This window comes from Corvus brachyrhynchos, unplaced genomic scaffold (genome assembly GCF_000691975.1).
Source record: "Corvus brachyrhynchos isolate BGI_N302 unplaced genomic scaffold, ASM69197v1 scaffold92, whole genome shotgun sequence".
NCBI classification, from domain to species: domain Eukaryota; kingdom Metazoa; phylum Chordata; class Aves; order Passeriformes; family Corvidae; genus Corvus; species Corvus brachyrhynchos.
Genome location: NW_008236973.1, coordinates 1,457,602 through 1,524,075, shown reverse-complemented (window position 1 = coordinate 1,524,075; position 66,474 = coordinate 1,457,602). Strand labels below are relative to the sequence as shown.

Genomic DNA, 66,474 nt, shown 5'->3' with positions numbered 1-66,474 from the left:
GCACCGATCTGAGAGTGCAAAGCAGTAATAGCACTGATCTTGGACAGAACATAGGTGCATAAACACTTTAGTTACAGAATTCTCATACAAGTAGTGGCAAACTTCACTGCCATACTTAAACTAAATGAAAATGTGTACTTCAACCTGGTAGTAATCTGTCCTTTAAAGGGTGATTGTCCTCAAGAGAGAAATTCAGACTCTGAATACCAAAGAAAAGGAAAAACATCAGTTCCTCAGTATCAGTGGTCTGAATTATGGAGTGTATTTAATGCTTTTGTATCAGTTAGTTTGGGGAAGTTCCCTAATCACTGTTAGGGTTGACTAAACTTCCCTTGGAGTTTTTCATGAATTGCAGAGGCTGCCAAGCAGCAACGAATTTCAGAATTGGATAAAGTGAATCTTGTGGCAAAGTTTGTGAAGTACTCTGAGATTCTATGAAGAAAAGGTAGTGCAAAAGTCTAAAACTATCTCAGTTCTCCATCACTAGGTGTACTATGAATGCGATTAATACTGTTGGAGCCATCATTGTTGTTAAAATAACTTTCTTACCTGAATTATCACCAATTTTGCGTGACTGGCATATATCAGCTGAAAAAACCCTAAAACCAAACAACCCCCAAACTCTTCCTTGAAGACGTTTTAATCAGTACCCTAAGTGAAGAAGAAAAATAATGCTAAGGGATTTTTTTTTGTCACTCAGATAATATAATAGATGGTGGGTTTCATTTTTTTAAACATAGCTGTAGGTATGATTTTATTAATTTTGGGAGACAAATGTTTATTTAAAAATGTCACTTTTTAATTAAATTCTAATGTTGTAAAAACATTCTTTCTTATTAGCTTTGCTAATTTAGTGCACACAAGACCGAAGTAATAAGTTTTGGAATTATTTGTCTTATAATTTTTATTAGCTCGTGAATCTCAGTTATCCTACTCTTGGTGTATTGGTTATTTTAGCAATACCAAAACCCTCTTTTTTTCTGGCTATGCTGTTGTTGTAAGAAAATCTTAATCAACTTTAGAATACTTTCTTATGGTAAAAAGTGAAAAACTGCAGTTCACCAAAACTATGTATCAGAATTCTGAAACCAATTTTATATTCCAAAGAAGATGCTTTGCCAAATCAACGTTTTTTTCCTGTAGCATGCTGCTTCTTTTTGTCTTGCAAGGGCACTCTTTCACTTTCCAGAAATGCAAAAACAAGTTAATATTCAAGGTAGAACTGAAATTATCAAAAGTATTGAAGTGTAAAACCAGCTGGCCAAACTACCCAGAAAATGCATAGAAATGTTTCCACCATGGAAATTAAATATTCTGTCCATATAAAATGCTTTTTAAAGAGTCTGGAATTTCAACCATGCATGGAACACCAGTAAAGGCAAATGAAGGACATCGTAAAATCATGGAATCATAGAGTGATTTGGGTTGAAAGGGACCTTAAAGATCATCTAATTCCAACCCCATCTGTGGGCTTCTGAATTATTTTTCTCAATTCACTCTGTCACCAAGCAGAGTTATACTGTGCTTAAAAAACTGTTGATTAAAATATTATTTCATTTGTTTCTCTTTCCCATAATACAATCCATTATAATTTATCTTAATCCATGAGACAGTCATTCAGGAATTATCTTTAATGTTAAATGTGGCTAGGATCATAAACTGCTGGGATCACTGTTGTTATTCCTGATATGTCAGGGGAATATCAAATCCATAATATTTAATTACAATTTCTCAAAGAACATCTCAGTTTCCATTTCCATTGAACTGGACTTCAAATCAGTTAACCCAGAAAACATCTCTATTATTCTCTGAAAGTTAATGCATTTTTCAGTACATTATTGGGAGATACGAAGGTATTTAAGATGGTGTATCAAGTGGAAAAACAGGAGAAACTATGGGAAGGTTACAAGAAGATTTATAGCCAGAATAGGTTTTAATTTCTTCACTTTTCTGCAATAACCTGTTTTATTTGCTTCAGAAATGCTGCTGGTTTTAAAGTGAGTGGACAAAATCAAAGCACAGTCAGAAATGCAATAGAGTGAAAATAATTTTTCTCTCTAGGAACTTAAAACTAGAGTTTCATACTTCATTTGTTCAGAGCATGAAATGGCTCACTCAAACATTGGAAATGCATATATGTGAACACTTTCTTACTAGTCCCTAATTCTCTTATTGCACATGAATAAAAATTCAATCTTGACTTCTTTTCAATGTAACATTTTTCTTGGGCATATACACAAGTTTTTGTGGAGTAATTTTTTGTCCTTGTATGTACCAATGAGTCAATCTGTTAATTAATCTTGAGAAATGAGAGACATTTTTCACCCTATCATTTATTAGCCCTTACCTCCAAACTTCTTTTCTCCAAAAAATTAGTAAATTCAAGAAATGTACCACATAGGAAACTCGTATCAAGGTGGCTCAAATTCTGTGTATTTTACTGAAAATACTTCATTGCAGGTATATTTTAAGAATTATGTCAAATTTTGTATGCTTTGAAAAAGACGAAAACGAATCAAGAATGTATATCATTCTACATGAAGAGGTGTTTATGTTAAGTAGCTTGTGCAGTATTTCATATTTACAGTCACAGAATCAAGTCAGCGACAAAAAAATCTTTCTGTTCTCATTTTCATACTTTCAATTGCATGCCAAGGCCTAAGACTTAGAAAAGTTCCTTTTATAAATCATTTCTGTAATTCCAGTGGTTTAGCAGGGGTGCTGAAGACATAATTATCTGTGACCTCAAGGCTGGTGATAATCTAGGGAATTAAAAAAGGAATATGTTGCATCTGTTTCTGGAAGTTTTAATGATTTGAAAAACATCATTCATAAGATAACCGCAGTTTCCTAATTTTTTTGTATAGATTTAAATTTCTACTAGCTTTATCTGCATGTCAGAATGAGTCACACCTTAAAATAGCAAAATTATAGAAAACTTTTTGAAAGCTACATCCTTTCAAAGCAGGCATATATGTTAACAATACCAGCTCACCATGCAGACACAGAAAATTAAAAATGGATATCTTTACCACTGGGAGCATTACTTCCTTCTCACTTTTAAATGTTTTTAAAAATATGTTAGAATTTATTTGCAGCTGGAAGGAAAACAAGATACATTAAGTTACCTCAAAAGGCATCAGGCAATCAACTTTAGGAAGTTAACCACCACTCTTTTAATACAAAATTATGTCATTACTGATTTATTTATTGGAAAAACAATACAGACAAAACAAACAACAACAACTAAAAAGAGACACTGAATGTAAGATTGTGCCTTAGCTTAGCTCAGGAAAAGTTAAAAAGGATTTTTCCCCTATTTATATTGAAATTGCTATTTCATTGTCTTTACTTCCTCAGGTATCAAAAATTCACACATACAGGTAAACAAATGCACATACACACTCTATAAAATCCATCCTGGTGAAAAAGGCTTTGAAAAGAAATGATTCTCCCATTTTTCAAAATAAGTATTAAACCTCTAATTTAAACACAGATAACTTGTATACTTCAGATAGAGAGGAAGTGCACATACTGCTGATTAATAAATTACACTTAGTCCTGGATTTAGAATTTTTGCGTATTATTTTTCTCATACTCACTTCTAGACTCATGCTTCCATATTTAAATACAAAGTTGGCTTTGACATTTATCAAGGAGAAAAAGTGAAAGAAAATAAAAAGTAGGACAGGATTATAGGCTCTCATAAATGAAGAACGCATCTGTGGGAATGGGTGCTGCACACTGAGTCATAACACAGCTCATTACTGAAATAGAGTGCATTACAATGGGAAAAAAATGTTTGAAATTACATCTTTCAGAGAAGCTTTCATAAAAATTTTCAGAAAAATGGCTAATGAAGGTGTTGGACAAGCACTTAGGACTGCTAAAGAGGAAATCAAGAGGTATATTTTCCTCTGAGATCTAAAGTGAGAGTCTTTGAAGGGAAGCAGGTCAAATAGTGCTTAATGTGTAAGTACCCCACATGATTCCATGAAAAAATGGGGTACCTTGTCAAAAGAAAAAGGAAAGACTAACAGATAAACCTTCAGAAACATCAGATGGCAGGTGGTGAATCTCTAACTGGGACCAATAATGGATGAAGTGCTGGGAAGTGGTATGAGAGACAAGAAGCTTCTAATTATTTTATGATTGGCTTTAATTTAAATCATACTTTAATTTGTTGTCACAACAGATTAACAGTGGCTGCACAAACAAACGTAATGAATTCAGGGTGCTTCAGAGCCAAAGGCTAAACCTGGATTTATTGTTGGCATGTGCTTTCTTCATCTCTCTGGCATGGGTAGGACTTGTTTCTTTTTTCTTTTCCTTTTTTTCTTTCCCAGAGAAGTCAGTGATTTAAAGCAAACTAATTAGAAATAAATAAAATGAAGCAAGCTTCAACTTAACTTGGGGATTTGTATTTGTGTGGGTATTTCAAAGTAATGCCATAAGCAGCTGTGCCTTATTCCATTTATTTATTTATTTCTGATTGAGCAAAGAGAAAAACTGTTCTTCACCATAGCACTGATTTGGACCTAATCTGGAATAGCCTTTTTATTAATATTGTACTAAACCTCAGGAAATGATGCCATAGGCCACATATTAGTGCCAAAATACATATGAAGTCAGTTGATTCTACTTATTAAGACCATACAAGGCCTTTGACCTCCTTACAGTGCACAAACATTAGGCCAGCTGGCTTACAGACATTCTTTTATACTAAATCTGCACACTCATATCTGTTAGCAACTTTTCATTTCAACAAGTCATAAGGAGTACCAGAACTGTAGCTGTGGTTTGTATGGTTATATTTAGACTGCATGACTGGCCAGTAGAAGTACATACTGTGTCATTTTCATGCGTTCGTTAGTGGTGGCTGATAACAGCTGTAACGCTTCTTTCAGGCATATAAATCATATTGAACTGAGAACCTGGAAATGATCAGATTAGGAATTAAGTCTGAACACCCATCTCACTATAAAGCACAGAAATATTTAATTTGGCAGGAATTTATCACTGAAAAAAAAAGTCATCTGAGTGCAAAAGCACTTATGAATGTAGTTTCAAAAGCTTGAATAGGCACAAATACCTTTCTGAGGTGCAAGTATAGGCTAGAGGTGTTACAGATTTTCAAAGAGATTACTTGAATCTGTAATGAAAAGGAGCAAAGTGACTTTGTTTAGTAGACATAACCCACATTTTCTAAGCCCATCAGGTTCTGCAAACTGCAAACAAATGCAATCTGTTTATTTCATGAATAACCTGTCTGTTCACAACCTCAAGGTCTCAACAGAGACCAAATTCAAAACATTTTCTCACCATTCATATTCCTTCACTACTTCTCCAAGCCTATGTGGGAAGGTATCATATTCCATTCTGGTGCTGAGTATGTAGTGCATCACTATAATTAGGTTTTGTCTTATATTGGGCATAAATGGCAGACTTTTGGTAGTAGGGTGAACTCTGTGGAAGAAGGCAGTGAACGGCCCTATGCCAGTCCCAGATGGTTCCATAAGGCTGTGAAACAGGCCAAAAAAGATCACTGAACATCAGAAATTCAACCAGGCACTAACGCAACCGGGGGCTTGTCAGCACAAGCCCCGGCGTGCCCTCGGGCAGAGGGGACGCAGCGTTGGCCTCCACAGCGTCCTCACTGGACGGGTCAGTGGAATCGGCCGTGCGGGCAGCCGATGGAATGGCTCACGTTAGCCCGGAGGCAAAGAAGGCGGGAGGGGCTTCTGGTGTGAGTTCCAACAGGTTGATTTGCAGGAGGGACCAGGGACCAGCAAAAGCCCCGAGGAGACGCGGGCTAGCCCCCTTTATGGGGGGGTGGAATAAGGCAAGGAAAGGGAAAACAACCAATGGGGTACAAACAGAGGGGAGGATACAATTTTTCAGAACAAATGGGGAAAACAGGGAGGCAGGAGTCATAACAGGGAACCAATTAATAACTAAAAAAGGGAGAACTTTCTGGAACAGGGGGAGGTAATTTAGGATTGGGAGCCACCCAGGGGGAGGTAACCTAGACCTCAGTGATCTCTTCTGGTGGCTGACATTTGATGGTTTCAGCCCGAGAGCAGGCTGAGCCACCCCAACAAGGCACAGGAGTTTATTATGCCTCTACTCAAAAATGTTTAGAAAGTGCAGTGGATATGAGGCATAGGAGACACAGCTGGAGCCCACACCTTGGAAAGAGATTCTCAACGGTGGAGGAGACACCTCTGAGGCAAATGTTGCCATGGGTAATGTACATCAAAGCAGGGACACCATTAAGGGACCACAGCTTGTAGAGGACCCTTTTTGGGATAGTGACACCACCAGGAGGACAACAGCAGGTGAACCATACCAGGGTAGGGGAGCATTTTAAGGAAAAGAAACCATTAAGTGCAAACCCCAACCTCCTATTCTGCCTGTTCTATGAAAGGAATTGAAAGGGACTGAGCATGACATATAGACCATAGTATTCCTACAGTCAGAGTTATTAGGCATTCCGGTGAATTGATAAAAAGATCAACAAACAATTCTTTTGAAACGGTTTCCTTGCTTTTATAGAATGGAAGTAAAAATAAGAGGCAGTGAACAGAAATAAAAACTGGATCATAATAACTGGATGATAATAGGATGCTAAATCTCTATGCTATGACAAACCTTCGTCATGTAGAGCACTGAGTTCGCTGTTTCACAGAGAGGAGGGGATTAGATGACATTTTTTGTTGTTTACACATTTTAAGATTCTGGGATCCCTAAAGGAATTCACAAACTCCATTTAATTCTTCTTTAAATCTTTGCCACTGTGACCTACTTTAAATTCTTCTTGTAAAGGGAATGTTAAAACAGGGAACATCAAGGCGATTTGCAACTTCAGTGTAGAAAAAGGGGGCACTCAGCAGTTTTCAAAAACAGGTAGAATACAGCTCTTGTTCCTAACAATGCCAGATTAAATTTTAAATGTGTGTTCTGAATAACTAGTTTACATAAGCCAGCACACATTCAGAACTTCAAGTTTTGCTTTAAGATTGGCTGTTTTCTTAATGATAAAATGGACCACTGCTGCTAGGAAGTCTTACCCTTGCAATTAAACAATTTAAATCTTATTTTTACCTCCTCCTTGTTAATGCTGTTCAACATGGGGGAATGAAAAAATGCCTTATTCTTATGATGACTTTATAGGATTTAAATTACTCTATGCTAATGGAAATCCATGGAAATCAGTGCAGTCACTTTTGATTTACAGAAGTAGAAAAGGAAGAGAATTGAGCCTTTGGTTAACATTGTCCTAGCTCTGACCAAGACTCTCTGCTCCAGAGTTATCTCCAGGAGTTTTCTTAAGGTGCACTGTTAGCAATGAGAATTTCTGCAGTGTCAAAACCAGCTAGTTAAGTAATAGGAATCACTAAAAAGATTCAAGATTCAATGGTGGAAAATGTTTCCACTTCCACTGCTAAATATCAGCAACTCTAAGCTAAGTGTGTTGGTCATTGTTTAAATTAAACTTCTCCCAACAGAACCAAGACTTTGATTTTAAACTAGTGTTGTCTTCCTCCACTACCCTTATACAATGCCAGAAGAAAAATCAAAGATTGAGACCTTTGCATCCTGTAGGGATTTTTAATATCCAAAGTATTAAAAGCTTTGCAGGTCGACCTTGAAACACAATATAGTATAATGTCTTTATGAGATAGAATTTTCTGTTCATTGACAAAATATTTCAATGAATAGCTGAAAATGTGGACATTAAAAAAAAATGGTTTATACTTGAAATTCCAAATAATAATTATGTAATAATAGTTAAAAACTACTATTTATACTTTAAGGTGTAGAAAGCTCCTTAACATCTGCATGAGCTGTGATTCAGGAGTTATGATGTGCTGCATTCAATCTGTGGACCTTTAAATTCCCAGATTAGTGAGAATTCTGTTTTCTGCACTGTAGAGGTGCATAACCTCAAAGAAATGTTTGATTTATAGTTTGCAGAATAAATTCGAGCAGCTTTCCTATCTTGTCTCCCTCTGCTTTTCTAACCTTCCTAAAAGATTTAGGAATCCTAAAGGATTTAGGAAGGAGGGGAAATTTTTAACTGTGAGGGTGGTGAGACACTGGAATAAGTTGCCAAGGGAGGCTGTGAGTACCCCAACTCTGGCAGTGCTCAAAGGCAGGCTGGATAAGGCCTCTCCTGGTGGGAGATGTCCCTGTCTGTGGTAAGGGGGTTGGGACTAGATGATATTTAAGGTCCATTCCAACCCCTTGACATTCTGTGATTCAGTGATCCTGTGGTGCTATAATTCTATGATTTGATGGGAGATTTAGAAGTCCAACATACAAAATTGTAAGGAGAAAGCCATAAGTAATGGTAAGCAGAAAGTAATAACAGCCTACAAATGCACTTTTAATGGCGAAGCAGAGGACTCCTGTCCACTTTTCATCTCTCACATATTATTGTACATCCAGCTCAATTCTGATGTGATACCACTGTGCAGTTTCCACTTCTGTTTTCCAACACAGACATATCCTAGACTAACAGAAATCAGTGCAAATGAGATCTCAGGTTTTATACATATAGATAACCTTAGACATATGCATTCTTTTAAACCTTTTGATGAATTATTGTCAGTAAAGGTTCTATTTACACTGTTGGACTGCTTTTGGATCATGTAAAATTAATGCAACATGAATTGTAGATCTTTCCTGAGAGCTATGAGAAAAAACAAACACTTTCTGAGATACTTCAGAGCTCAGCAGCTACATTTTTCTGGAATTCCCTGCTGCCTTTAGACAACATTAAATTTATCGCTAATAGTAGAAGTGTTTGTGCTTTAAGTATAAGGAGTGAGGGAGCATGTCCATTTCCCACCTTAATATCATTCCCTTGAGCCCTACCCAGCAGTCAAAGGTGTGTACAGTCTCATAAGAGAAACAAATAGAAATCCATTCCTTAAATTCTACCTTTTGAAAAATTTCCAGTGAAGATATGAACTGCATTTTAGAACATCAAGGAACAGTGTAGGAGAAAAAAAGAAAATCAAATAAAACTTTAAAGAAGGCTGTTCAGTAAATCTGAGAGCACCATTTTGATATTTTCTCTACCTTATTATAAATTTATCTGCATTGAATGATGCCTTAGATGTCTTCTCTACTGGGTATTCATATCATATCTCACCCTTTGCTTATTTATGGCTATTACATCTTTATATTCTTTTTGTGAGGAAATGCATGTGAGAGAAATGGCTTCCTGAATAAATTTATTTCAAGATAAAATATTACATATATATATGTATATATGTACTTCCGTTCACATTAATGAATATTTCAGATTTACTCTCTACTGCATGAATTAATTTGTTGTTGCTTTTGTTATGAAGACTTTAAAAAATCTGTAAGTTGGTAAATATTCCAAGAGTTCTCTGTTGTATGAGGTTGAAAACTTAGTCTAAACTTGCCATTTTCATTACTATTTATTTTGGCAGAGAGAAAAAAACATAGCATTCATACTCTAATGTTAAAAAAATTTGAGAAATTTCTTTCAACAGTGAATGATGAGTTCATTAAAATAAGAAAAATGGTACTGCCCTACAATTGTTCTTTGTATGTAGAAGTATGAAAGAAGTTAACAGTTTTTTTGTACATGCTTCTTTCCACAGAGATAGAGAAGCTCTGAACAGAATTTCATGTGATGTAAATCCTGTTGTAAGATAAGACACGTGGTGCAAAAAAGCCGTCTAAAACTTCAGTTGCTCTCTTTATTAGAGTGACTTTTTAAACTGACAAGTGAAATGGGTAATCAACAGCCTGCAATGTTAAATAAATGAAGAGGTTCAGAACTGAAATGTGTGCTGGAAAAAGGACATGAATCCCTTCTGCTCATTATTCCTATGAAGAGTATGTGGTGACACACACCTAAGTATAAGCATTTCATAAGTATAATATATAATATATAAGTTCATTTCTCCCGATTAGACTCATTCTTTCCACATATGATTAGGCTCCTAACTTTCAGGCATTTGAAGCCTGGTAAGAGTAATCCAGGCTCAAGTCAATGAAATTAATTTATTTTATCTTTAATGCAGATTAGCACTTGTGAGGACACGGTGCAGAAGTGCCAACAGCTTTTTCTGGGACCCTTTGTCTGTGTTTTCACTACGCTATCAGACTAAGCCTGTTCTTGTGAGAGCAGGTAACCTTACTGAGATGAAAACACTAAAAAAACCTCTTGCTTTTATTGTTCCTGAATATTTAGATAGTAGTATTTATTGTTTATATTGCTATCCATGGTTTTTTAGAGTTTACACTAAGCTTCTGTGTTGCCTAGCAATTTTATTAAAAACTCTGAATAATGCATGAGTGTTTGTATACAACTTACAACCTCAGTAGGTTGTATTATATTAATATATGCACTGTAAATCTTTCCAGTTCAAGAAGTATTTGATTATCAAATCATGAAGCTGGTGAATACACATGTAATCAGATTGAGTAACAGTCCTCTACATATAAAATAATGATAATATTTTGCACTTTGAGAGTAACTACTGTCTGTGGACCTCAAACATTTCATACCTATTAACAATCAAACCTTCACACCTCTGTACTGCAAACAATCTATGCCATTTTTTCTGTTGCCATACACAACCACACCTTGAGTACTGTTTGCAGTTTGGGGCACCACAATATAATAAAGATAATAAATTATTAAAGAGCATTGAAAGGAGGGTAATGATCATAGTGAATGAAGGGCCTTGAGGGGAATCCATATGAGGAGTTGCTGAGGTCACTTGGACTGTTCAGCCTGCAGAGGAGGAGACTGAGGGGAGAACTCATTGTAGTCTGCAACTTCCTTGCAAGGGGAAGAGGAGGGGCAGACACTGATCTCTGCGGTGACCAGTGACAGGACCTGAGGTAATGGCATGAAGTTGTGTCAGGGAAGGTGTAGGCTGGATATCAGGAAAAGGTACTTCACCCTGAGGTTATTTGAGTACTGAAACAGGCTCCCCAGAGAAATGGTCACAGCCCCAGCCTGACAGAGTTCAAGAAGCTTTTGGACAGCACTCTCAGGCACATGGTGTGACTCTTGGAGCTGTCCTGTGCAGGGACAGGTGTTGAGCTTTGATGATCCTTGTGGGTCCCTTCCAATTCAGGATATTCTATGATTCTACGATATGTATACAAAATGCAGCACATTAGCAACTCAGTGGCTCTTACATGTAGAGCACAGCTGGACCATGTTATCATAACTGGGATGATTTGGTGACATCTCATCAACAGATAATATTGCCACAATCATTTTGTTTATCAAATAATTTCAGCATAAGACAGTCTCATTCATGACTAGTCCTAAGGATTTGTTACCTCATGTCACCTCAGGACTAAATATTGTTACTAAACAACAGTGAAACAGAGCTTATGTGTTCCTTCAATTATTAGAGTGTTAATCATGGGGCTTATAGAAATGGAATTAGAGCTTTGGAGAAAAGAACAACAGTGAAACAGAGCTTATGTGTTCCTTCAGTTATTAGATATAGAAATGGAATTAGAGCTTTGGAGAAAATAATGTAACATAACCTGACATGGTAGAGCTCTTTTCCAAACAGGGATATATATTTTTTTATCTTTTTCTTTTTCTTTTTCTTTCTTTGGTAAATATTAACTATTTACTGAACAGCATATTTAGCTGATTTTCTAGATATCTAGAAAAAATCAACCTTTTCTAAAAAAAAAATCATGTTATAATCACAGCTGTGTAACATATAAAAATGGGAATTGTACACATTTAACATCTGAAATTACTCCAGTAGATATAAATAATTGCATAGTCCAGGGGCATCAACAGGACTAGAACTTTATAAGAACTGCTTTGTTGACAGAAGCAATATAAACAAGTTTAAGTGTGATGATGCACAACTGTATGCAGAGGGACCAGTTTAAATAGATTGTAAATCAATCTCATAATGCATTAAGTAAACCAGGAATAATTTGGGATGGTGATGTAGGAGAACAGTTTTCACAGGCTCATTGTTTGGCAGGGGAAATGAACATTCAATGAATCACAGGAAAAAAGGGTTGCTGTAATTTTGAGATATTTTAGCTTGTTTCCATGTCCAGCAAAGCACATGCTACAGCACCAGTATATTAGTCACCTCAGAAACAAAAGCTGTAAAAAAATTCCCATTATTTCACAATGTGCCAATAACTAAACAGGAAATGTGAACAGAAGACTGCTATGAATGCTCATTTGGATTTTACACTATTCACACATTTTTAAACATTATACTATTAATTAACTATAAATCAAATTTTTGAGAAAAAAATGAACACAGGAAACTTTTTATCACAAAAACTTACTTCCAGTATCACTTTAATCATTATCAATATATTTTTCATTACTTGTTTATAGCAACTTTGCTGCTGAGTAAAATTTTATATATAAAAAACTTAAAAAAACAATAAAAAAATCCATTAGAACTAAACAGCATAAGAAAAATCATAGATTACTGGGCCAAATATCTACTAGTTATTTGAAATAAAAACTATTGGAACACCTACATAGTTATTGAAGAAAATAAAATGCATTGTGTAGGTCATACAAATGAGTGTTTAATTCCACTTCATCCATCACACATTTGCTTCTGTATCTGCCATAGTGTGGTGAAAGGAATGCTGAGTGATGCCACAGACCTCTCAGTTTGTGACTGTGCATATCTTAAATTCATTAAACCTAATTTGTTTATGCTGTGTAACAGTAACACTGATGAACCTTAGCGCATACACATACTGCTTATACTTTTGTCAGTGGTTGGCCCCTCTAACATACACTTAAAATACATAAAGAAAAAGTTCAGCTTTGGCTTCCTCAGTCTTCTGTGCCCAGTAACAATAATTTTAAATAAAATTTCACAGTGAACCACTCAGCAGAATTCTTAAAGACCTCCTGAAGAGACAAGTTTGAAAATTAGACTAAATTTGTCCTTATTATGAGATGACAAAGCATTTAGTTGAAAACTGAAAGTTCAGCAAATGTGTTTGCCAGAGATTTCAGCTGTGCTAAAAAGCTGTCAGCCTCTTACTCTCTATACTCTACACTGTTGGCAAAATTCACCTGGGAGAGCAGTGAAGTTACAACACTAAAAGGCTCTACAAATTCTCAGCTTTTGTTCTGTACCCATAGGTTCGGCTGACATCTATGCACTCTTTAGAAGATTTTCACATGAAGTATTTCGGTGCTCTCTAGGTGAGAGTGAGAAGTGAAATGATACTTTGCAGAGAATTAAAAGGAGACTGAGAAGAATCCCTGTCTACCATTAGACTGTATAAATCAAACCCAGTATTTAGAAGTGAAAATGTCAGTGTTTTTAAGCTCAAGAAGAGAGGACAGATGGCTACCAGTTTTATAGGCTCAACTTTGCTAGTGCCAAAATTTCAATTATTAGTAGTCAGATCACTGAATAAAACCATTTGCACTCAGAGGAGGGCTTTTCTTTAAGATTTCTTTGACTAGACAGATTTTTTTCTTTTTTTTCTATTATATGTCTCAATTAAACTTCTTCAAAAAACTTGTACCAGCACACTGGAGTACTGAAGTAAGCTTTCTGAATGTATAAAAGATTTCTTCAACAGCTTTGATGTAATTTGTAAGCTTTCAAAGGTAATAGTTGCCTTATTATAATCTTCTTCAAGGCAAAATGACACTAGAGTCACCTTATTCATGTAAAGTTGTAGGGTATTATGGTAACAGATATGAGCATAAGACACAAAGCAGAAAAATAATCAGAAGTATTTTTAAAAACTAGCACCAAAAAAAAATATAAAACAGAAATAAAATTAATAGACATAAACAGTGGAAATAAAATATTTACTCCAATTTAAAAGGTACTAAAACTAATTGTATTGCATAGATTTTCTGTAAGATATTACATAATAAAAAATGTTATTTTTGATACTTCTTCTATAATCTTAAGCATGTTTCCATATTAATAAAACTGGGGATTCTTTAGTATAGACACCAACACATATGGAATTACAGAATCATATAACCATAGCATTGTTTGGATTGGAAAGACTCTCCAAAGTTCCCTGAATCCAACCTCTCAGCCACATGAAGTGGCATCTTTCGCTAGATCGGGGTGCTCAAAGGTAAATCTTGAATACTCGCAATGACTGGGCATCCACAACAACACTTCCAGTTATGGGTCTCTGGGCAACCTGTTCCAGTGCCTCATCGCTCACATAATAAAAAAACTTCTTCTTTATGTCCAGTCTAAATCTACCCTCAGTTTAAAAACAGTGCACCTTTATCCTGTCACTACAGCCTCCAGTAAAAAGTCTCTCTCTGTCTTTCTCAAAAGACCCGTTTATATACTGATAGGCCATGATAAGGCTTCCCTGGTGCTTCTCTTCTTCAGTCTGAACAGGCCCAACTCTCTCAGCCTTTCCTCACAGGAAAGGTGTTCAGGCCCTCCTCTGGAGCAACTCCAACAGGTCCAGGTCTTTTCGTGCTGGGGATCCCAGAGCTGGACACAGCTGGAACACCTTCCAGGTAGGATGTTATGAGACTAGTGGAGGAGAAAAATCACCTTGCTTGACCTGCTGCCCATGGGGGTTTTTTTTTGCAGCTTAAAATGGGATTGGATCTCTGGGTTGCAAGTGAGCACTGCTGGCTCATATTTAACTTTTCATCTATTGATATCCCCAAGTCTCCACAGGTCTGCTCTCAATGAATTCACCACTCAGTCTGTATTGACATTGAAGATTGCCCAACCCAGGTGCAGGACTTAGCCTTGCTGAGCTTCTTGAAGTTTATATTGTCTTCTTCTTCAAGCCTGTGAAGGCCCCTCTGGATGGCCTGTCCTCCATCTAGGGTATCAGCTGCACCACTCAACTTGGTGTCATGTGCAAACTTGCTGAGGGTGCACTCAGTCCCACTGTCTATGTGATTAATAAAGATATTGAACAGAACTAGTCCCGACAAGGACTGCCAAGGGACACCAGTTGTGACTGATCTCCATTTGGATATTGAGCTGTGGACTGCCATTCTTTTCATGCAGCCACTACAATTACAGAGAATTGATATTACCTTCTGAACAAAACTGAAAGAAATCCTGCTAAATCATAAAGCTGAGCTTAGAAACAGTCTGTCACAATATCAAGGACAGGCAATACTTATATTCTTTCAATGTAATTCTGATTACCTATCCATATCTCTCAATAGAGAGAAGGGTGGTACTAATAGAGAGCATGCATTTACCAAGGAAAATGGAATTTTGATCATATAAATTATAAAAATTCATAAAAATCAATCAATTGAAATGTTTGAAATGTAATGTCCAGTTTCTTCATTATTTTGTTTAAGCAATAGACTCCTCCTTTTTGGTTTGTTCTTTGTGTATTTTTCACCTTATTACAAGAAGATACAAAAAAGAAACAGGCTGAAAACTGTGCAGAAACCTTAGAATTATTTCTATTTTTCCCCAAATTTTTTAAATATGATGATTAAATCCTTAATTTTTTTCTAGTTTTGCTCAGAAAGTTTGCAGTTAAGATGTTATATATAAAAACAAACATTTCTTTTTTCTTTTTTTTTTTTTCCCAAGTTTTTCACCAGGTTCCTCTTAACCACTCTCCTTCAGAAACTTTGACCCAAGTAGCACTTCAGGATTTTAATTTGCAGGCTGTTAGTCACTGAAGAAGAAAAAATTGTTTTTGCAAATATTTACACACATATTTCTTTACAGATATATATATATATGTATATATGTTATCTATATATACACACATACAAACATCTATCAGAGAAATGTTATGCTAATATCACTGAAATGTATGGTAGTGCCAGCCTCAGATAAGCTATAAACTTGAATCTGGAAAGGGCTTTCAAAACTGTTTGCTTGCCAACTGTCTGATGTACTAAGTTATTTTAATTTATTGCTGACCTTGGTTAGCAGGTGTGAAATGCATCAGGGGAGATGTAGTGAATCATCATGATTTTGTTTTCAATTATTGTGTTTGCTGTCTGCAGCTGAAATATGAATGAAACATATTCCATGTAGCTTTTTTCAATGATAGCCAAAGCAAATACATACAAGGCAAAACATTTTACCATGCTTCCTTTGTATTTTTAAAATTTCTGCTATGAAATAATTCCTATCAAAGTGTTTAGACATGTAGTATGCCCAGGTTATATGTACTTTTCCTGTGGTTAAGGAAAAGAAGCACTGGTAAAGTTTCTGTGGTGACAGCACTCATTACCTGCCTCATATCACACTCATTTCTCAAAACTTGCCAGAGGCTCAGATCAAAAGTAGAATACTGTTAGATGTAAACTTGAAAATTGCTCCAAACCGTATAGATCATTGCAGCTTCTTTGGTACCTCCAAACACAGTAAGATATATCCTGACTTAAGTAACAAGAACTAGAAGGATTCCCTACTACAAGGTATGAAGACAACATTGTAGCTTTGCTATTAGATGATGGTCTAGAAAAAGTGGATTCTGGTTCTGACACAACAGACCAAAGTTTTGTTGGGTTATGCAGAATTCTGTGATATCCCTTTACTAGTAATCTCTTCCCTTTCACGAAATCTAATGAGACTTACTCAGCAACACAAGTATGGAAAATTAAGCTGAACTCTTAATTTCAGCTAATTTCCACAATTCAACTCCTCACTGTCTCACTTCTTTCAGGCTCAGGATAGCAGCTGCACAAAGCATCCAGCCACCTATCCCTTCTTTCAATGCCTACCACCTGGATACTACTAGTGCTGCACATAATACTAAATTAGGTAAGTGCACAGTCACAGAATATTTTCAAGAAGCTGGAGAGTCTTCTACACGTAGACAATTTGCTGCAGCTGTTCACGTGTTAATATTCTGGTTCAAAGTAAATAATATAATTTGAAAATAGCTACTTGTTGAAGTGATTTCTTTTAAAGAAAGATCTAAGAATTTGATGTTGCACTAGTTTACCTTGCACAGACACAGCATCTTTGGTAATTTTCTCTTAAATCAGGCTAATGTTGTCTTTGCAAATTTATGCACGAATATTAGTTATTGCACATATTTTTAGATTATGCTCTTCAAAAATTTTTGTTGCTGTAGCTTCAAAATATAAGTCCATTCTACATTTTTGCTTTGATCTGTGTACAGATGTAGAAGAGTTTGGATATAGAAACCAAAAACACAATGCACATATATGTCTACATATGTATATCTACATAGTTATTTCATATAAGAAAGAATAAAGATCATCTTTGAATAGCTAGTTGAAGACTTATGGGAATGATAGACTTAATCTGAAATTTTACATATAAATTTATTTTCTTATATTATCAAAATATATATGACACTTTGAGAGAGTTAAACATATTGACTAGGGGAAGAAAATAAAGTGTAATTTGTTGAGTTATTGTTGAATTGTTAAAATCTTAATATTTGGAATATTATAGCCTTTCACCTTAGTGCAATCAGATAAGTACCAATGCTTTAGCTGGTATTTCAAGGCAGAACTTCTGGTTTTTACAACTTAATACATATGCAGTCAAAATTAATTTCATTCTACTGTTAACTCCAAAACCACAAACTTCAAGAGGTTTAAAAAGAAGTAATCTGCTTCTGTAGTAAGAGTATGGCATAGTAGACATATATCTGCTGTATGTAGGGACTTGTAACTAATTTGCTTGCTTTCTTTTTTCATTCTTTCTTTTCTACCTTTTTTTTTTTCTTTTTTTGCATTCTGTGTATAATTCCTTGAATTCAAACTCATAAAAAAAACCCCTGTTGATGAGATTCAGCTTCAGAGGAACAGTTTTTGACTCATAATATTTCAAAAAACACATTTCTGGAAACTTTGCCATATTAAATCTTATTAATATAGGGGTCTGGCACAGTCATTATTGAGTTGTCATCATAGTCTACAGGATATAAATCTAAAAAAAAATGCCTCCTGTATAAAGAGAATTCTTTATTAAAACCACCTTTCTTTAAAACTATATTACATCAATATGTGATTTTTTTGTGAGCAGAAGTTCCTTTTATGTCACCATGGTTGGTCAACTCCCTGCTTGTGTTGCATCAGTAGCAGAGCTATTAGGAAATGTGGAAAACAGCTTGAACAGGTGACCTTTTAAAGAAAAGCTTGTCAAACCACTGATCTCAGTGAGATCTTCATTAAATTGAATGGAGTATCTGCCTATTTTTGTTTTTTAAACTTTAGATTTGAAATATCCTAGGGTGATTTAGTTTACTTGTATTTGATAGCTCCTTATTTTATAGTCCAAGTCTGATTCTGTATGTATTCTATGCAGATAATGTTAAGAAGCACTAGCAAGTTTTTTCTTCCATGTCTGGTCATAATCTCACTGACATTATTTCAGCAAAAATCCTCTACAATATATGAAGTTCTGCTGCAGATAGTTGGAAAGAGCATAATGATGGAGACAGCAGTTTTATCAGGGCTCTGTTCTTAATAGACATGAATATACAGAATATTCCTGTAAGCAAATATAATTGAAATTAGTCATCAGTAATCAATACATATTTCAGATCATATTGTTAAAAATATAAATACCAGCAGGTTAAAGATGACTTGTAGAGATACCCAAGGTGTATAACAAGTTATACTTCCACAGATATCTATCAAGAATACAGAGCACGCTAGTATTCCACATTTAACAGACATCTGGATTCAAAATAGTGTCTATCTTATGTGCCAAGTCCCTCTAGGCTGTCAGTTGAACACAGCTTGTTTTACAGTTTCCCTAGATTTCACAGACTGCCTAGTAGATTCTTGAGAATCTACTCAAGAATTTTGAATGCATGAGAAAATGTATGAGGAATTTTTTACCCTTTCTTCAGCTAAAGGAAGTCACCATCTGCTTCAGTCAAGCAAGAGAAGAGTTCAGCTAACAGCAGCTGACATGTGAATTCCAGAGCTCTTGTGCCAACACTTCCAAAGCCATGGCTATGTCAGTAATTGGCCAGCTAGAAATAATCATTAGGTGCCACGATTCTAACTAGCAACAACTTGATGGTCATTGTTTTTTCCCCTTTAAATGGCAGAAGGTGCAGGGCTCCATCCTCTTTCAGAACAAATACATTAAAAAAAATGCATTTCATTAAAAAAAATAAAAATCGTCCATCACTACTGCTAAAAATACAATGCAACATGAGGATAGATTGTATAGCTCCTAGTATTGAAATACAGAGATTTGTCTTTAAACACTTGATATCCTGAAGCAGTATGAGAAATTTCCTCAAGCTGTATATAGTTCATGGCTGCTTTACACTTCTTACTCTAACAGGCAAGTGAAGTGATCTTTTCCAACTCTCAAGAACACACTTTTGCATGGGAATAAATGCTGTGCCTGTTTTCTTCACTGTGTCTATCTGTGACCATTTGTGCTGCGAATAAAAGTGCAGGGAAGATCTTGTTGCTAAGCTGCCAGAAATTGCATCACAGTTAGATAAAAGACCTGGTTATAAAAAAAGGGTTAGTGGTGGGAGAAAAGTAAACATTTTCACAGGTGACTTGGCTAGAGATTTAGTCCATCAAAGACCTTTTTTTTTTTTCTTTGAAAGAAACAGGAAAAAAAGGAAAAGAGACAGAGGGGTTTTTAAAAATTATGTGGAAAAGATCAGAGAGAGCAAGTAGGAAAGTTTTCTAGAAACATATGAAGCAATTATGTTAGAATGGAAATTAAATAAAAGCAGATAGGAGTAAAAATAGCCATAATTATAATCAACAATAGAAGACCTATGCTAAAAATGGCATAGTAGTTTCCTGAATCAGGGCTCTAAGAACTCTTACAGCATATTTGAAGAGCAAAATGAAGCTCCCCTTGTCACTTACTGTGATTTTTGTTTTAAGCTCACGATAAAACAGAGTCTTTATAAAGACTATCAATAAGAAAATTCTTATATTTTTATTATTTTTAATATTGTAGTTATAGTTCAAGCTCATAAAATAAACTATAACTTCAGTTAAAGACCTGTCTTTACTCTGAAGAACCCTTTTGATCACTCATATCTTTCTTTCAATTTAATTGCCAGAATTAATGTTTGGACAGGTGGGAAGCCACCTGAACATGGCTTTTTAATATAACCCTCTAAAGAAATAAATTTTCTGAGATAATGTTGGTCATCCTTCTTCCACTCCTTCCTTTCACCAAAGCCGTTGAGTGAAATGGTGCTGAGTTAAACTTAATTATTTAAAGAAAGAGTTTCTACAATTTTTTCTTTGAGCCATAAAAAAAATTTAATTTCTTAATAATTTAATTTTTAATTCAATTTCATAAAAATGCACAGATTGCATTTTTGAGCTTTTTAGATGGATAATTATTTTCATTCTGTTTTTAATGAAGAATTAGCCTAGAAATATTGAAGTACGAAGTATTGATTCCAATATGAGCATTGAAATCCCATTTATGTAGTTAGTCATTGGAAACACTGAGATAATAATCTTTAGATTATTTTATATATTAACAGTTACAAAGAACTTTTTAGTTATCATTCATTTCATCCTAATACATGTTTAAAGTTGATCAGATGAGTTCCTATTGTTCTTGATTCATTATAGAGTATTAAGGACACAGCAGAATATATTCACAGATTTATTGCAGAATACTTCATTTGCAATAAAAACCCCATAAAAATTATTAAAGATATTTTTTTTTTAGTTTCATTTGAAATGCTAAAAAACAAAGACAACTTTTAAGTCCATGAACTTCCTGTGTCTTTAAAACTATACTGTAGATCCATCATGAGGTAACAATAAGTCTTTTCCTATTCTTTCTCACTATTTGATGTTAAAACCTCTCCTGAATTACCAGTTTCAAATTTTCCTTAGATGTATGGAAAAAGTTTAGATATCACCTTATATTTTGTCCTTTTCTTGTATTCTTGTAACACAACTAAGAAATCGCTTGCAGATTTTGCAAATTATATGTCTCTACTTAAAATCATTTTTATTACAGCACTAATATTGATAATTATATAAGGAATAATTGTCACTCTACATTTTGTAATTCTTCTTTTATTAATCCTACTGTAAATGGTGCAGAACTCAGAACTAGTCACACCTTTTCCAAATCTCCATAGCTTTTCCAATTATTTCTTACAAAATTTAAAGTATTGTGAAGAGTTCTACATTTTTAGTAACAAGGAAAGGTATAATTGTCTAATTAAAATTATTTTGTGTTCTTGCTTCATATTTGCTGCCTAAACATGGAAGTCTAGACTTGAGTTGAGAAAAAGGCACAGTTATGTCAAAAATTTCCAAATATGAACTATACTTCTTTTTTCTTTTGCTTTTTTCAATCTTTCTAATGGTTACTTGAACATAATGAGACCACAGAATGTGAACAAAAAAAGTGTGAGAAGTGAATAAATAGTAAATAATTGATAATTATAAATTGAATAGAGATACTCAGATTTTTATCTTTTTCCTAAAAGGCATTTTGAATGGAGGTTCCTTGGAACCACATTTCACTATGGAGTTGATGTTCCTTGAAGAGACGTAATTCTTGATCTACCTGTCAGGTTTTCAAAGACAGTAAGGCTGAATCCCAGTTTAGGTATATATAGATAAGCCTGTTGACTTTGCAGATCTTTCTGGGGAACTAACAAAAATATTATATGAGTGCAGTATAGCATAAGCCAAGGTAATCAACGCAGGCAAATATTCTATCTATCTCTGCCAAAATTTTCGAAGGCAAAGCTATTACCATCAGAGATACTACCATCAACTTTACTAATAATTTCAAGTAATAAGGTTCAAGAATTTATATTTAGATTGAATGTATGGATTAAATTTATATGAAGTACATCTTTGCATTATATTCCTTTTTACTTAGAGTGCTCTTGACATTAAGACCTTGGAAAGGGTTTCATAAAGCATTTTGAGGAGGTACATGGAATGTTTATGAATGCAACAATCCCCTGGTTTTTGTGGCCAGTCTTTGAAAATTTCTGTGGCCAGTGTAGTAGGAATGAATGCTATGTTTGTGTGGTTTATGGGATAGTAAATACAGAGAAAGTTGACGGTGCATATAATTTTTCAACTTTCAGATCTGCTTCAGACAGATAGCAGAAGAGAAGATAGTTCTCTTAACTGTAAAGTTAAAAACAGGTAGATGAAAAAAAAAAAAAAAAAAAAAAAGAAAAGATGTAGAGTGCTTTACCCTTGGAATTGATTCCACCAGACAGGAACTCAATCTCACTAACACAAAACTTCAGGTATGTAAAACAGATTTTGGAGTCTGATCAGGGTTTTGTGCTTATGTGGACACAAGTGAAAGCTTAGTCATTATTTTGAAATTTTAATTTAAAATACCCCAAAACCCAGCGTTGTACATAAATTTGTATGTGAATGTCTTTTGGGATGTACCACTTCAAAAGACCTACTTAACAAGTAAATGAGATTTTGGTCTCAGTCTTTACATCAAGTTATCTAATTTGTCTCAGTTATACATAATCACCTACACAGCAAGCAAAGTCCTCTTTTAAATACCACAAACTGGCTGCACTACGGATGATCTCAATATTTTTAAAGATCTTCCTGTAAAGTTTAAAGTTCATCCTGTTTTTTTTTAATTGTGCCTTCTTAAATCTGAATAGGTTTCCTGGTCTTCTGCCTATACAAATTTTGAATTGTCATGACTCTTGGGCTTTTGTCCTTGGCATTTACTTGCTGCTTGCAAGAGAAACTTTACTACTCTTCTCCCAGTACTGCAATGGAAGGCTAGAAAAATTTTTCATCAGGATTGAGAGCAGAATCCAGGAAAATGAGAAAGGATGACCATCATTTCATATTTATGGGGTTTTAGAAACTAGAAAAGTTCTCTGGTCCTCTTTTGCATAGCTACTGGACTAAATCCCCTGTCAGCAGAACTATTATGAAAAACAGCCTATCATTAGTTCACTCCTTTCTCTTAGCTGCCAAGCTGTAGCTGCAGAAAGAAATCTACAAACTTTAGTGCTTTTTGAAGGCATATTAACTTTGAACAAACTTCTGCATTAGCATCCTCAGGATCAGCCACAGGTGACCATGGTGTGGAAAGCCACATCACGTCAATTTCAATGGTAACCCATATCTCCACCCAAAAATGTTAACAGCATCCTTAAGATACTGAGCTGCAACAGAGAGCTTTCCAAATGGTCCCGCTAAGTAAAAGATTTTGTACTTCTCTCTCTATTTATGCTTATGTGGATTTTCCACATTGGGTCCTCCAAAAAATGGTTGGAAAATTTCAGCTCAAGAACATCACTCCATCTTTATATCATTGCTAATATGTTGAGATATTTCTCAACATATTAAGTTGTTTCCCCTTATCCCCTAAAAGTATGCTTTAGAGATCTGACAACAAAAGGCTGCATAGCACAAGCAACCTCAGTTCTGCCAGTTAGAAAATGTTCGGACTTCCATGAAGCCCTTTCTTTTTTTATGGCTCTCTGCATTCTGACTACGAAGTAAAACAGGATTCTTTCAAAGTCCTGGGCATTTTGCCACCACTTTGGGCCATGGGGCCAATAAAAATCATTAACAATACATAAATTTTATCCAGTGGGCTTTCCTGAACATGTGCAAATGTTCATAAGGTTAGAGAACAGAAATCCATATGTTGTATCTTACATGCTTGGAATGCATTGAGTTTAACTAGTTTAGAATAAGTTCATATGAATACCCTGATATTTTTATATCAAATTAGGACACATGTGGTTCAAGTACCACAATAAGAGTCCTGATTAAATAAACAGATTGCTATTACATTCCAAGAGATAAAAGCAGTCACTGCAAAAAGCAGTGCTTTTTCATCTTTACTGTATTATATTAACACTAAGCTACAATATTTGTGAAATATACACATTCTCTTAGGTGGAAATTTGCCCTTTTAAAATAGAGAGTTTCCACTTAACATTTCCTGTGGTGAAGCAACACTCTTGAGTTATTTGGGTGTGGGGGGCTGTGAAATCTAGTATTCAGTAAAACATTTTCATGGGATATTTTGGAATATTTTGGACCAATTTTAACTCATATATAACTAACTTTACTAATATGACTGACTTTTTCAATAAGAAGCACATACTATTGTTTAATTATAAGTTTGGTACACCTGGAAAAAAATACCCTATTTCTGACTTGTTCTTGTGCTCTTTTGAATAAACAAGACAGATAATATTTTGGGAGTTTGGTTTGTTTTGGGTTTTTTTTTCAAATGTGCTTTTTTTTTCTAGGCTAGTGTCAGGTAGTAGCATCATTTTGATGTGAAAGCAAAAACCGCAGAAGAAACCTTAAAACTTTTAATAATATCAATACCTCAGCAGCACCCAAACTTTTAACGTATAACCATATTGGGTCTGATAAATATGACATTTAACAGACTCCTGCACATGTTGCTCTGTAATGGTATTATTTTACTGAAAATTGTGCCATAACAGAATTGAGCATTTTAACATCCTACAACACATTTTGGGAGTACACTTGAAAACAATTTCCCAGGGCTTTTGTTTTGGAGTTAAATGGAACTGGAGTTGAGGTGTTCTATAACTGCATTTTATTTTGGCTCTGGCTATACACCTATACACCCACACTAAAATTATTCCTTTCTTTGGGCTATTAGATTTTGAAAAGTGAGGAACATTGTACATGGAAGCATTGAGGCAGAGGTCTTCTGAAACAGAGATGAAGACCACTAAAATTATTTTGCCTAAGAGTTTAAATTACTAGGATGATCCTAAAATGATTATCAGTGTAAACATATCTTAGAACTCCCAAAATAAATCAATTCCTCCAAGAACCCATCAGAAGTAATAGTTAAAACCACCGTTGCTGAGATGCCAAAACCTCAGCAAGAGTAGGAAAATATTTTTAAAAATTTACTATTTTAAGACATTTAATTTGGCCTGAGGAGATTCTTAATTTTTATATGTTATGATCTCAAGTTATTGATGTCACAAAAATTTTGGATCCTTGGACTGATTCCAAGTGACTGTAGAGGAAATGTACTGCACTTATGTTCCTCTCGTGTTAAGTCATGATGATCTCAATTTTCTGAGCTGTGCCCTGGTTGTGAGAACAAAGTGTCCTTATAAAATGTGAGCGTTTTTCTTGCATGGAGTTACAATATTTAATCTGGATAGGTTGTCAAAATAATTTGTCTATATATCCTGTTTCTTTTACTTGTTACTAACACCTTTCTTAATTTATTGCATAATTTTCTGCTATGTAAGAGTGATTAAATAGCACATATACTTTAGTTTTGCCAACATGTACAGCATACTAGGCACTTCAATAAAAATAAGAAAAAGCAAATGTGAGATAACTGGACCATTGACTGGATCAAATTAGAAATACAACTCTAATAAAATATATTATTACTTTAATTTGTATTGATTTTTTAATGAAGAACTATTTAATCTGTTATTTTCAGATAATTCTGTATCTGAGTAGCAATATTGCAAACTAACCATGTAAACACAAGAAGCATGGAACATAGTTATAAACAAATTTGAATTATCATAACTGGGGAAAGTGACACTAATTGCAGTGGGAAACTTAAAAATTTAAAGTATTAATGTACATACATTGCTAAGCTTGGAAATTTTAGGGTTTTTTCATTATTTGATATAAGTTTTTTATTTAAAATAACATTCAACCCAATTGTTTTCAAAAGCTTTTCATTTCAAATTTTTACCTGATTATTCAGTTCATGTCCATTGTTTAAGACTAAGATAATAGTCATTCAAGGTTAATTCAAATTAAATTAGATGACCTGAGTTGAGTCTCAAAGGAACAATGCAAAAAATCATTGATCCATTTGAAATATCAATGGGATTATCAAGTAAGTAATATATATATATACACACATACATATACATATATCTATATCTATAGCTATATCTAACATCTTAATCTTTAAAAAATATTTCTACCATTTCATGATATGGCAGTTTCCAAAAGAAAGATACATTTTTATTAGATGTGTATATCATCATTGAGATTCTCTATCATTCTTCTATAGAACAACATATGGAACATTTTTCAAGACAAATCAGACAGAAGGTGTATATATTTAACAACGTGTACATACACACACATATATTTTTTAATTTTTTCTCTGCTTTCTCCCATTTTCCTCCATCCAGTAATTAAACATACCAGTGTTTCCCACTGACAGACGATGTGTTGGACTAACCATTACATGCCTTGCAGCAGCACTTGCTCACACTGCAGCCTGACTCATTTATGAGGTTACTTATGTAAGTCTTCAGGAAAAATAATACGTGTAGTGAGCTAAAAAGTGTTGTTAAGCACCAAAATAGAGTCGAAAGGATGTTCTGAATTGTCACTTACCATCCCTTACATGTAAATATTCCTTATGACATTAGCAGAGTAATTCAATTGCTGTGGATGTTAGTGCCTGTAATCACATAAACTGTAGATCAATGCGAACTTTCACTTCTGCTCCAGACTTTGAAAATAGAGTGGCTGAAATACACAAGCACATTTTGTAAACTAAAGCATGAGCAGATGAGTGTTGCAAATAGAGGGTAATGCTAAGACCTGAAATCACCTGGTAGAAGGAAACCAGCCCTAGGCAAGCAGCTATATGATAGACATGCACCAGCTCAGGGGTCCTGTCAGAAAGATCCCTCACAGAATTCTCTGCTGTGTGTCTGTCATGTGCATCACTGAAATAATTTCATTACACTCCACTGCATTAAGTAAAAGGAGAGTATCAGTAGTTACTGAACATTCGCAACTCTTCAACATGTATTTTTTCTTACAATAAAATGCACCTGGTTTATCTGGTTTGTGGAATTTTTTTAAACTTTGTTTTTCACTGGATAATATTGTGATGCCACAAAAAACTATAGTCTTGGGTGCATTGGTTTTACCTAACCAAATATTTAACAGTAGCTAATTAACTTTCAGCTATTCATATGAAAAATCAAGTTCTTGCCTTAGAACTTTTTTTGTGATGCATTCTCTACAAAAGTAAAACACAAATTGCTAAGAGTTTTATCTTTTTAACATTTTTTATTCATTTCAGTTCTATTTAGTTTTAAAGTGATAGGTCTGGATTTGGTTTTTTTCAACTAGAAAGAAATTTTTAAAAAAGGTGAGGTCTTGTATTCAGATACAATAATGATTATGATTATGTCTTTTTCAAGGACTAGAATTCATTTTAAAAGTATTATATTTAATTTTAAATCTAAACTGACATAAAAATAATCATTATATTTCAATTTATTTCAGTGATCTTTGTAGGTTTTGTATTCCTTTTATTGCTGCAAAGAAGACTTTGGTTTTTTGGGTTTTTTTTCACTTCTCACAGTTCAGATGAGGAGAAGTGTATGAAAAATCAGGGTAGACGTTCAGAAGAATATAATAGTTAGTCTAGGACAGCTATAACAAGGAAGTACTTTTACAACCAGTACCACACAGTCTCTGCTATTTGTATTCCTACACCTACCTGGCATGAGTTACTCTCTCACATTGTTTCATTTTCAAAAGGAAAGTGCTCAGCCCTAATCTAACAGGCCTAGAGTTTACAAACTTTCTGTCAATGGAGCCTTCTAATGGAAGTGTTTTGTAAAATCTGGAACATCATTTGAGCTTGAATTTCTCTTAACTAAAACCAAACAGAGTCTTAGGTACCTGCTTGGAAGAAACATTTGGAAAAAATTAATATGGAGAAGCACTGGTGATTATAAACATCTGTCCTTCAGCACTGTTTTAGGCCCACAGACAATTTTGAAATCACTCTGACTCATTTATTTTAAGTGATTAATACAGCAGCATTTAAGAAAAGTATCTATGTGATTTACTGTATGGAACAGTTATTGTAAAGAGAGTAATAGATTTGCTACCTTATGAAGGATAAGTTTGTCTTTTGCCTTCCTTCACTGGTGATAAGTTTTTTGTAGTGCAATTTTATGAGAACAACTTACTGACAAAACTGTTTAAATTCTATATATAAATATATATCTCTATGTCTCGTGAACACCACTGAACATCAAAAAGGCACCTCTATGTCCTCTACCTTTTACCTTTTTCTTTTTAGTGCTGGAACACAGAGCTGCAACATTGTTCTGTATAAATAACATAAATTACATAGCCATGATCTTTTGGGAAAATAAACCACATCTCATCTCCAGAATAAAATACCTTTTTCACTTTCAAAGCTATGCAGAACTGTCATATTTTATATATTAGAGAATGTTTATACAAGCATGCTTTAAAAAAATATCTGGATGAACAGACTTTATCGCGTGTCAAAAAGCATCTGTTGATAAATGGCTTTGTATGTGTTCTGAGTTAGCATTAATCAAAAAAGGAAAGTATTCCTTCTTAATCCAACCTCCTAGAATAACCATACATTTAAGCAGAATATAAATTAACTGGAATACCTTTGCGAGGCAGGTATTCCAAGATTTTATTGCAGAAATAAAGCTGGAACAAGTAGGATTATAACTACAAAGATGACAAATATTTAGCTTATTCTTAAAAGCTACCATATTGTCCTAATTTCAGCTATTCTATTCATTGGATTAATGCTAATTTTATGTTGTAAATGGAATCTTTTCTCTCTGCCAAAGCGAAACAACTGTGTAATACATTAGGTATTATTGTTCATAAATAATAATAGCAGGGTCTTGCTCTGTCTTACAGTTATGTGCAGCTCTGCTATGCACCTCTTAAAGGTGGTATTTGTTAAGCAGTAGAAGCATTATTTAGTCATAAAACAGAGCAAAGAGGAAAACAGCAAAACAACTCTAAGGAATAATGCAACATTAATGACTGGATGATGTGTACTTCTATGTTAATGAGTTCATAAATTCTTTAAACATAACATTTTGAGATGTGTTAGAGTCATGGAAAATGAGACTGAAAAACTTCTCAAACACTTCAGGAATCCATCTATGGATATTCCCTCCTGAAGAGAGGGTCACTATATCTAAACTTTTCCTGACAGATGTTTATCTAAACCGTTCTTAAAAGCATCTAAAGATAGAGATTTCACATCCTGCTATAGCAATCAGTTACCTTGCTTAAACAGCCTCAAGGCTGGAAAGTTTTTCTGAGTGTCTAAGTTAGATCTCCTTCAGTGCAATTTAACCTATTTCTTTTTTCTTCTCCCCTTGGAGACAGTCCGTTTATTCTTTTCTGCCATAATCTTCCATAGATTTGAAGGCTGTTATTTTGTCTCCCTTTAGTTTTCAGTCCTGTAGATGAAACTAGCTGAATTCCTCACTTTCCTCACAGGCAGTGGTTTTCTAGATTTCTGGCCACAGTAACTGTCTTCCAGACTCTGTCACACTGGTTCAAAACTTTTTATAAATGTGAGGTCCAAAACCAGGCCAAAACTCAGTTGAGATCTCACTCATGTTGGACAGACAGGAAGGATTTGCTGAAATGTCTAATTTATGCTAATCTTCATACTCTCTCTTATGTTCTTTCAAGAGCAAGACAGGTACAACTCCTGTATTGGGAGTGGCAATCAGTCACCTAGGACCCGTGCAACCAGGAGATGGACCCTAAGGACAAGATTCATCAGCCTTTAAATTTAGATGCTTTGCTATTAGGACTACCTCTGAAGGTTGAGGAGAAAACAGCCAGTCCAAAGGTGGCACTTCTGTAAATGAGGTCAGAAACAGCCTATGTGAAAGGGCGGAAATATTTCCTGTTCAGCTCTAAAAAAGGTCTGCTTTTGGTCGGAGAACTTAATCCTGGCTCTTTGTATTCCCACTTGACCCAGGGAAATCTCTCACCTTTAGGAGAGAGAGGGATCTGCTTTAGGATGCTGTGTGTGATCAGTGTGAATAGTGTGTAAGGATGGGAGTGACTCTGCTGCATCTCGTCAACCAGCTGCCAGGACCCATCTCTGCCTTTTGTTGCTCCAAGTTCCTCTGTCAGTGGATTCACTACAGTTCCTTCATATGCACATTTAGTAGCTGTGCCCCAGATTTCATCTCAGTAAGGAGTGTAAAAAATATATTAGCATTGTGGCAGTTGAATCATCTATCTGCTTCTTAAACAATTAACAGATAGTTAATCTGGTTTGTATATAGAAAACACTTTTTCATTCTGAAACAGAGACTATTCATTCTCTGTGAGAAGTGCATGCTCCCTGTTTGCCTTTACTAAAATAATAAAATCCAAAGACTGTTTATAAAGTAAGATTAAATCAATTTTCTATTTCACAGAAACACAGAGACTTTGTGAACCAAATCCCTTCCTGGTGTACTTCAGTGTGATATATCCCTGGTCTCTTGGCTTAAGCAGAGTTTTTCTTTTTTTTTTTTCTTTTTTTTGCTTGACTTGAGATTCTTTGAGATGGTGCTGATTTTATTATATTTTACTCTATCTTTCTAATGCAGAATCCTAACCAAATTATCTGTTTGTTTCCCTCACAGGACCTCATCTGATCTTTAATCTCCCTCAGAAGTAGCTCCTGTTGCCTCAAAACAAACAGATCTGACATTTTTCAAATACATTGTCCTAATCCACTAGTTCCGTAACTAATATCAGTTGTTAAGCAGAGTTGATTAGCAGCTCTGTGTGGAGCCTCTGCCTGTTTGCAGAGCTGTCAGCTCCTGCCTACACTACTGTATAGCAGAAATGGACTTAAACAGTGTTGCCACACTGAAGATAGGGAAACATGTCTAGAACAATTTAACTTGCAAGCAATTTTTTAAAGGATTTTGTAATGTCAAACTGTTTATTTTCAGTGACAAATTACAAAAAAAAGCAGGGGGGAAAATCAGTTCTAATCTTAGTCTTAATGTAGTGGCACAGAAAAAAAACCTTAGAAAGGTCTGACAATTCTGACATCCCTGGAAAATGCTTAAATTTAAAATGATGTTATAACAGAGAAGGAAATAATATGAGCTCAGATTAATGATATAGCACAAGATCATTATTTAAAGCCTATCAAATACTCATAGATTCTTCTTTATTATGTTAAGCTATATTTTTTTAGACCAATTGAAATGAAGATTGATATATGTTCTGTGATTTACTTCTACCAGTTCAACCCCCTTTTTCATTCACTTCAGAAAAGATAGCTCACATATATATTCACAGGTGTGTGCATGTGTTTGCTCATGTATATACCTGCTGGTTTTTGATAACAGAATAATTTAAGGCCAGTTATGTAAATTAAAAAAAAAAAGTCAGACACCATAGGTTCGAGAAAAACATCAGTCTGGGAGCTAGGACATATCAATGATTTACAGTTCCAGCATCACACTGTGATATGCTGCTTTGTTTTGTAGTAATTTACAGCATTTAATGTCGTAAATAGATTCTCTTATGGTGATGTATTATACCATAAAGTGCAGTAAAAATAAATGCAAAAAATATTTGATTTATATAAAACTTTGAATTCAGAGATTCATGTAGAATGGGAAGTCAAGCATGAAAATAGCTCTTTGGGTTTGGGAAAAAGAATTGTTTACAGAAATAATACTTTACACACACTTCATTGGCTTACAGTAGTACTGCATAGTGTATGCCATCACTAAGTTTTCTTTATGGCAATTCTTCTTTGGAAGTTGCATAAACTGAATCCAATGAATTACAGCAAATTTAATAACCCCTTGTTCTTGTAGTAGTTTCTGAGACATGAAACCTTTCTGCTACTGAATGGTTTTTTGTGTTTCCTGGCATTTTCCAGGATGATAGCAAACAGCCATTTTCAAGTTTTTCTGGAAAAGTTCATTAAACTAGTGACAAGGCAGAAATATCAAAGTTGCTGCATACCAAGTGGAAAAACAGTAATTTGCAAACCATCATAAAAGGCTGCATAGTGCATAGTAACTGTCAATGGTCTAGAAAGCAACAATTGTGTACAATTTGCAGGTGAAAAATGATCTTAAGATGTGCAATGTGGTACAACTTGTTCTTATTCTAAAGGAAATGAATTATCAAGCTTTATCACAGGATATTTTATAGTGTCTTTCTGTTTCTGTTAAAAATATTCAAAAATTTTTAAGAAATACTTATGCCTGCAAAATGTTCCTATCTTTAAATACATAAATATATACACCACACACATTTGTATTCCTTCACATATTTCTTTCTATTATATTCTGAATTTAAAAATACTTCTAATAATAGTACAAACCCTGCTGTTCTCATTCTCTAGAAGCAATAGTTCAATGTTAAAATTTGCAACAGGATATTTGATAACTTCTGTCAAAGTGCTTGCATATGACCCAGCTGTTCTGGGTTTGCATGGCCAGGTTTTGGTAGGGGGGGCTACAGGGGTGGCTTCTGTGAGAAGCTGTCAGAAATTTCCTCCATGCCTGGCAGAGTCAATGCCAGCTGGCTCCAGGATGATCCCACCGCTGGCCAAGACCAAGCCAATCAGGAATGATAGTAATGCCCCTGTCATGGCATATTTAAGAAGGGAAAAAAGTTATTGAAAAAATTTAGTTGCTCTCAGAAAAGAGAGGAGTGGGAATATGTGAGAGGAACAGCTCTGAAGACACCAAGATCAGTGGAGAAGGAGGGAGAGGAGGTGCCAAAGCTGAGCTCGAAGTGCAGACCACGGTGAGGCAGCTGTGTCCCTACACCCCATAGAGGTCAATGGGAGTGCAGAGATCCACCTGCAGCCCATGGAGAAACCCACGTTGGAGCAGGCGGATGCCTGAGAGGAGCCTGTGAACGAATGAGAAGCCTGTGCTAGTGCAGGCTCCTGTCTGAGATCTGCAGACCCGTGGAGAGAGGAAGCCACGTGGAAGCAGGTTTCCTTGTGACCCTGTGAGGTAACCACGCTGGAGCAGGCTGTGCCTGAAGGACTGTATCCCATGGGAAGGGACCCACATTGGAACAGATTGTGAAGAGCTGTTGCCCGTGGGATGGACTAATAGTGGAGATCACAGAGAACTGTGTCCCACGGGAGGGACCCCTCACTGGAGCAGGGGAAGGACTCCTCCCCCTGGGCAGTGACAGGAACAACGTGTGATGAAATGATCATAACCCCCTTTCCCCATCTCCCTGCACTGCTGCAGGGGAGGAGGTAGAGCCTGGGAGGGAGGGAGGCATAGGGGGGAAGGTGGTTTTAAGGTTTGTTTTATTCTCATTATCCTGCTCTGATTTTGTTAGTAATAAATTCAATTAACATCCCCAAGCTGAGCCTGTTTTGCCTGTGATGGTGATCAGTGAGTGATCTCTCCCTGTCCTTATTTCAACCCATGAACCCTTTGTTATATTTTCTGCCCCTTGTCAAGTTGTGAAGGGGCGTGATAGAGTGGCTTTGGGAGGACATCTGGCATCCAGCCAGGGTCAACCCACTACACCAGAAAAGAAAGGAGTTCACATCTTCACCAGTGAAAAATATCTCACTTGGTGAAATTAATTGGAAAATTTCAGCAGATAGGTACTACTCAATATGAGTAAGATCCTCACAATTAAGGCTAAAAGAATTAGAAATAACATTTACTAAATACTTCTTTGTATACATCACTTCTTATATCTAGAATGCTACACAACAGCAATATTTCCAATTTATTTTTTTCAATTCCTCTACCAATTTTAGTTTGAAAAATATTTCAGATTTGAATTGTTTTTGGTTTATTTTCTATTAGTAGTTTTATCTCACTTGTTCACTGTGTCTGACTTTTTTGTGTTTTGATAATCACAGTATAAAACTCTTTATACCATAGGGATGACTCAGAGCCATGGTACAGGTAAGTGTGAAATGAAAACCCTTTGTTATCCTTTGCAGAAAATCTGTAGACTTTAGAAAATGACTTTTCTGTGAAAGATGTCTATTGCATCTGGAAAAGTTACTTGATCTGCTTATTAACTAAACTGATGGGTAGAAATCTCTCTAGCATGCTCCAGATAGGGCCAGCTTAAGGATTCTCAGCCATGTACCAAATTAATTTTGTCACACTCTGAGCCTGGCTCAGAGGGAAAAGTTTAGGGAAAATAAGACAGAAATATGATGGCTTGCTTAATCTGTTGTCTTCAGGGAAAAACGTAGCTGGTTGGCCTCTATGGGCCATGACAATTACCTTCCCTTAACACTACAAACACCACGATGAAAACCCAATGCCTCACTCACTGAAATGAAGATAATGTTGTATGTAGCATGTTTAACCTACAATATTTTCAATATCTGCACTGTTTTTATTAGGAATAGAACTCCTGGATTTCTAGGTTTTGAATTCAGTTTTCCAGGTTCATTTCATTTTTTCTACATGCTGTGGATGGGTCACGAAATTAAAGGATTTGGGATAATTTGCTTTTATTATTAAATATATTCATAAAACTGAACTCCATGATGATTCACTTTAGCAATATTATCAGGTTTGTTGGCTACTACAAAGTGAAGTATGAATGAACAAATTCAAATTGATCTGTTACTAATTAGTATCTTTCTATAAAATCACAGCAAGATGTAAGACCATGAATATGGAAAATTGGTCTGAGAAAATATAGACTCTGTTAAAAATGGCAACATTCTAATAGATACTAAAACTCATTATTCTGGGATCTTCAAGGCAATTTACTTACCTTCCTGTCCACTTATGAAAAGCAATCTGGCATAAATTCTGTCAGTTGTGGAAACCCTCATTTGAATAACAGGCCATAAAAAAAATTATTGTCTGAAAGTAAATGATATAAAATCACAGAATCATAGAATGTTAGGGTGTTGGAATGGACCTTAAAAATCATCCAGTCCTAACCACCTCCCCCTGCTTCCACTGGACCAGGTTGCTCAAGGCCTTGTTCAACCTGATCTGTAACACTGCCCTTGAACACAACCTCCCTGGGTAACCAGTATCTCATCACCCTGTAGCTACTTTCAGGACACTTCTGGACTTAACATAGACTTTGGGAAGGCCACGATCCCCTCATTAATGAAACCAAAGTCCTCAGCTAAGTTTAATCCTGACTGGAAAGAAAAGTACACTTGTAAGAAAAGATTCAGCTGTTTTCTATTCATATTACATAGGTCTTTCTATCAGCACCTAGAAAACATAATGTTACCAGATTAGAAGATAAGTCTATTATTTGGCTTTCTCAATACCATCTGTTAAATTTGTTCAGTTTTCTCTTATAACACTAGTAGAATTTCTACTGACATAATGACTACATTTGACCACTCAGAATTACATCTTTTCAGAAAGCTTTTCCATCACTAAAATAAAATTAAAAATCTCCCACTATTAATCGTAACTACATCTTCCATAGAGTTTAAACAAACTCCTCTTTAAATATAAACACCATGGCAGGAAGCAAATAAAATGCTTATCTCATAAATATCCAGAAATATTACACATTAATGTAAACTTAAAACATCTAATATAGCAGTTTGGCTTTTGGGCCACATGTGTTTTGAAAGAGAAAATGTATATACTGTCAAATGAAAGTTAAAAGACCCTAATACAAACTTTGTTCATTAACTCTGGAGAGTTTTCCTTTTTCACTTTCTGGTTGGCTACTACCTCTGACTTCTCCCATCAGACTCTCCAAAGACAATTGAGCAATTACCCTTGTCTGTGAGGTTAATTACCAACAATACCCAGCTGGCCACTAAAGGCCTACATAATCAGTATTTGGGCGGACAGCAGACAGAAAATGTAAAAGTAAAAGTAGAAAATTTTGGACAAGGCAAACTTCCACACTTTAGGTGTATTGTGTACATTCACATAGCCATAAAATATGTAGAATTCCACTAGTTATTAATTCAGGACACAGCTAACCTTTATTTGTTTGTAGCATTCTGAGGGTGCTCCTAATAATTTCTTTCTGATGCTGTCCCTGGGGAAGGGGGAAAATAGGCATTCAGATTGATTGATATAGCTTTTCATTGAAAAAAAATTAACCCTCTTCATACTGTGACATCAAAGAGCTCTTGAAACTGAAAGTGAAATTTTCAATATCAAGCACTTGCAGAGGAAGAAAGAAGAAAATAACTAGAGTGAAATAAAAATGACAGTAATTTTTATTATTTTAAAGCATTTACCCATGACACATAATGTTAAAAAGTTTGAATCCTGTGTGAATGAGCACTGAACCAAAAGCTTGCTGTTGTACATTGTATAAAAAATTAAGCGCCCACAATAGAAGGGGTTCGAACCATGAGGTATATAATCTCTTGCCCAAGGCTGCAACTTTGTGACCACTTAGATCAAAGCACACATAACCAAGTTAGTTGTAACTCTAATCAGTTTATCAATCAGCTCACCCTACAGCCAGGTGGATCCCCCAAAAAATGGAAGGGGTTGAGAGCTGAACAGTCAGCTGAGTCAGGAGGAAAGGTTAAGCCTTGAACCCCAGCACAGTTGCCCTGACCACACAAGGAAGAGTTCAATAAACAAAATTGATTGCAAAGATATCTAACAAGGTACTTAAGAGCATTTCAGAATCTAAGTACCTCAGATATATCTAGAGCCCATATCAGAGTACAAGTAAGACAGGAAAATTTTCTGCCCCTTTCTTTCTGCCACCCATGTCTTGCTTTCTCAGTAAATGAAATTCCAGGTGTGCTTTAGAAGAGACATAAAACTAAGTGGTTTTCAAAAGAGAGGTATGAGGCATTTCTGTCCAATGCCTGATCCAGATGCTGGGAAGACTGGGATGTATGGCATCTCAGTATAAATGCATCTCAGTATAAATGAAGCTGAAATTTATCACAGAAAATGCTGTATTCTCGCATAAAGAACATTCCAGGAGAGATGGAAAACTTCAGAAGAGATTATACTCTTTGGTTTGTCATTCTTCAGAGGAATTATATCCAGTACGTTCCCGAATAGAGAGTAGTTCTTATGGTGTCTTATTTTGTTTGGATTAATTCTTACCATTTGCAAATTCCAAAATCCTTTCCCTGACAAATTGACAAAAAATCAAAGTCAATATAATATTTTTGTGATTTAAAATTATAGATACTTCACTCTTAATAGTTGTTTGGATTAATCCCTTGATTACAGAAAGATATATGCAATCTAAAAATGGTTTTATTCATTGGCTTTAGTACCTGTTTATATTCCCAGACAATGCATCTGGCTTATTTGTTCCTCAGTCCTGTGTGAGTATTAATTCACTTCTAGCTTCCCTTTGATGTGAACCAACCAGCTTGTGCAAAGCAAAGCCTATATGTGGTTCTCCAGATTATTCTTCCTGTGGAGTTTTACTTGAAGGCTTAAAGAAAAAAAATGAATGTAATTTGTATATTTGCTATCCTGTGACTTTTCCAACATTTTGCCAGAAGAACCTGCATTCCCAAATGCTTCAATAAGATCTTCACTCTGATGTTTATGCAACCATCTGGTCTGCACAGACTTTGTCTACTATCAGACAATTTGAATTGAAAAAAATAACATATATAGACTGTGAGGGTCATAGAAACATAATAAGTGCTGAAAAAATCTCAGTCCTCCATGTTATCTGTTGTAGAAAAAAATTAATCCCCTCTGGAGAAGTGAACTGTTCTGGACCATTTAGCATTTGTGCCTGCATGCAGCTGTGAAGTGCCAAAGAGTAAATTCTCAGTGTGGCCTAGTATTTCTTCATTATGTAGTTCCATCACATTTTTTTATACATGTTGTACCTTGGTTTATGCACCTGAGTAAAGAGAGTTTTTGTTACTTTGATGAAGAATGATGTAGAGAACATTTCTTCTATTTTGATTTACTTTTTTGGGTTTTTCATTCTGACATAATTGAAAAATTTCTTTTTCTTTCTATCGCTGTTTTTAAAATACTACTATTCCTATTCCCGATCTCCTTTCTTTTTTGTCTTGTTATTTCTACACATTGCTTGTTACAGTTGATATATCTTTGTATTGATTTTTATTGTGTCAAGAATATCAATTTCTTTGTACTTTAATACTTTGCTCTACCAGCTTTCAGTAATTTTTTTGCTTGCTCCTGCTTCCCTTTTGGTAGATAACTAACTTTTCCAGATGTATTGTTTTGGCACATATATACTTCATTAAAAGTTATGAGAAAAGAGATCTGTTTTTCAGCCTGTGATTAGGAGATTACTGTCAGTATCTTTCAGTTTCTGTTTACTTAAACCAGGGAATTTTATACAGAAGAATAGTAGTACCCTGTTTCAAAGTGATGTTGAGTGAGTAAATGAATTAATACGAAGTGGCTTTATGTACTGTCATGGGAAAATACATATCATTATGGTAGGATAAGAGACTTATTTGTTATTATGACAGTAGCTGAAGAACTTATCATGCATGTAAATGAGATAAATAGCTTGTAACAAATGCTGTGAGTAAGAAAGAAAAGGTTTGTTTGGTTTTTTTTTAATAAAGTTGTGTGATGCCACTTATTCTGGATTTTATAGCATTTTAATACAACTTGGATGCAATCAAAGTGGCTGAGAAAATCCAATTTGTTTTAAAAGTGGGCTTTGAGTAGACATACAATTAGCTGACCATGGGCTTTCAGAATTGTCTTGTGTTTCAGAATCCCTTAACTGACAAGATGGTTAATGCGCCTGTATCTTATTTTTCTCCTTTCTCTTTTCATTATGTATATTTCAGTATTCCTTCCAAAACTCAGGACAAAATTTCTTCTTGATGCAGGACCAAGTACGGTCTAGTTTACAAAGGTAAATCAGAAGTCAGGGACCAAAGGGGAAATAATGTCTGTGAATATACACACATGAAAAACCCCTTTTGTCTTGTTAGGATCTACCATGGTTGTATTTTGCACAGAGGCAAAAACAGATGTGGTATCTAAGTAGACAAGAAGTGTTAAAAAAACAAGGCTAAAATCAAGAAATGGTGGCAGACAGTAGGCTGTATACTGCTTCAGATCTGAACAGTGTTGGCTGATACAGGCTGTAGATAATCAATGTGTCCATTTTGTTGACATTTCTGGGAAAGGAGGGGGGTGGAATTCTTCTGAGCCCTTTTTTTGCAGCAGCACAGATGACAGCTAGAAATAAACAGTGTTTTCATGGCTGAAATGTCTGCCAGGCATGATCATAAGCAGGCTCTGCTTGACGTAGCAGAATACTGAGCAAAAGGTTGGGGATGTAAAACAACTTGATGAGAGGTATCAGTAGCCCCACATTCTCTTTGCACGTTCAACCCGCATCGCTAATGCATGGGGGTCATGAGCACTGCTACAAGTACAGCTCGTATTGAACCTTAACTCTTGATCTGCCCCTTCCTAAGACCTTTCCCCCTTATCCTTTTGTCAATGTTTGTAATGTTTATGTGAAATCAATAAAAAAATATGTTTTTTAAGAAAAACCCTGAAGTCCCGACCTTACTACAGAGCTGAGAATTCAACATTCAGCTGAGGATGATATCACCCACTGTGCAGAGCAACTGGCCAGCTGGTGAGAAATTCCGGCTGTCATCACAGTGCAGGGAGTTAACATATTTATCAGATACTTGAGATGAAAAAGTGGTAGTTCATGGGGACTTTTTTCCCTAAGCCATCTGGTCCTGAGGTGCCTATTACATCTATTATTGAATCATTAAAGTCAATGAGGTGAATAACACAATTAAACTTGTTTACTTGTCATGTAACAGTCAGTTAACAGTGAAATGTAACTTCTACTTTCTGGTTTACTCTGCATTTAAAATACATATCAGTTCCCCTAAGTGATACCTAAAATTAATGCCAGATTAATATCTTTTAATTTGGAGTCTGATTTAAAAGTACATTAATTCTTTTAATTATGCTCTTCCTAGGAATATTGTATTGCAGTCACTGCAAAGACTGCTCCTTATAATTAAAACAATAAAACATAAATGGTTGGCAATAAGTACAGATATGTATACTCATCATTTCACTCTACTAATCAGGTATGTGCACATTTATGGAGATTCTGCACAAAATGCAGTTTGTTCATACAATTGTAGGAAAGGCAAAAAGCAGTAAATCTGATCAATATATAAAAGTCCTATTTGCATAAAAAGGTTTAAAGCATTTCATTAGATACACTCATAAAAGTGTGAATAAGCAGTTATTGTATTACCATAAATGGATTATACTTCTTTGTACTAAACTGAGATTTAAATAATATGGATTATACTGTTCGAATTAATTTTTAAAGCCAGGAGATCTTACTGTAGTGACAGTGAAACTTAGTGTAAAGGTTTCAACAGCTGTAATTAATGTTACCCTAGCAATTAGGAACTAACGATGCCCTTTTATATTTATGTTAAGACCTCCTTTAGAGATCTGCAAATTTTTAAAAGTGCAAATATTCTTAGGCTTAATGTGAAATATTTCAAGTCAAGGGAATCATGTTCTTAGACTGCAGTATGCTTTAAATCAGAGAATTAATGAATAATATTATATAGCAATATAGACAATTATTCATATCAAGAAAAATAGGATTAAATAAAGAAATTTTAAAAAAATTAAAAAATGTATGTATAATCACTGAATTTGCTAGAGCCATGTCTACATGCTCAGCTTTAACTGGTCTCAATGTTAATCAGCAACCTCACACTCCATGCATCTAACCATCACACACTACACTATGTATTAAGAAAGAAGTATAGTTTAAAATATTATGCTTAAAAGATCTTCCTCTGATATCTTGTCCTGGTAGCTTGACTTCCAGCTACTAGTTTATCAAGCAGTTAAAGTTGTGATACCTGGAAAAACTGTACCTCATTTTCCAAAAAAGTTAAATAAACTAAGTAACATTATTGAGGGTTGTTTAAATGAACTTATTTAACTATAGCCAGAAGTATACTGGGAATGCTCACAAGACCATCGAATCATAGAAACATCATGGAATGTGCTGAATTGGAAGGCACCCATCAGGATCATTGAGCCCAACTCCTGGCCCCACACAGGACACCAAAAGAGAGGCATCCCACATACTCTCTGAGAAGTTGGTGTTGAAATGCAGTCCTCTTTACTTTGCAGGGATTTTAAACCAACATTAATATGGTCCAAAGATATATGGTCAACTATTTAAGTGCTCTGCTAAATGAAACTATTGTGGATCACAACAAAAATCACTTATCCATAATACCCGGATCATTAACTCCAAGGTTTATTTCCAATACTATTCTATTGTGATGTAGTCTTCAGAAAAGAAAGTTTATTAATATTTTGGTCTTTTTATCCAGTCAGAATATACTTCATTATTAACATTGTTATTGCTTTACCATTCAAACTTGTTTCCATGCTGAACACTTTGTTTTGTGTGATGATGGTGGAGGTTTAGGTTGGGGTTTTTCGTTTTGGCGTTTTTTTAATTTTCTTTTCTGACTATATTATAAAGAAGGATTACAGGTGAGAAAGTGTGTACCTCAGTAGGCACAACAAGATTTAATAAGAGGCCATTATCCTAGACTCAGAGGAATAGAATAGACTCACTGCATAGAATTTCATTATTATATTTAGGACATTAAATGTAATATTATTATTAAATGTATTATAATCTCAGTTATTCTTGCTTTTACTGTCTATTTCAGTTCTCCATCTAGGGACCAGAGAATGGATTTTTAAATTTATTATTACATTGCATTGTTTAATCTCATCTTGTGTTTTATTTTACTTATTTTCTTGATATTATTTGAACAAATGTATAATTTTTTTAAATATTAAACTACAGTGAAATATTAAATTAAGGGTATAATTAGCATATTACATTCCATTTATCTCGGTGCTCTAGATCTTTTACTTTGTTGATTATGCAGAAAAAATTACATGGCAGTTAATTTTTTTTTTTTTTTGAAGACAAAACTACAACATTAGTAGAACCAATACAGAAGTTTAACACAGCTGTAGATAAGTGGTGTAGGGAGTTAACTGGAATTCCAAAGGGACTGATAGTTTTTATGCATATCTCCCTGAAATATCTACCAGTCTTTGCTCAGATTTTGGAATGATTGGAACATTGCACAAATAAAGCAAGCACAGATGTACATCTATGACAAACTTTTCCATTTTGAAGACCAGATAGGAAAGTAATATAAATGAGCTACAACTGATGTATTTGTAATTTACTGACTCAGAATTAGATGGAGGCAGGAGATACACCAGAATTAGTCCATTCATAATTTTAAAAGCACTAAAAGAAAATCCCAAACAAAAATGATTTCATTGTCAGAAACAATAATATGTGTTCCCTTACCACAGCAGGAAGTTTGCTAGATTTGAATTTTTCCATGTACATTTCCTGAAAGGAAAATAAGGTGTTCAGCATCTATTTATTTATTTTTAAAATAAGAAATTTCCATTTAAATTTTAGAGTTCCTTCAGTTAAAAAATTACAGTAAGAAACAGTTGACACGATTTGGCTTATAGTCTTCTAACACCCACATTTTCTCCATCTCTTCCACCTGGCAGCTTGGGAAAGCTGCCCAGGTTATACCAGAATGCTTTGGAACAAAACCAGTGCTTTAGCATACTAGGTGTTGACAGGCCAACCTGGTTAACACATGGTTTTGCCAGGAAAAAAAAAAAAAAATTGCTCTCTGGATAAACTGAATCATATTAGCTTTTAACATGTCAGATGATCACTTGGAAAATGTAGTTACAATCATAACGTGATCCTATCCATACTGTAGAAAAAATCTGAGCAACTGAAAAAAATAGCAGTCATCACTTTGTCTTCAGGTTCTTAAGGCTTTAGGGGGAAGAACTAATGAAGTCAGGTCAGAGTAATAGTATTTTATGTATTATCTATACTTTTACCTCCCTGTTAACCCTAGCAGGTAAAGGCATCACACCCCGGAACAGCTTATTTATTTGTATTAATTATGAAGGGAGCCTAGAATGGAAAGCTTTGGGGTAGCAGTCTGCACTGCTGATTTCTACAATTGATCAGACAAGGCTTATCCTTGCACACACACTCATGACAAATTGTAGAATAATATATTGTTCTACCTAGGTAACATCCAAACTGGTCTGAGTTCAAATTATGAGGGAAAATATAATGCCACAATATTCATCTAATGATTTGTGAATATCAGAAATTATTCAAATGTTTCTTTGGGGTTAAGGCTGGGGGTTTTCCCCATTATTATCATTATTATTGTTATTGAAGTAGCATCTTGTGATTTTATTCTCAATTGTCTGGAAGGATGCAGACTGGATAATTTCTTATTTTTCAAGCTGCTCTTTAGAGGTTTAGTAAAAACTCCAGTTTTTCAGTAAGAAAGTTTATCTTACTAATGAGATTAAGAAGCTCTATCTCCTTATTTGTCTATTTCTGAGATTTTTGCAGGTAAACAGTGTCTTTAGCACAGACATAGGAAACACCATTTTTATGCTTTGGTTGGTCAAAACCATATTCAACTATCTATCAGTGTTGGTACTGTTTAAAATGCACAAAGAATAATCCCTTTTGCAGGTGCATAGGGCACAATGACTTTTTGGCAGGAAGGACAGTGTGATGGACTGTGCTGGGTCTCTCTGCTTAGATGTTCTGTATGATCAGAATATCTTTAGATAACAGAACTGGATCATTTTGGTGCCGTTTATGGAAAATTATGATATTGCTGCTGTTCACAGAGAATGATTTAGTCTTCTGACTTCTCTAAAACATAATTGATTTATGTTTCACTTACTTTTGTCAAAAGAATGACTTTGGTGTAGAGTTGTACAAAGCTTCCAAATGTAGACCTGAGATAAAATTTTCCCAATTTGTTCTGCTTTTCGTTCACATTGGTATAGAGATGTATTCTAAAAAGGATGTAAAAGACATGTAAAATGTGTCCTTGGATGCATTCACAAGCTGTATAAAGTATGCTAAGAAAATTCAACAATTTATGTACCTGAGGAAATATAAAGATGCTGTAGTGTATCAGACCAGCATGCTGCATCTGTGTTTTATAGCTCTTCAGAAAAAGGACTAAACTGTTAAAGACAATCAGCACCATCAACAGCAAAATTTTTATAATCATTTTAATTCTTTCTAAGTGGATGTCTCTACCTTTTAAGAAATAGTCCAAATGTTTGTTTCTTTTTCAAATGCTCCCTTTAGTAAACAAATGAAGCACCAAAATTGGAAAGAAGGACAAATCCTCAAGACATTAATTTGTTTTTATTTCCAAAAGGACTTAAAGAAACAAAAACAGATGCAAGGACCACCCTGTTCTTTGCTGTGTTAACTAAACAAATATCATGCTTTATTTGGCTAGAAGCAAGATCAGAGGTTGAAAATTGTAATATCATAGCTACAGTTCACTTCTCCCTGCAAGGAAAAACTATGTTACTGTTTACTTGGGACTAAAACTTTCCAAGAACTTGCAACATCTGATACCAAAGAAATTTCTTAGGCAATTTATTTGATCTACTTTTATGCAAGATCTCCAGCAGCTCTCTAGCAGCTACCATCAAAAGCTGATCATGTTTTAGAATTTTTGGTTTATTCTTTGGGTGTTGCCACTGTGAGGCAAGGTGAGCATTCCAGCAAAGCTCTTTTTCATGATTTTTGTAAAAAATGGGAGAGATGGCACACATTTGCAGAAGTTATTGTATTTATGCAACATCCTAACTGGTGGTTAGGAGAAGGTAGAAAAGCCTAGAAAATTATAAAGCAGCTTACACTAATACCATGTCATTTATTTAACTGCTTAGATATAAATTAATGAATCCATGTTTAGGGACATCTTTAGGAAATTAGTGATTGTGATAGTGTTTTGTTTTGTTTTGTCTTGGTGGGCTTTGTATGTGTTTGCTTTGGGTTTTGGTTTGTTCTGGTAGGTTACTTTACTATGTTAACACCATGTATAGATCATATATAGTTTTTTTAAAGCCTTGCTCTATTTGCTAAGGAACTTCTCCCAAAAGAAGGGCAAAGAGATAGCTGCTGTGAAACATGTTCCAGAAAATGTAATTTCTGAGGAAAGAAAACAGAAGTCCTCTGAGAGCAGAGAAGCGTATGTCACTGTATACTTATTTATTTTAAGGGATACTTATTTAAAGGAAGAGAGTGAGCTTCACTTGTGGAGTGAAATGGAAGTGTGACTTTTTACCTTGCGATTGTTAGGAGTTCTGTAAAACTGTGAACCACTTCAGCTTTCTTTTAAGAATGTGCGTACTCTTGAACACCAGACCTCATAAAGGCCTAGGTAGAAAGCAGCAGCTTCTGTAAACTCCTTCCAGCAAGGACACCCTCAGCACAGAAAAAAAGCCTTGCGGGGGCATATACCAGAATAGTCATAAGCACAGCAGCCCATCCTTGACTTTCTGTTCCTAAAGAAAACAGCACATGATCATCCAGCCACCTGGATGCAGCAAAGGGCAGCGTAAAATTTGTGTTGCTGTGCTGTGGCTCCTTTCTTGTTGCCTAAAATCTACGCAGCCCTGGGACAATGGAACCAGATTCATTTCCCCAGACTTGAGCTTGAGTTAGAAGCCAAATTGACTTGAGCTCCTTCTGTAGAAAATTGATAAGTTTTAACCTCGCAGAGGCTGAGCTGAATGAACCCTTGCAGATGATTCTTACCTACAAAGAAATTAGAATGTCTCCACTCCTCAGACAGGTGTTTCAGTTAAGACCCCACAGAAAGGTGACAGAAATAGAGGCCATAGGAGGTGATAAAAAAAAGCAGTCACATCTATCAAAGGAGACTTTGACTAAGCTCTCTTCAAGGATAGAAATAAACTTCTCAGTTGGGACACAAACATTTGTGGAAAAATACTATCAAAAATAAGAAGTTCCACTGGTAAGCAACTGTGATAACTGACAGATGTCAGTGAAATAAGAAGTGGTTTAAAAGGTACTTGTGAGTCCTCTGCACATGCTTCAATTACTGTGGGAACAAGGTAAATTAAAGCTTGTGCCTTGTCCACACAAGAAAAATGCTTTCATTAGGCTAAATTGGTTTAGGAGTAGATCTAGTGATACTGGGGAAAAAAAAAAACTGTGATTGAAGATGGCCCCGTGTAGTTTTCACTTCTCATTTCTTCTTTTACAAAAAAAGCTGCAACCTAAAAGTTCCCAGATGCTATTATTTCCTGATGCTGCTCTACTTTTTTTCATAAATAATTTTCACAACATTTTTTTTCGACATTTCTTGTATAATTTGCCACCTTTTTTGATGTAGGGTGGAGATCACAGAATCACAGAATCAATTAGGTTGGAAAAGACCTCTGAGATCATCAAGGTCATGACTGAGCATCACCATGTCAACTAGACCAGAGCACTAAGTGCTACGTCCAGACTTTCCTTAATCACCTCCAGAGATGGTGTCTCCACCATGTTCCTTGGCAGCCCATTCAGATATCTAATCACCCTTTCTGTGAAGAAATTCTTCCTGATGTCCAACCTAAATCTCCCCATGAGCAGCTTAAGACTATGTCCTATAAAGATGTCTAGATTCCTGCCACAAATTATGCATATAAATAGTTACATTTTCCAGTTCCAGACTCCCCAAATCCAAATTTTCAAGACCAAATATGTTGGAACAAATTTTTTTTACATTTTAAAAAGTATGACTCTTTGTAAGAAATTCAAGTGGTGTGGGTGGTTGTGATGGAGGCTGATGTTAATAAGTTTGTGAGTGTTTTCCAAATATTTTCTCCATTCTATTAGTATTTTTAAATAGTAAGGCTAAATACAATGGTTTTCAACATAAAAATAATTAATTATTCTCAATTATAAAAACACTTCTGAAGCTATTTCTGTCAGTTTGTTAAGAGTTTTAGAAAAAAAATGTTGAATAACAATAGAATGTAGAATAGCAATAGAAAAGAACTTTCCTTTTCTGACCCTCTTCTTGAAATTTATGTATTAAATTAACAGTGTTCATTTACCTACACTTAAAGCATTGGTTTCATAAACTCTTGACACTTTTTCTAGAATGCCTAACACCTATTGCACTGAAATAGTATTCCAAAATGTTTGGATACTTTTATATCTGTATTATGTAGATAATTAATTTAATTGATTTGATTATAACTGTGATGTATATATCCTCTTCTGTGCATACAAAAAGTTAATTTATCTTCTCCTACTCCACTCCATCTGTATTTTACTGCTTTCTTTTACTATTCCATTTTTTCCTCCTGTTTATTTTTCCCAGTGTTATCATCAGGATTCAGCCCTTTGTCATTTCTCTTCTTTCTGATTCTCTTACAACCCTCTTTTTCTTTCATTCCTGTTGTATCTAGTGACTTTCCCACTCCTCATAATTTCCACATCACAAAATATTCTACCAATTTTTCACATAGGTACTGTTCCTCTCATTCCTGTCCATGTGTGAAGAATGTCAGTTTTCCATTATCTTATTTCCAAATCAGTATTCCAATGCTATTCTCTTCAATTATCCATCTGAACTCATCAGTCATGAACTCACAGCTTCTCACAAACACTCAACTTCCAACAGCTTCCACTAATGACTGTTGGACACCTAGTTTGATCACCACTTTCTCCTGACTTACCTGAATTTTCTGTAAAGAATTATTACAGCAGTAGCAAGACAGAATGATGTGACCCTATAGTAGTTTTCAGAGTCTCATTTCTAATATACTGCACACTTTTATTGCACATTTTTCCCTCTGTAGACCTCTTCTCTTCAAAGATTGTATACAAAGCTACGTGTTTCAAATAAAAATAAAACTCTTCTGGCTGCACTTATTGCAATATACACTCTTTGTTTAAGGCAAAGTCTGCAGTTTGAGTCCCTACAGGAATTCTTCTCCTCTAAAATATTTGTTCAGTCAACAGCCATTCTCTCACAGTTATCTCAAAGGCATTCAGTCAAATACTTCAAGTTCCAGAAGGAAACGACTCCTCCTTTCTAATGCTGGATGAATCATTAATGGGAACAGTCTCAGATTTTCTTGCAATAACAAGCAGCAGATAAAACCATAAGTTGAATGCATTTCCAAAGTCCTCATTTGTCTATAACTAGAACACAGGATAAATCTTTTCTTTCAGGGACGCATAGCTAATTGCAAGTCAGAGAAATGTTAAATTTTGTATTGATTAAGCACTATTGTAACAGATTGGAAGAATTTAATCCCTTCTTAAATCTGTAATATAGCATTCCAATACATTAAAGAAGGAAAAATGATCCAGCACACTTCATTTACATTAAGTGGCTTTGAAAACTAATTCAATTTTTACTGAAAGGAAGTCTGAAAAAGTTACAAATTATTTTGGATGAAGTGCAAGTCCTCAGTCTGAAAGAAAATTATTGCTCAGAGATTACAGACTTTCTTTAGGCAAAATAAACCCCTCACACTTCATCCCAAGCTTCAAGGCAAAGAAAAATCTCTAGAAAATATTTAGTATTATATTTATATAGTAATAACAATATTTCAGTCTGAAATGTCTTTTCAAGAGTAACACTTCTCTTCAGACCAGTCATTTGGTGTTGAAATATACAAGGATACATATTGTCATAGTTCTGCATTATAAAATACTACAGTGTCTCCTGACAAAATTTTTTTAATAATTTATATAAAACTTTTTTTTTTCTGATAACTTTGCACAAATGTATGACAATTGGGTAGCCTAATCTGCTATAAACTGCTTGTATAGAAAGCTTTCTAAAAATCAAGGATTCTCTCTCAAGGTTTTTTGGTTTTGTTTGAGTTTTGGGTTTTTTTCCCCAGACTTGATTTGCAACAAAAATGAGAAAAAATAATTAGTTTATCTATTTTCTTAGAGTGTCTCATTGTAAGAAAAGAAATAATTTATACTTGTGTTTCTTTTCTGAGCTACATATATTTTTTGCCAACTGACCAGCATTTGAAGATCTTTTTTTAAGGCATGTAATTCTCCCTCAATGATTATGAAGTCTGAATGGCAAACAGGAATGTTTAATACTTAAAAAAGAAAAATCATTGTAGTGACTTTAGGGGAATATATATACATATATTTTAGCTGTTTCTATGTAGTAAAAAGAATCTTATGTACCCCATCCACAGTACTAAAGCTTAAATAGGAAATCTTTCTATAGTTTTCTAAGTTTGGTGGTTATCATCTGTATAAAACTGGGAAGACTTGTAGCAGAAAAGTCTTTAATTTTGGTTGAAAGGTATATACTACCCACTTACTGGTTTACTTACATCATGTGAATACAACTTGATTTTAAATTCTTTTTCTGTTTTCTTGGCTGGGGGGGGAGGGGGACTTGTTTATTATTCTTGGGTTTGGTTTTTTGGGTTTTTTTTAAGTTCTATCAGTGTGCTTTCCTATATTTCACATACAGAAGGAGGTAAGTCTAGCTAGTTTTGTAACAGTGTCCTGCTTCAGGAAATTCTTAAGAGAGGTGGTGGTCAATTATGCAGAGAAAGAACACTGCAGCATAGCTTGCCAGCAGGACGTGGGGAATGTGTTACTTTCTAAATAAAACCAAAGGGTTTGTGGATATGGAGCACTCAATAGCCTGGATATGCACCATCTGCCTACCACATCTCTGTGCCCCGATTTTCACTAGGGAGCAATGAAGGCATACAGACAGCAATGAACTCCCGTAGATCTCCTGGGATGGGTGACTGCAGGGCTCCAAACTTCACCTAGAAGCAGACATAGCCCTTGTTTATACACAGGAAGTTGGTCTCCAGATAGATATTTGGCTGTGCCTGTGAAGTGAAATTAGGAGACCATGGACCATGAAATACACAAGTAAGAAATATTAACACTTCAAAGTGATCCTTTTCTCTTCTTGCTTGTTGGCAGTGTTCTGAAAATGTTTGTTTTTATAAAAGAATGACTCGGATGCTATTGGTTCTTGACTGTTCAAAACTAGTAAAAAACTTACAAGTATGGATCACAGCTGAGTGCTGTCTGAGTAGTAAAAACATAGTGCTTTGTCTTCTAATCATCTTCGAAATATTGACTTAGTGGCTGTAAATACTGATCATCAGTACAGAATAAACCAGAAAGACTATCTTAGTAAAGTTTGATCAGCAACAGTGGATGTGCATGTTCAAAGAGCCTAGCCTAATATGAGAGTCAATATGTTTAGGCTTACTGCCAGCACATTTCTCAGACTAAAGGAAACAACTGTTCTGTCACATGCTTTTGTTAAGTATTTTCAGGAGTTCGCTCCCTGACAATTACTTAATACATTTAATTATATATTAGGAAAAATGATTGAATATTGAGGAATTTGAGCAAAATTGTTCAGAAGGAAAGTGAGGTGCATTAGACTTAGCTGCTGTGAAAGGTAAGCACATGTCATCATTCTCTTAATTAAAACTTTTGTAGGTCTCACAGGATAAATAGAGTAAAAACATTGGGACATCAAAATAAATGTGTAAAATCTCACCTCTCCCTCTGTTCTTCCATAGTACAATATTACTTATGTTACATACGTTTGCCCACTTTGCCCAAAAAAGTTGATTTATAAAGGTCACCGCAATTCCTGATCCTTTTCTAATAGCTATCTGTCCTGTGTGCTATTGATAATAACTTTTGAACTCAGTTGCCTACATTTCCCTCCAGCTTCTCCTTGAAAGGGAAAAAATTGCAGCTGTTTAATCAGGTTAGACAGCAAGTAATTTTAAGCTTCATCCTAATTAGTTCAATGAAGGTTAAACCATATGACAATATAGACAAGGTTTGATAATTACATACTCCATTTAGGGAAAAAAGTGCTCATAGTGGTGAAATTACTTTTATATTCTTCTTCCTTGATATTATCCCTATTTCACTCAAACTGAATATATCACCAGCTGGAGAAATGTGGAAAAATAGCTACCATAGGCTAATATAATTAGCTATCTAGGGCCATGCAGAATGCTCATAGGAATAAAAATCACCAGCCCCCAAGCACCAGGAAAAGGTCACACAACAATATCTACCAAAGCAACAACTATATTCACACATAAAACCAGACCAAACTGAATGAAGCCAAACACTTCTTGAAAGATTTTATGTCAGTTAGATAAATCTGGTAGAAATCACTTAACTTCTGTAGAAATGTTTCTGATTTAGGAAGGTACAAATGAATCAAGATTAAGACCCTAGAAGCAGCATTTCACTATGGTCAGTTGCAAAGTGTCTTTAAACCATCTCGTTCTTATGGTTCTGGAGATGCAGTAAAATAAAACAGAATAAGGAGCACGAGTAATTTGTTTTCTTTTTATGTCATTTCAGTAAAGGCCAAATTCCAATTACCTGTAATAATTAAGTAGCTTCAGTGCTAAGGGGTTCTAACCTTCAGCAAGGGAATCTTTCTGTGACTTCCAGCAAAGGTCAACTTTCTATCGATCAGTTATCGATTAGGTTTTCTGTGTTCTTACAATGTGAGATTGCTAACAGTGCAGTGATTTATGGGATTTTTGAATACATCTTGGTATATGTTCAGGAATAAAAAACAGCAATGAAAATACATTTTTATCTCCTCATATTAGAAGGATTTTATATACTAATTAAGATATAATTTTTCTAAGTCCTGATATAAATTTAATTGGTTTGAAAGCCATTCCTGAAATTTTTCTCTTTTTAAACAAATCTTACTTTTGTTTCAGCTAAAAATAATGGCATTCAGATATATTCAAAACACATGAGAAACATTAATTTTAGCATGTAAGTGTAGGAGTGGACCAAAACAAAGTGATTACCTCCACTTACAAAAAACGAACAAACAAAAAACCCCAAAGAAACAGAAGTTCTCAAGCTTTGTTAAAGAAATGGGAAAATCCGTGGTCATGGACAAACAATTTTTATACAAAATTATAAAAGCCTAATATTCTTAAACCGTTTTCACTGATATTGGAAACTGATTTTATTTTGTAATACAGTAATATTATAATATATTAACTATACCCTCTTACGTCACTTCCTTTCTCTCTCTTTTTAAAATTTACATAAAGAAAAATCTTTTAAAGATCCTTAATGCTCCTCAGCAGTTGCTAAGAGTGCTTAATTTGACCATGCCCTATGGAGACATAATACTTTACACTGCATAAAATACTCTGATTTTTTTACCTTCTTATTCTATGTCTGTCAATAGGTTGAAAATAATTCCTGAAAATAATTCCTTCTTCTCAAATAGGCATCTGACACAATGAAATAATCACTGTAATGTGGGATTAGTTTCAGTATTAATACCTAATATGTGCTGCTATAAAATTACTCCCATTATAGACATTTGTGGGAACCTAGAATGCAGAGAATATTTCTCTGCCTGTTTTGAAAGGTTTTACACCCCTGGACAGTACTGTTTTTGACCTTTGTGCATGGGAAAATTTGCCTAGCCTCTGGGAAGAATTTGAATCTATAATGGTGTGAATTAGGTGATAGAATACTATGTGAGATTATCACAGGGTGAAAAATTTAGAGTTTTTAGGTCTATTTGCATAGCAAATAGATAGAAGTAGAAAACCTCAAAATGGAGGATAAGTTGTAGTTAAAAGCCTCTTTCTCCTTCTTCACTAACTCCATATTTTGCAGCAATGGTGGTTTGGGATGATTGGATAAAGAATTCCACAGTTCCTGTCTATGTGATTTAGGAACTTGTTGGACATTGGTAAAAAAGTGAAAATGTCTTGTGTTTTAAGCTTTCATTGGATAATTTACCTTTAAAAGGGCTGTGAAATCTTGATAAGTTGTCTTCTTGCTGCATTCTCTGCTCTGTGCTATGTCTAGGCCATGCCAGTGGCTTGTACTCCTTAGATAAGAATTAATAAACACCTATCTAGAGACTGAGAAGCATGAAGTCCCATTTGCCTCCTTTTTCTCCTGGCAAAAATCTGAACGTTTCCCCCATCAGGGAAGACAACAATTAATGACATGGACAGCGTTAGACATTCACTTCTATAATCAGCAGGTGATATTCAGTTCTGAGCCTAATATACTACAACTGTCACCAAAAGGCACTTTTAATCATTAGATGAATGAACTTTTAATCAGGTAGCTGCATATAATCACCTTTTGAATACACACACACAACTTTATAGAGTACAAGACGATTTTGGAGAAGCAGGTACCAGCATTAAATGAGTTCAGAAACCTAACCTCTCAGCTCAATTAATTTTTATCTGGCACAAGTATAGATTCTATTAGCCTTACGTGTGATAAATAGTATCTTCCCTCTGTGAAAACACATTTAGTGAGAAAAGCATTAAATGGTATTTGAATAACAAAACTTAATCCATAGTAAATAATTGGAAACAGCTCATTTGAGTTCTTGCTCTGCTTAAAAAAAAATAAAGAAAGTCATTTAACTACACAGATTGAGTATTAGTCTTAACTTGGCATGAGAACATCATATTGTTTGTCTTTTCTGACTACGAGTGGGGGCTCACAGTTAATACTTTAATCTGACAGCTGCTGTTTGAAAGATTTGTCCCTGGTAAAATCTCCATTTCCTTTGGAATTCACAGGATACTTGACCAGAGTGCTACTATTTCTATTAGGGAGGAGAAACTAGTTTTGAGTCAGTCAACAAGTGTTTTAAGGGGTTTTCTACCACTGTTGTGGTTTAAGTCCAGCAGGCAACTTAGCACCACTAAGCACCACTAAGCACCAACTAAGCAACAGCTGCTTGTTCTCCTCCACCCCCTCCCCCCCCGTGCCCCCACGGTGGAATGGGGAGAAGAATCAAAAGTAAAATTTGTCAGTTGAGATGAGAACATTTTAATAAAAGAAACACAATATAATAATAATAATAATAATAATAGTAGTAGTAGTAGTAGTAGTAGTAGTAGTAGTAGTAAAAAAAGCCCCAAACTAAACCAAGTGTTGCATAATACAATTGCTCAGTACCTGCTGACCCATGCCAGGACTCATCCCTGACCCCCAACTGGACTCCTCTTCCAGGTAACTTCCCCAGCTTATATACTGGGCATGATCCATGGTGTGGAATATCCCTTTGGCTAGTTTGAGTAACCCATCCTGGCTCCCTCCCAACTTTTTGTTGTCCCTCACTGGCAGAGCATGAGATACAAAAAAGTCTTTTATGTAGGATAAATACCTCTTAGCACCCACCAAACCTGTGTTATCAACATTGCTATCATACTGAATCCAAAATACAGCACTGTACCAGCTACTGAAAGGAAAATAACTTTGTATCAGGTGAAACTATGACAATTTTAATTCCCTGTGGACAGTTGTGGATCACTTCTGCTGTGTAGAAGATCACTTAGTACCTTTAAATTGCATGTGCAGGTGTTACTCTTTAAACACTGAATTAGGGAAAATGATAGACTTATTGCAAAATACCTGGAAGGAGGACACAACAGATTTCCACATGAAGTGTAGCACTTCTTAAAAATTCTTGATAACTTGAGAAGTCCTAAAATTAAGAAAGAAAACTAGGAGAATAGTAATCTCACATGGAAGAATAAACCTGTCTCTGACATATGCTTATTGTTGTTCTTATTTTCTTTATTTACCCTAACTGAGCTAATGTGCTCCTCCCATTTTGTATCACATAGATCCTTTCCAACTTTGAAGTTGCTTCTAGGGGAATAAGCCACTTGCAAAATATTGGTTGAAATAAGTAGGGCAGACCAGAAGACTTTTATTTTTTTTTTTCTGAGGTACCCAGGATCTGTTTGTATTTTTAAACCTATGATACACAAGATTCCTTCATCCTGTTGCCATGATCGTCTATATCAGACAAATTTTAGTGCACTTGCTGTGTCTTCTTGAGTAAGACAATTTATTCCTTTAAAATTAATCCTAATAAAGTTCTGGGAAACAGTAATTTTAGAGACCTCTCTTAACAGGCAGCGTGAATTACACTGTACTGTGTTTATCTCCCTTTTGATTAACATTACTCTAAAGTTATCACACTTATTTTACTGCATTTTGCATTGCTACATTCTACTATTTTTGCTGTAGAAAACTCCACTCCTCTATGCTGCAAAACAGACAGATACTTTAGATGGTCCTTGGTGAGCTGACCATACCGCAATTATGACATGGCATTGTCTACAAGTTTTACTGCACTTAGTGCCTCTATATCAGCTAAGTTGGATGTGCTTAGCTGTCTTTTGGGACTAAAACTTAATTATTTTGACTATTAAGGCTTTTGATTTGTATGATACGTCTACATAGAAGCTAGGTATCTCTATATAGACATGTGGATGTATCTCTCCATACATTTACATGTGCCTGGGTATACTAATATGAATTACCAAATATTTTCTACAGTAAAGCTTCTGCTCTAAATTATTGCTGGTAAATGAATGTCCTGATGTTCTAAATAAAATTTAATTGAAGGTGGTATTGATTCGCTATTACAGATGTTTGGGTCACTACAGATGTTTGCTCTTTGTTATTTACTAGATGTGTGTAATGCCACTGAAAAAATCAGTAGCAAAGAGGGCTTTATTATATCAGTGGCAATTTAATTAGATGTTTACACTTGTTCATACATTTAAAATTGATTAAGAATTATAAAGAAACTTTTAGAAGTGTTAACGTGTTGCAATTTTCAATAATCTGGCTGAGCGCAGGTTTAGTCTGTTCTTATGAGAAAAGCAGTCCCCTTGAGAATTAGATCTCAAAAAAAGGAAGAAAAGTATAACTGTGGAGGCCTGTCATGCGCTATACGTGAGCTTCAAAGAATATTTTAACATCTAAAACTGTATGTTTACAGAGAACATAAATAACCACAGGATATCCATTGTGGGAAGCTCTCATTATTCAGTCCTATTAAATGTCAAAATGTCTGAGAAAATTAAATAAAAAGGCCTACTGATATGAACAGATAAACTGCAAGCCTTGTAAAATATATGAAATGGAACTCAGGGCAGAGCTAAGTGAAGAATTCTAATATAATATAAAGCACATTGCCATAAATCTTTTCGAGTTACTTACATCATAAAGAATTTACTTACTTCTGACTACTTGTTGCTCACTTCTGAATATTTCTTCATCTTTCCAGTTCTTTGAAGTAGTATTGAGCATCAACAGAAAATGAACCATGAAGGCTCTGAGACCCAGGGGGAATGATGCAAGTAAAAGACCAGCAAAAGAAATAACAGCAGTGATATAATAACAACAGAACTCCTTGCCTTCTGCTATAGATTTATATATCTTGTGAGTCTTTATTCACTCAGAACACAGAATATTCTCATTTTAGGTCTTGGTTTAATAAATTGATCACTCACTTTCCTTTCCTATTGATGCACCAAATATACCCAGCAATGTAATAAATTTTAATCATAATCAATTGCAGCCGTTTTGAGACATAAAACTGAAAAAAAATAACATTTATTTCCAAATCACTGTTCAATAATAAATGGAAGCTATATGATATGTATATGAATAAATAAATTGATGTTTTATTATCTTTGGGAGTCATTTTCATATTACTTCCAAACTGAAATGAACTACCATGGCCTTGATTTATCAGCAGTTGGATTTCCTAATAAATTGTCCCAATCATAATCTATTTCTTTAGCCCTAAGAGCATTTTTATTAACTGATAAAGCAAGCATTCTCACTTTTATCTTTGTGTCTTAGATATAAAATGTATTGTGTGACAATTTGAACAACATTGTCACATCTGATAAGCTTAAAATGGCAGAATTAGTGTCATCGATTCAAAGCAATAATTGGCATATCCAGTCTTTCAAAAATCGTGTGTAGTACAGGATGCATGCAAATTTTCTGGGTTTGTTTCTCTGATGCATGGTTAGACGGATGGACTTTCCATTCAATTATTCATTTGGTTTTGAGAAGTACCACGATGTTGATTTGCTAAGCACAAAACTTGGGGTTTCTTAGGAAGAATGAAGAACTTAAAAGGATTTAAACATTAATGCATATATTATATTTAAATATGCAGCCTTTTTCTGATAAATATAAAAATCTATAATCTGCATTGCGGATAATCCCAACAATTCAGCCACTCACTGAGATGATCAGACCTGGAGCAGGCCTGTTCCACAGCGGAGCTGGGGGTTGTGTCTCCTGAGCTAGGGAAACCCCTGGAGAGTGCCGGGGCTCCCACAAAGGCAGCTCTAGGGAGTGCTGTGGACAGGAAGGGCAAACAGAGCAAGTCATGGCAGCCAGGGTGGGATGCGGCACTTGGAAACTTTTTGAACAACATGAGGTTCACCGAGGCCCACTGCTTGATCCTGTCATGGTCCCTCTGATTGACACCTTCTGTCTCACTAATCAACTGCACCACTCAGCTTGGTGCTGCTGGCAAACTTGCTGAGGGTGCACTCAATCTCTGTCCGTGTCATTGGTAAATATATTAACTACTGTAGGTTCCAGTATGGACCCTTGAGGGTCACCGTTTGTTACTGGTTTCCACTTGGACATTGAGCCTTTGACTCTAACTCTTTGGATATGGCCATGCAGCCAATATCCTGTTTGTTTAATAGTCCATCCCTGAAATCCAAATCGCTCCAATTTAGGAGCAAGAATTTTGTAGGAGACTATAATTACTATTTGTATCTAATTCAGATAACAATAATGTTGATTTTTCTTTCTCTTGGTTACCTCCTTATTTACCAAGAAAACCCCACAAAACACCAACATTTCCTAAGACCTATAGAGTTCCTTTCTTCACAATTTTGTGCTGCATAGGTTATTCACCTGAATTACTGACCCTTTTTTATTCAGTTAGATGACCCACCCATAAGATACAGGATTGTGTTTCAAGAGTACACTAATATTTTTATAAATAGCTGATGATTAGTTTAAAGGTCTCTTATCACATTTTATCCTTCATAAAAATGAAACAGAAGAGGAATGTGAAAAAATGTGAAAACCACTTTGTATTTGTGGATATTTTGTCCTAGCAGCTCAGGGTGCTTTTAAGAGAAATTACTATATTTCCTTTGTCTTTTGTTTGTATTTAAATAATAATAAGCAAAATTAATACGATTCAACCCTATTAAACAATCTGACATGTTCCAGCTTTCATCCTCCAACAAATTTTAGATCATATAAACCAAAGGAAACACATTATTTGTATGTATTTTGCAACTGACTGTAAAACAATACCATACCTAAGTAGGTAGTAATGCTATAGACTTACAGAATGTTAGATTCTCTGATAGTGAAAGACTTCAGTAGCCTAAAGATTCAGATATTTTTAATTCCTTAGTGGCTGATTTGGCTTTCTGAGGAAAATGTAAATATTTTTGCTAGTTTTGATGTCTCATGAAGTGGAACTACAAGTAATATTTTATGATGTGAACCAATTTGAAAAACTTCCATATAATAAAGAAGTGTAGCAAAACAGAGATGCTTTGTCCTGAAAAAATTCAGCCAAGTCTAAAGGATGGAGAGAAACATTCTTCTGAGAGGTGAAAGCTACTGAAATAGAAAAAGAGAATATTAAATGTTTGATTATTTTGCAGAGGGGTTTAATCTGATTTATGTTTGTTACTGCTTCCAGTAATTGTAAATTTGTGTTTTAATGACTATAATTAATAACTGAGCTCATGTTTTTCCAAACATACATGAATTTTTGGTCAGTATCACACTAATTTACTATATGCCCTCTGTCTGCAGAAAGATTTATAATACATTACACCTATGGAGAAAATGCTGATTAAGTCCTCCCAAAGGGGACAAGTTTCATTTACAAGGAATTATGTGACATATCACAAAGGGAAAAAATAGCTGTTCTAAAATGAAGCCCAAGATTGTATGGGAGACAGAAGGTCACTACCCCAATGGGTAGGTAGAGCAAAAAAAGAAAATAAGAGGAACGAGTATCAGGAAATTTCTTTTTCGAATAATAACCTTATTTGTCCCTCAACTCCTCAAAATTTCCACAGATTTGTTCTGAAATGCCTAAACCCCACACTTATTAAAAGAAAAATTAAATGAAATGCCAAAGAAGAACTATTTCGGTGTTATTAGTATAACAGAAGAATAAAGTAGTAAATTTTGTTGTGGAAAAAGTCATCCAGGAAAAAGCACTTGACTTGAATAAAACATCACCAAAAAGTTTGCTGCATCATTAAGGATATTAATTAATAAATATATTATGAACTATGAATAAAGGAAAAAATACAAAATCTCAGATTAATGAAACAAAAAACAGTTTTAGAGGTCAGGTAGCAAAAACCAGATACTGATACTGATGTTTTAGAAAGAAATTTTCAAAATAGAGAACAATTTTTTTTCAAATAGTCCCCACAACATATAGTCATGTAGCATTGTACATGGAAAAGATAGAGTATGGGAGTTCATGGACATCATCAAAAAAACCTGAAAAACATTATTAAAAAGACATACTAAAGATAATGAGGGATAGTATGTGTTTTAGGAGTAAAATGTAGCAGAGGATGACAAGGAGAATAAGATTTTCTCCTTGCAAATATACCTCTATCTAATAATACGAATTCCCATGTATTCCAACTAGCTTAAACAGAAAAGGAAAAAAAAGGGCTCTGATAATTAATTTCAGAAAACCAGAAAGTATATACTGTCTTAATGTTATAGGAAGATTGTATATTTCTAATCCTGGAAAACAAGAATATGTATTTTCCCAGTGACTTCTTCCCTTGCCCCAAACCAGCTATTCAAGATAATTAGTGCACAGAGTAATTGAAGACTATAAATGTTTATAGCCAGGGAGGTAAACAAGCAATTAGTGATAGCACAGGTGTGAAAGGAAGTTAAGTGAACTTACAGGGGAGCTATGCTGGAAGTATATAGTCTACATTTGCCTTAAAATATAACCGTGTATTTAGGGAGATCTAGAAGCAAAACCAAACATGCATGCACAAAAAAACCCAAACAAGCAAATAATCAAGACAAGGCTGAAAGAGTCAGGAAGGAATTTGGATTTAAGATTGTCTGAATAAGGCAGTGTGCCCTTCAGGCCCTTCATAAGGCCTGACACAAAGCAGCATAAATAAAATCAAGTGTGAAGGCTGTCGCAGAAACTTAGTCTTGATTATGCTGATATTTCAGATGCACAAAGACATCAACCATTAATGAAAGTTAACTTATCAAGCCTCTTCCTCCCTAGAAAAAAGTGTGGTGTACTTTCATAGAGGTAATTACTGTTCTAAGACATGAGCCAGGAGTGAATTTTTCGTTCCTTCTTTCTGTTCACAAGACGGGACATCTAGTGTCTTTCTGGAGGCACAGAAACTGCCTTTTAAAAATAACAAAACTAGTGTATTTTTATTGCCCTGCAGGAAATAATGGATTACACCTGGATGGCAAGCACAGGAAGGCAGACCTTCCTAGAAATCTAGTAGGTTTGTTTCCTTATTGTGTGGAAGGATTAGGGAAGATCCCCCTCCTTTCACAGAATTTGTAATCTTTTGTTTAATATTATCACAGCAAAACCATCTCTAACATAGAGCCTTCATGCACATCAAGAGTCTCACAGACTCATGCTGGAGAAATTGCTAAATGACCTGTCTATCTTGGTATTAAGCTTGACATAGAAAAGGATATTTTTTAATTTCATAAAGCTAATTCTTGAGTTTTAATTAAATACTTTTAATGTGTCATTAATTTAGCTAGTTTATATAAAACGCTGAAGAAAACAAACAAAATGTAGTGCTCACACAGAGCTGTACAATTTACTCTGGCACAAAGATCATTGTGACTTGTTCATTACTAGGGAAACAAAAGTGGTTTTCTATCTCCTTTGTCCTCTAAGAGAAGAGATTTAGAGAATTACTTTGAGGGGGAAGGAAGGAAGGAAGGAAGGAAGGAAGGAAGGAAGGAAGGGAGGGAGGGAGGGAGTTAACATGGAAGGAAGGAAGGAAGGAAGGCAGGCTTCTTTCTAAATAGTTAACATGCATTTATTATTTATTTAAAGCACTATTCAGATGAACAGTGTTCTCCTATGAAATGTATACAGCCATTTCAGACAAAAGAGAACATTAATTTGGATATATATTTGTAAATGCATCTGTTTTGTTTTGCAAAGATTCTGCATACATATCAAAATATTCAATTGAATCAAAATCTTCAGTATGCAGCTTCAATCAATTGTGAGATAGTAAACTAAAAGCAATTATCTATACTAACTTTAAACTTTGTTTCTTCAACTTTTTTATTACAAGAGAAAATTAAGAAAGTTAAATGGGTTTTAGTACTATAATGAAATTCTCATTAAATATTTTCTGTAACTATTTATTAAACTGTTACAAGAAAAAATATATTAGACATAATTTTATGCCTTCAGGCTAATCACATTCCAATTAAAATTAAGCATTTAGAAGACATTTAATCTCTACAACTATTTTATGAGCAGCTTATGTTGCAATATATGCTTCACCATGCTGGTCCCGGCAGAACTACTTTACTTCAAATGCCCCAGAGGTAGCCTGAGGCAAAACCCCTTGCTTATCCCTCTACTGTTATAATCCTTTTCCTATATATGACCTACTGTGAGCTACTTAAGTGTATCTGGCTCCAGGTATTCCAGTTGCTTGTTCACACATTTTTGAGCAATACTGCTCTATTGTCAAGTCCAGCTAAATGAAGCTTTATATGGGGAAGATTCATTAGTCTTCTTTATTAGGTAAATGATTGACTGCATAAAGAGCCTAGAATGAAACTTTATAGCTGCAGTACTTGAAGAAAGGAAAAGTGGAACAGCTGTTATAAACAGCCATGCCAGATTTAGTGCAATGAAATAAAAATCTAGACAGAGAAGGGGAGGAAATAAGGTCACTTTCTCCTCTAATACAATATATATTATGTAGTAAATAATCTGTTTAACTGAATGTGGAATTGGGGAAAATATAAGTTAGAAACTTTGTAGATAATTTCTGGCTTGTCTTTCTGAAGTAGTCAGCACAACCAAATAAACTGAGAAGAAAGTATGGTAATCAAACAGCAAACCTTTTTCTAGAATGCTAAGATGTGGAAAAGTAATTAACTTGAAAAATATTAGAATAATTATAACAGAATAGATTTAAATGTAGCATTATGCAGAAATATAAAAAAATCCTATTATTATTATTATACTTATAGAAAATCAATGTGAACACTCCCATTTTACCTACTTCATCAACTATGACTCAATAATAAAACACAAGTATACTTAAAGTCAATAAATAATACTTTTTTCAATTTTATTGTATTTTCTCAACCAAATAAAATTCTCTGAAATCACCAAATATTTAATTGTTACTAATGCCAAATGTTTAATTGTTACTTTTTCTTATATGAAGTTACCATGATCAGAAAATTCTGGTGAAATTGGATTAGAAAGTACCTTCAATGCCCTCTTCATTTTTCCTCTAACATTTTATCAATTAAATAATTCTTAATAACTTCTGCAGCTTTTCTTAAAATGTTCCAAGAAAGAACATTCAGCAATCTAAGTGGTTTGTTTTAGTGCCACTAAAATTCTTACTTTGCTATTCCTAATCTTTAATCTAAATCTCCCTCACAGTTACATATGCACAGTACTTCTTGCCCTAACCTCATTGGATCTGAAGGAAATTTCTCTCTCTTTGCCACAAAGATTTACAATTTTATAAGTTAGAATTCTCCTTAAACATATAGAGTTAACCCAGCTCTTTCAATCTTTCCTCGTCATCTAGATATTGAAATCTCAGATTATTTTTCTTCTCTTGATTTTATCATTCCAGTCATAAAAAACATTACCATACCCTGGATAAAACACGCTGGAATTAGAAACAAAGTGTTCTTGATAACAAGGATGTCTTCTTCACATGATATCCACTGAATCCAGGATCTAAGGATTTTTTTTAAGCCAGATACTAAGTAGCAAATTTAACACATCTTGAATTGCTCTGTAGCACTGAGGTCAGCTGATACAGAAGAGTCTGTGATAGCAGTATCAAACCTTCTTAAGTGCAAAACAGTGTGGTCACATGCAAATCGAAATTGTAAACGGTCAGCCTGTGTCAGCTGCAGAAGTTAGCACAGACATGCTTTAGGAGAGGCATAATTGGCAGTGTCCACAACTATGTCACAGTAACTCTGACAGCTTATCAGTTCAGATGATCCTGTCCCTGAAAACAGAAACATTTCCTATCATTGTTTAAGTTACTAGTATAACCTTAGGCTATCCTTAAGAAGTTATACCAGTCTTCATAAATATGTATGAAGACATAGCATTATGTCTTATATTACTGTTATATATATAGTACATGTAAATATAACTATCTGTACATATAAATATGTGTACTGTTATAACTACATATAATATTGCACCAAGAAAACAAACCAGCAAGACCTAAATCTATGTGAAAGAGTGGTCCTAAAAAGCCATCTATGCTAATTACTTCTTGAAATTCCTAAGAAACTGCAGATAACCTTTTGGCTTGTGTTTAATTAATTATCCAATTGCCAGTGAACAAGAATCTGCTTGGGTTGAGAATTTCTCCTTCTTGGCTCACAGAATTTTTTTGGTCTTCCTTTGGAGCATCTCCAGTTAGAAAGGAAATGTTGATTAGTATGCTGTGACAGTGTGATAGTGAAAAAAATAGATATATTTTTCTCATACTCTCAGGGCTAGAGAGTAATTTAATTTTATATCAGGTAACAAATTTCTCCTAATTTATATTCATAGGATCTATTCTTCCTTTTGTTAAGATGACGCAGAGACATCTACAGCTCCCGAAGTCCCTGATGTTTCAGAGGGCAAACCGTTGCTTCCTGATCTAATCTTTAGCATTACCTGTTTTTTCCTAGATTATTGGTTCTTATGTACTAAAAATCCTAAGTACTATGGGGATATAATTTAGTAAATGTCTGTATGGAGAACAGAACAACAGCATGTGAGTATGTGGACTCTTGTGAAGTTCCATTTCATCAATGGGACTTTTATTTGTCTTGCTAATCCCTCCTGGGTCTGTGTTTCTACATATGCTGATTTTTTCTGAAACTTGATAAGACTTCATGAAATATCTATTGGGATATCTCTGTCTCACAAGTAAGGACAGGGATTTATTCTTCTCTATTTTTCTGGTTCCATAATCTAGAGACCTGTAAAAGACAGGATTTATGCAGATCTTACTTCTTATGATGTCTATGCTGACAAGTGCAAGTGCAACACTAAAAAAAAAGCCAAAAGAAAATAAACAGGGGTACAGGGATATTCAGACATGTCCAATTACATAGTGCCAATTAATTTTCTGTAACAAATCTTTTAAATATCAAGAGTGTGCTTGTTCCTTTTATGCAGGAAAATATTCACCATACATCTTCCACACTTACTTTTGCTTGACTCCAAGTCAGAAATCCTATACCTGAAGCAAAAAAATCCCAAAGTTTTTCACAGCAACACAAAACATTTAAATAGAAAATGTTGAAATAGTTTTAATAAAAATACTTTTATCATGGGATTTCTTCTCTTGCTGGGAAATAATGTGGTCAAAATAAACACATGGGTTACTTTAAATCCTCCTTTTATGGTTTGTAATATGTGACCAACTACCTTTTAAAAGTTCCACCAGAGCATCTCTTCCTAAAACTCTATAATCTTTTTTTTACAGACAAGAGAGATATTTGGAGCATTGATAAAATAGATAGAATAAAAATTACTAAACTAGACCTTTCTAAAAGAGGCAGGTGATCTTTTCCACAGCTTCTTTCACAGGCAATTTTTAACAAGTAACTTGCAATGTCAGAGAGTCTGTTTCTACTTTATTTTAATAACTACAGTCACCTGACACTTATCAATTGAATATTATCTGGTTACAATAGGTCAGATAATTATCCTGGTCATTAACCTTTAAGAGTACAGAGGCTATGATAATCAATGCCACCCTTGGTGTGTGCCACATCATCTAATGAGTCTGTGTCAGAAAACGAACTCTTTCACTTCCCAGTGGCGCAGTTTTTCATCATTAACTTTCTTAGTCATTTGGTTTCTTAAAAGAATATGTGAAAAACTGGCACCTGGCATGAATCAGCTTATTAAGAGGAATTCATAAAATGAAATTGGTTACTGAAGAAGGAATAAAGGAAGCAGTATTTCCAAAAAGCTGTATGAATCATGGTACAATTTGAAAGCATCAGGAAGTTTTGATAGCCAGAAAAGTGGCAGAAAGTAGTGATCAGTTAAATATAAGGAAAAATATGCTGTATCTAAATAGTTTCTAGTTCAATGGAAGACATTATCATAAACAGAATGGAGAGTAGCAATTTAGGAAATGCAATTAATTTACCCCAGCAAATTTTTAAGTACATTTTTTGTTTCAGTTTCATGTAAATCATAAGAAGATAATATTCTCCTTCACCTGAAAAATATAATACTAGAGCATGTAAAGTGATGAAGGGCAAGGTGTGCATATGAATCTTATTTAATAAATGGCTAGAATTAAGCATGTAGTACCAGGTCATTCTCTAATAATCAAAAGAGTGATAGAGAAAGGCTTATCCAGGACACTGTTCATCCTCTGTATTTTACAGTCAGGTGAATCACTCTCAGGAAATACATATTTCTTTCAAGTGTCTTTTGATTTTACTCAACTCTTAGTGTCAATGCCTATTTTTCAAAGGGCTTAAGCCCTTTGGGAATATGAATCCCAGCTGCACATGAAATGATGGCTGCTGCCAGTGAACTGAAACCTGAGCAGGGGACATTTTTCAACACTTTTCATAGTGTCAGAGCCCTAAAATGTTTTTTCGACATTGTGGACTGATAATTTTCTTTTAGTAGACAGATAGTATCAGAATTGTGATCTTGAAAAATATGTGCATAAGGCCAAGTAGTGGACATTGCACCTTCCAGGAAAAGGTGTGGGCTACTGTGCTGTCCTTCCTGCTTCCTGACCAAAAGCCATATTATGTCAGTGTTGACATGGAGTCCAAGACAGCATTGGAAGGTCTGTCTACCTTCTGAAGTCATGACCACCACCCTCAAAAGTGATGAAATTCTGTGAAGAAACACTTCTTACCAGAGAACTCTCTTGCAGTGAAGACTGAAAGACTAGGAATGATGTTTTTCCTCAAACAAGGAATGAATAAAACAAAATATTTTATTTGGAAACCAGTGAGGATAAAGGAGTTGCCATTGATCTGAATCTCAGCATGGTTTGCTTAGGAGGCAAGAATCACAGTGCATTGGTTACTGAGCAGTTGTATGAGTATGCAGAGTCTGGAACAATGTTAAAAGAACTGTGATTGATTACAGTAGAAGCTCACCTTGATCTTTGCCTGGACCCTTGGTTCCTCTTACCCCCTATTGCTGTACCACAAAATTTCACATTCCAGTAACTTTCCAACAACAGCTTTAATTTAAATAAGGAAGCACCAGTCGCAGGAGGGTACTTCTAAAATCAGTAATAATTTTTATACATGATACATAAACAGAAGTTAAGTTGTTGCAGTGGGGATCCTGCAACACGCATATATCAAACCAGGAGTCCCGTGGAAAGGAAATATATATGGACAGACAGATTCTTGCTAGCTGTTTCAGAGATGTTTATTTCTCCAGCCGCATGGCCGGAGCTCTGCTGAGGAACTGTTCCAGTCACGGGACCAAGGGTCCTTCTGCCCGCGCAGGGAACACAAACCAACCAATGGGAACGAGGCTGAGCAGGGACAGGGAAGCCCCGTGTCTGTGCCCTCACGGCCCCTCTCCCAGGGCTACACGGCAGGGGAGGGACCCCAACACCTCACCCGTTTTATTTTAATAAAAGGAGAATGAAAACAACTGGATAAACATAACAAGAACAGTTTCAAGACAAAACAAGCCA

General features: G+C 35.0%; 1 long non-coding RNA gene across 1 annotated transcript; it reads left to right on the top strand.

Moving 5' to 3' along the window:
• Positions 1-6,077: 6,077 nt before the first annotated feature.
• On the top strand, positions 6,078-31,160 carry LOC108445269. Its single transcript, XR_001860076.1, has 3 exons — positions 6,078-6,245; positions 16,672-16,769; positions 29,450-31,160. It is a non-coding gene; the product is annotated as an uncharacterized LOC108445269 (long non-coding RNA).
• The last annotated feature ends 35,314 nt before the right edge of the window (positions 31,161-66,474 follow it).